The 72,089-nt window shown below is 38.0% G+C and overlaps 1 protein-coding gene across 10 annotated transcripts; it reads left to right on the forward strand.

The window, feature by feature from the left end:
- The first annotated feature begins 9,777 nt into the window (after positions 1-9,777).
- DENND4C (DENN domain containing 4C) lies at positions 9,778-56,508 on the forward strand. 10 transcript variants are annotated; one of them, XM_086480335.1, is made up of 32 exons: positions 9,778-10,100; positions 15,662-15,914; positions 16,898-16,967; positions 18,251-18,420; positions 20,005-20,246; positions 21,019-21,085; positions 21,584-21,642; positions 22,995-23,139; positions 23,501-23,676; positions 27,094-27,194; positions 28,682-28,900; positions 29,890-30,035; positions 31,171-31,206; positions 31,446-31,576; positions 32,426-32,558; positions 33,022-33,228; positions 33,901-34,029; positions 34,791-34,935; positions 35,264-35,410; positions 37,641-37,766; positions 38,563-38,703; positions 40,017-41,161; positions 42,770-42,956; positions 44,605-44,708; positions 47,470-47,645; positions 48,118-48,300; positions 49,854-50,046; positions 50,958-51,203; positions 52,567-52,684; positions 54,372-54,522; positions 55,619-55,683; positions 56,372-56,508. In XM_086480335.1, exons 1-32 carry the CDS (start codon positions 9,790-9,792, stop codon positions 56,506-56,508), a joined length of 5,859 nt encoding a protein of 1,952 aa, XP_086336461.1. In that variant the 5' UTR covers positions 9,778-9,789. The 10 variants fall into 10 exon arrangements, with proteins under 10 accessions (XP_086336461.1, XP_086336455.1, XP_086336456.1 ...); XM_086480329.1 differs by having other exon boundaries at positions 9,790-10,100; positions 34,791-34,942; positions 35,289-35,410; XM_086480330.1 differs by having other exon boundaries at positions 9,790-10,100; positions 40,017-41,125; positions 42,773-42,956.
- Positions 56,509-72,089: the final 15,581 nt, after the last annotated feature.

A 72,089-nucleotide genomic window follows, 5' to 3' on the forward strand; every position in this document is an offset into this window, starting at 1 on the left:
TATCTGTATTTTGTGTTTAAAAAGAACAGTCTAAAGTTTCAATTGCCAAGTATAGACCGTGATTGCATTGCTCATTGCTTTTCAAAGTGCCTACAAGTATTAACTTCCATGTGTTGAAACCAGGTAAACAAAAACAAAATTTGAGGCAATTAGAACAAAAGCAATCATTCTCATTTATTGAATACAGTTAACTTTGAGAACAACCTTCACTGTGTTCTTTCTGTTGCTATGGAATACAACTAGGAAATAGTTTAATTTTAAAAAAAAGTTGAAGAAAACAGTGATGTTAATGCATTTCCACTAACATGAAGTTTTAATACATACTATGCATAGTATTAGTACTAGCCATTATATCCAAAAGTAGTTTCAGTCCTTTAGCATTTGTATAAAACTCTTCAAGTGTCCAAATCCTCACTGCTCATCAAACTTGCAGAATTCAGGCCTTCACATTCTACCTTCTCCTGTCCCAAGTGACTAAACTTTATTGTTCTGATTTAAGATCACCTGTTTCTGCTAAAAATTGTCTTTTTTAATCAGTGTTGTCAGTTTCTTCACGTCAGCTTTGTCATGTCTTGATCTTTACCACTGTTGTGAAATACTACATAAAGATTTTTTTACTGAGGCCTTTAGTGACAACATAAAGGGCAAGAGTTTTAAACTGAAAGAGGGTAGATTTAGATTGGATGTAAGGAAGACATTTATTATGATGAGGGTGATGAGACAGTGGAAGAGGTTGCCTAGAGAAGCTGTGGCTGCCCCCTCCCTGGCAGTGTTCAAGGCCAGGTTAGATGGGGCTTGGAGCAACCTGGTCTAGTGGAAGGTGTCCCTGCCCGTGGCAGCGGAGTTGGAACTAGGTGATCTTTTACGTCCCTTCCAACCCAAACTGTCTGTGATTCTGGTATTTGAAATGTGTGCAGAAAGAAGGGGGGCAAGCTGAAGGCTTAATGCAACCTAGCCATTATCTCCTTGTTGTGTATGAGAGTGATTTAGCTTCTTCAAACGTCTTTAAAGGCATTTGCAAATCTTGTAATTTCTTTCCATTTTCTGTTTTAACGAATAGCTGATACTGCTTTATCTCAAGAAGCATGCTGTCTTGCTGGTTACTAATTTTAACTGTCTAACGTGCATGCATGTTACATAGTGCTTTTAATGTGAATCAGAGACATTTCCAAAGTCACTCATTAAAAGAAATTCTGCACTGATTGCTGTGGTATAAAATTAATATTGAACAAGCATCAGTGAAGATTCTTTTGTACTAAGGGGAAACAAATTGTTCTTCCCATCCCTTCAACAATAATGTTATTTAATCTCAGCAGAAGATAAAGAAATGGTCTGTGTGAATAAAGAATCAGATCTCTCCCTTCTGTATCACAGCAAAGAAAGTTTTTTTTCTGAAATTTCAGAAACATGAACAAACTTTGCCTACCCTTTCTCTCTTCTGATTAGTTCGTTGGAAATAATAGACAAGTTGCCTATATAAAGACTTCGTCACATAGCTTATTAAGTTCTGTATTGGGGAGCAAGGTGGCTGTGATAGTCCATGTGTCATCTATGAAGTTTTGCCTAGCGCAGTTGAAAAACATAGTAATCCTTCTCTCTTACTCAGATGGCAGCCAGTAAATTTTCCAAGTGTTGCCGATGGCCACCTGACACACTGTCTTGTATCCATCCAATAGACTTTGTCTTTTAAATTAGTTTAGCAAATCCAGTGTCTTCCCTGATCTTTAGGCCAGTTTATTTTAAGAATACATCTCAGAGCAGAATGCATATACATTTTTCTTTTAACTTCTTTACTGCCAATAGCCAAGTATAATTCACTTGCGAAACCAAGCATGTCTATAGAAGTCCTGAGTTGTTAACATCTACCTTGCTTAAAAATCTTAGCTGTGCAGGCTGTTCACAAAATAGATGTTTCAGCCATGGTGCATGAAAAGTGCTGAAGTTATTCTTCAGTCAGGAGTAAAACTTGTTGCCTATGCAGTCTGGTTACAAAATATTTTCAGTTTTGAAGGACATATCCCATCTTGCTAAGTTCTTCGGTCATCTGTGTATGGATGCTGTAGGCTTCCACACAGCAAGCACTTTGTAAGTAGTGATTTCCACACATTGTAGTTTTTGGGCACTATCAGTGTCTGAAAGAAGGTGCAACTGAGATTAGTAAATTGCAAAGTCACGTGTTAGCCATTTATCACTCGCAAGAATATTTTTGTAATTTCAGTTTTTTGACCATCAGTTCACCAATATTTTCCATTAAATAGATTTCTAGACTATCGAAAATAGGCTGGAAAAACTCTTTATGGCTATATTTTTATTTGTGATTTAGGGTCAAGAATATCTCAGTTCTATATCTCAGTTCTGAGTCTTCATGTGGCTAGTGAAGGAAAAGGTGACTGATTATAAGAAAGAGTTGGTCTTATAAAGCATTATTAAAAAGCCATCTGCTTTTTCAAGGGAGCATTGTATAAGATAATACAGTTACTTCACTCCTACTTACTACAGTGTGTGTTTCTTCAGTTGCAGGAAGATTGTGTTTTGTCTATAAAACTGGCTGCCATCTCTCTGATGTTAGGCTTTTACTGATCTGATTTCGTTTCTTACTAGTGGACACTTGCTTAGAACAGAATTTTGAAACTGGTGGGATTTTTATAAACATAAAATATATACATATCTATATAAAATAAAGTTCAATTCTATTTCCTGGACTTTTACTATTTAAAAAATAAACTTGAGAAGCAATTTTTACATTCAATTTGTCTGTAGTATTGTCCTATTCCATTCGGTGGGTTTTAGGGTAGGTGAGTCTTTTGTATCCTCCCTTTTAAAAGGAGTTTTCCTCTGCACGGCAGAGACCGTTTCCTTGGCAAAGATAGTGAGTTAATAACCCTCTTTGGTCAGTAGACTGGCAGCAATAACATAATTTAATAGCAATATTTCACAGATTGGATAAAGGTAATGTTTCACAGATCAGATAAAATAATATTTCACAGATCGGATAAGGATATAGCTTTCCCTAATTCTATCTAATAATATGGAGAGAGAAGAAAACAAAAAGACTAAAAAAAGAGGAAGAAGGAAAGAGAGAGAGAGAAAGAAAGAGAGCAAGAGGTATCGCCGCTCCTGGGGTCCAGTGACATCTCACAGGTCCAGTTTGATCTTTGGTTCTTTGGTGGTGGATGCACACCTATGTCTTGATTATTGGTATTTTTATTGTCCCTCTCCATTAATATTCATGAGTCCTGTTCCTGTTACCCTCTCTTCTTCTTGCTTTCCATGCTAATTAGGACGCAGGCACAGTATATAACATTTTGGAGGTTCCAAGGGGGTTCTCTCCACTATAGCTAACGGAGTGGACCTCCTCAAGACCAGTGTCCACCTGTAGATAAGGGAGCAGGCCTCCCCAAGTCCAGAGACACCCCTCTTCTGCAGGGTTTGTCTGTTTGGATAGGGGAGGTTGGGTAGCTGCTCCAAATGAAGCCCCCCTTTATCAATCGCCGCAACTAAAGTTTCTGAAAGAGAACACCGCTCCACGCTCCTATCTCTGAGGAGGGAGCACCACTTCACCCTCTTATCTCGGAGGAGAGAGCACCGCTCCACCTTCGCAGGGCTTGTTCCCTCCCTGGAGCAGGCCGTACTGCAAAGCAAGCTGTTCTTAGGGCCAACACATAAAAGTTGCGCTATAAAACAAACAGGTTTGTTCATGACACATGCGTAAAATCTGCAAAACAGGTTGTTTAAGGCAAAAATTCAGACTGTCCTTCAGAAGTATGTAGTGAGTTCTCTTTGCAGGTAGTAGAGCACTCAGAGATGAGGATAATAGGAGGCTTTTCAGACCTCCTTGATTTTTCTGGGTGAAGTTGTACTATAAGCCTTATGCTGATTATTTTTTTTTTTGAGAAGCTATAAGATCAGCACTCCAGTTAGAATTGAACTGAAAAAAACTTTGATATCCACACACACGCTCTTAACATAAATTAATTTTATTCTTTATGTGCATTGAGATACCAGGATTTGTGCCACTTCTTTCCAGAAGTCAAAAGGAACGAGCAATTATTCAAAGATTTGCCTGCACCTAAGCCTTAAAAACAACTACTTCTGAACCCACTTTATGGGTGGTTATTCTTACTCTGGAGTGAGAGTTGATATGCCAAAAGGGGGACTGTAGTTGGAGTAGCGTGTTAGGCTTATGTGGCTACGTTGCTTGTAGTTTCTGAGTTGGTGCTATATCTGCTCTGCACAATGTTATTTGCTGTATTAGTTATGCTGATGTCCAAAGTGTGCTTAAAATGCTTTCTGAAATACTTGAAACTTTTAAGACTATACACACTGCCTGGCAGATCACCCTCCTAACATCATTTCCAAGAGCCTTTTTCAAAAATGAAGGTGACCTAAACATTGGACAAGGTTAATGGATCTTGCATCTCAGATACTATTTTCAGAACAGTTTTTTCTTTCAGTGAATACTGTCTTCAAATAAAATACTGAACTGAAAGGCTGAAATTGTAGTCTCTAATTTCTAAAAAGATAAAAAAGATTGCACATTATACATGTTTTCTCATAGCACCTTTCTAACGTTTAATAGTATTAGAAAACAAGTGAAAATTTCTAGAATATTAAGGTTTTTAGCATACTGGTATTCCTTTCTGCTTCATTTATGTCTTTACTTTAGGTGAGCAGACAGGCACTCTCCTGTAGTTCCACACTTGAAAAATGAAGTACTGCTCCCTATACTTACGTTACGGAGAATTCTAATCAAACGTTACTTGACAACAAACAGCTGGTGCAGTGGGAAAGCAAATTATGTCACTAATGAGTTTAAATGGAGGAGTCTTGGAAAAATAATTGTGGGTATAACAGTGTTAAGATAAATATTTACTGTTACTCAGAGTATGACAGATAGCTGAAGCAGACTTCCACAAATGAATATGTGTTAGAGTTGTCTTCTCTTTCTGTCTTTTGCAGGTAATGCAGAAGAAAACTTTTTTTATGTCTAAAGAATAGGAGTCCTCAGCTGTGGCAATCTCTGTAAGTGAAGACTGAGAACTTTAAAGTAGTGATCTAATAGTGATCCAGGTTTGGAATTGAAAAGCTTGTAACTGTGATAAAAGCAGCATAGCTATGAAGTAAAATACAAATACAGTACTTATTTACATTATCATATTTACTTCATTGTGGCTGCTTGTAACTTGCTTTCACAAATTTTTGTGTCTTTGCAAGAACAGGTCTTTGTTGTGGTTCAGCTAACTGTCAATAGAGGAAATTGCAGTCTAGCTATATTGAAAGAAAAATGTAACTGGTGCTTTAGACAGCAGTCGATAAACTGAATCAATTTCTAATAATGTAATTTTTTTTCATAATTGTTCAAAATTCATAAAAGTGAGCTTTAGAATGGGGAATTTCACTATGAAAACTCTCCGTAAGGAAGGGCTACGGCCTGTATGAAGGTAATAGTCGAGTTGTTATATTTTTGATAGAACATTGTGGAAGCATTGTCAAATTACATTCTGGTTGTGAGAAAGACTATTGTCTTTTTAGAGAGGTCGACCTTAAACACACTGTGGGAAAGGAGAACACTTTGCCGTATTTCTGGCATTTAGCAGTGAAAAGAATTTTACTTTTTTTGTTCCTGACCATTTTTGCTAAACAGATCTCTTGACTTAGAGTAGTCATACTAAGTGCCTTTAAGAATGGTCTGTGCAGGCTGGTTTTGTTTTTCATTTAGAAACTAATTACTTCCAGTAGGAATTCCTTTTAGAAAAGGCTGGGGATTTAAAAAGTACATCTTTTATTCTGAAGCCTTTTTTTTTCTTTTTTTTTCTTTTTTTTTTTTTTAATTTAAAAAATAATTGTCATCCTAAACTGCTCATAGCAAACTTTCTTATTGTGGCCTGTGAATGAATTGGAAAACTAACTTCACTTAAATAATTTCTCCATAGCCCTCATGAATCTATGTGGACTTGGAGGTTTGTAATTCCTCAAACAATATTGCTTATGTTCTGCAAACAGAATTCTCAACTTTTTCAGATTATTTGACTGAAACTGAAGTATCTTTGTAGACTTTAAAGAAAGTATTTTTCGTGGGACTTGTATGTTGAGGTTTTTTTTCCCAATATATCCTGCATTTTCATCATGCAACACCAAGGTTGCAACACCATTATTTTTAGACTGTATTTGTATTTGGGTTTTGTCCTGCAAGGGAATGGGGTGTTACAATAAAAATCCCAGTATTTTCTAAATAGTCAGTTTTGTATTAGTCTTGTGGTGTACAGAAACCTCCTCATAGAAAACTGACAGAGGACTGTATCCCTTCAAATCGTGGTGGGGTTAAAATTTAAGATAGGAGGTCTCTTAGAAGAATATTTTTTCCCTTGTCTAGTAAGAGAAGCAGTGGGCATACTTATTCTTGTGTGAGGTACCACAAAAATAGTGGAAAATGGCAAAAAATTTCACCCACAAATTGTATGTCTGTTTTTTCCTGCAGTTCAGAAGGCAAAGTATCCTTGGACTAACTGAATTCTGCTGTTTCTATTTGTTTTGGTGGCTATCTGCTAATTTATAGTTTAGTGTCTTTTTATATTCATAAAGCTATTGCATTAAAGAAGATAACTGTGGCTTAATTAAGAGTTATTACTTCAAGGTCTCTTTTGAGAGATCCTACTGCTTTAAATCTTTCTGAAATTGGAGAGTAAATTCTTGAACAGCTGAATTGTGGTGCTTACTTGAAACCTTACCCTTGTGGAAAAGGAAGGGAACTGTTCTGAGAGACTTGGAACATTTTGAAAAACTTGCTAAATGTTGTGCTGACATATGGGGCTTGTGCGCCAAGTTTCTCAGCTGAATTGTCTGGTGACTCTAACTTTTGCCTGCCACATATTACACAGAGTTTCTGTGAAGTAAAGCATAGCTATGGCTAAGAGAAAAATATAAAATCATGGATGCAAGTGTACGCTCCTTAGCAACTAATTGCTACAGTTGTATTGATCCCCACTGGTGCAGATTTGGGTATGGATTCTCTTCCTTTGCATTCTAAACTTCTGAATCTTAGTATTTAATTTTTCAGGTGCTTTTAAATTTTTCTCCCTCTGTTTACCCAGGAATGCTAAATTTTCACTTTAAAAAACATTCAAGGATAATGTTAGTGCGATTTCAGGAACCACAGCCGTGATTGAAAATACAAACTGTTGTGAGATTTTTGACGTATGCTGTTGTCGCTACTGTTTTATTTCCTGCTCTGTGTGCTAAAAGTAAATATGGGCGACAATTTTAATGCTTCATTGAAAGAATATGATATTAAGCTGTGTGAACCTGTAGCAGGTAATAAAAAGCTGGATCATTTAACAAAGGTTTTGGGTTTTTTTAAAAAAATTATATGATACCAATCATTTTGCTGGTTTTAGCACCTTGTTCCAGTAATTTGCTTTCATATATGTCAAATGCAAACAGTACTTTCCAGATTACAAGACGTTCTAGCTCAGGAATTTCCTTTCTTTTAAAGGGGAACAGGGAGAGGTTGATTTGTTCATTTATTTATTTGTTTTTATAATTCTGTGAACAAGTCCAAGCATCTAAGAAGCAAACTGAAATATTTTAGACTTCACAATTGTATGATTAATCCAGTGCAAGTCAGTGCTGCTGCTGAAAGGGGCATACCACTGCTGCTTTTGTGCTGACACGGTGAATCATTGGAGAACTGTGCTGGTTGAACACTAAACAGTCTGTGCCAGGTTAGTGTTCAGCCAGAGCAATTCCTTGTTCCAGTTCATTACGTGGTTGCACAAACTATAGTTCTGGACAAAAGTGAAGGTGGGAATGAGCAGTGTCAGTATGAGAAGGTAGGACCAATTTGTATGAAATTAAGTTGAAGCCATTAGCCCTGCATTTCATGCTGACTTACTTACCTGTAAAGGGCTTTATGGCTAGTTTCATGTTGTTTATGACAGTAAAAAGGGTAAACTTCTGCAAGGTCTGTTGCTGAAAGTGATTCAGAAGCTTCACAAATATCTATGGCTTTGGTGTAATTTTCTTGTTCTTTGGGAGATGCAGGCACTGAACACATGACAAATTGAATAACCTTTTATTGTTCCTGTTGATACGGCATCCATATATTTTAGGCCTGAAAACTCCATCATCAGAGTAGCTTTCCCATGGCTTTCCCCTTTTCAGAGAAGCCAAACACATCTGTGTCTCTTCCCAGGATCTCTGGCTAACAGCTTTTGTAGGGCAATCCGTACACAATGTGTTTAGAGAACACTGAAGTGATGTGAAAAGCGTTGTGGAACAATATTGCAGAAGAGTCTTTTAACGGGTGTATAGAATCATAGAATAATTTTGGTTGGAAAAGACCTTTAAGATCATCAACCATTATCCTAACACCACCAAGCCCACCACTAAACCATGTCACTGAGCACCACATCTATACGTCTTTTGAACACCTCCAGGGATGGTGACTCCACCACCTCCCTGGGCAGCCTGTTAACAGTGCCTAACCACTTTTGATAACAAGTTCTAGAAGTTTTGTAAAGTGTGAAGATGGAAAATACCTTTTCAGTATAGTTTCAGTAAGAAAGAGCAGGACAAGAACAGGAGCAGAAGCCAGGTTGCAGGGAACAGGATTATACTATTTCCTCCAAACCACCTTTCTGTTAGCAGAGGCCAGTATTTCCACAGTTACCAGACTAGGACGTTCTAAATGTAAGAAACTTTTCAATTTTAGTGCAGTTACTATTTGGTAATACCCATGGGCCACCACTCCTTGGTAGGTGGGACCTTGGAAGTTGTGGCAGCCTTGTTTTCAAAGATGGGACCCAGATTTCCATTATTGGTTAGCTTTCTAGGTGGGAGCCCAGAAATTTGGTGATGGAAATGTGGGGATCTAAAAGAAGGTGGTCCCCTAGCTCCTTGAAGGGGTATAAAAGTTGCTTGGCAACTACTGTTTAAATGTTTCTCACTCAACTTTTAAAAAGATAGGTATTTCATGAAATTTGGTACTTGAAATGGAATACTTGTGATATTTAAGCATAGCGTGTCAGCTAGTTTTGCTCTTAATAGAACCTTGCATTTCACCACTTTAAAATCATATGCTTAGTGAACATTGCTGGCGCTGGGAGAAAACTCCTTCCAGATCTGGAATGTGCAGCTGAGCAGTGATGTGTACTGCCTGATCAGCTGATGAAATGTGGGTTTGGCTGTGTGATTTTTGTAAATGACTTCCAGATGTTAGAGTTGCCAGCTGAATGTCTCAAAACTTCACTGTTATGTCTAGATAATGAAACAAAATGGATGAAATGTGCAGAAGATAACTAGTGAGACTATACTTGGAATAGTTCTCTCAAAAATAAAAAAAAGAGCAGCACGATTCTGTAGTCAAATTACTCACTAAGCAGTGGCAGAAAAATATAGATGCTTTTAGTTAAGCATACCTGCATTAATTTATCGCTTGCAAAGAGCTTGAATGGTATAATAGCTAACTCCAAGCAATTTTTTGTGTAGCTGCTGTGTTAGAAGCTTTGAGTTCTTTATCTCACTTAAACTTCCTCATGCTAAAACATGACTGTTACAGTGCTAGAGCTGAAATCCGGTTACTAACAATACTATCCTTTTGAATGGCAGAAATCAAAGTTTGTTTTGGAGTTTCCTTAGAATTTTCATGAAATTTCTGTATAGGAATTTTTTTATTGCAAAAGTTCTTTAAAGGTTTTAAACTCTTATGCTTATTGAGGGATGGGGTTTAGCTTGAAAGCAGAGTGTTTGATTTCTCTCTCTTTATTTTCCCCAGGAAGTACTGACATAACCATGATAGAAGACAAAGGTCCACGAGTGGCTGACTATTTTGTAGTGGCAGGGCTCACTGATACAGATACTGTGACCCTCCTGGACCAAGAAATAAGCCGACATGAAACAAAATCAACTGGTCCAAAGGCTCCAATTACTGACATTGCTGTGATAATTAAATCAGCTGGTGAAACTGTCCCAGAGGGATATACCTGCGTTGAAGCCACCCCTACAGCCCTTCAAGCCAACCTAAACTATGGAAGTCTAAAGAGTCCTGAACTTTTTCTTTGCTACAAGAGAGGCCGGGACAAACCACCTCTTACTGACATCGGGTAAGATTTCTGTAACAGTTTAGTTCCTCCTTCAATAGTGATCAAATCTTACTCTTCATACATGATGATGAGAACAAAACATAAGAAAACTTTTACAAACATACTGGTTTTGAATCTATATTGCTTCCTGTGTGTATCTATGTAACATTTTCTTTCTGAAAGAAGTTGAAAAAAGTGTCACTCTTTTAGTGAACTTGTCTTTTTAAAATGAATTATAATGTTTTAACTTAAAAAGATATATGTATAGAGACAGGTGGAGCAAATAAAATATGATAAATAAAGGTCTCTGATGCAGTTTTATGAAAGGTGAAAGAATAGTACAAAATTAGTTTATAGAAATAGTGTCATGCAAATCCAAAAATATAACATGCTTAATCTGAAAGGGATGGCTTCAGAAGACAAAAACTACCACTTTGTGGAATTTACATTAATGCTTAAGGTAATAGATACCCTTCAAAACTGGTAGGACACTGAAAAAAAGATCTTGGAATGTCCACCTACTTAGAATCTTACTGTCACATCAGAGTATTTGGGAGGTTGCTTACAAGTTCTGACATGATTAACTGCAAATGCTGGATTATGTAGTCTCTTGGTAACTCTAATCATGCTTACGTTTCAAAACCCACACTTTTTGATGTCTGAGGTACAAGTTCCTAAAGAGTTACTAGTACTGGGTTTGAAGACCTTAGATGTAGTCAGTGCTTTAATTTCAATTCAGGGGGCAACGTGGCAGGGAAGCTCTGCACTAGTTTTGTTACTTACGGGGTGTAAGTTTAATATAAGTATTCAGGATGAAGATCACTAAATCCTGCAAGCTCTTGAGGGATAGTCTATGCTGCTAGCATATTGATGTAATGGTCAATCTGTAATAACTCATGCAGCGCTACAGTGTTGTCTATAATTGCTCTATACGGTACTTCTACTTCTCTGGTTTGGATAAGGACATTGTGGAATTACTGGGGATGTAATGAGAAAGAGAAAATGGAGTTTGAGTGGGGGGAACTGTTACAATGATGGCTTTTTCCTCATTTCGTTATTAAATAAATAGCAAAGTGAAAAACATGCATCTATATGTAAGCTGTTAATTTCATTTATAAGTTTGAGTACATCAAGCACAGTGCCTGTATACCCTGCTTTTGACCTATAGTTTGAGTGCCAACTGAAAGTAGAGTCTAGTCAGGAAGAAACTGATGGTGAGGTCTTAGTAATTAAATTAGTTACATGGCAAGATCTCTGCTCTAAGCATTATAGTCCAAATTGTATAATTAACCTGATACAGTCTAATTTCAGTTCATCTCAATCATCTAAACTATGTTCTAATAATCTTCAGTGAAACTGTGATTTTAAAATAGTCTTAACCCATGTTAAGTTGAGTGGACTTAGTAGGTAGATGAAGAGTGTATCCCTTGAAAGGGTCAAATCTATAGTCCTGTGTCAAGACTGTTTATATATCTATATATGCATCTATATATATATATTTGAATTATCTTGTAGTCTAAGCATTCAGATGATTCCTGGTAAATGTTTGTGTGTGTGTGTACGTGTATTTATTTTCAGGGCTATTTTTAGAGAAACTAATTAAACAAATGCTGTTTGGAGGAAGAGGGAAGTTACTGATTCTCTGCCATTGTCCTTGTGTTCTGTATTTCTGTGCCCTCCATCCTCTTTCTTTACTATTCTTCCACTGGTTCTTAAGTTGAGGTGTCTGTAAGCTGCTAGAGTGACTTACTGCTGCAGGTGCTCACTTGCATATAGTTAGGCCATGTGCCATGCCTCTGAATGTTGCATTTACTGTGGCTGTTCTTAATTGGAAGAATAAAGGTTTGATCCTAGGACAAGAGACTGCTAAGGTCCTTTTCCTACATATAGCTGCAAAATTTAGTATCTTAAGCTTATATATTTGTAAATAATTCAGCTACTAGTCATTCTGTTGCTTTCCAACAAATACATTTGCTGATGTTTCAGAAGTAGGCAAGAACTGAGATTTGAGATTTGTTTTGGTCTAGATGCAGTGAGACTTTGAAACAAGTTCTCACCTCTCTTTGTTTTACACTTGAGTTAGGAATATGGGAAAGCTCCAGCACTTGTTTCTTAAATGGAAGAAACCCTGACAGAAAACTGTAGAAAGGACCAAGGAAAGAATATCAGCCTTCTTGTCTGAAACAGAGGTTCTTATATTACCAAGTAATGCAAAAGTTAGGTAACTTGCATTGTACAAGTAAAGAAATGCTGACTTTTTTTTTTTTTTTTTTTTTTTTTAATTTTAACTGGTATGGGAAGCTTTAGTTTGGTTAATGGTTCTGTGCCAAGTCCTCAACTCCTTCTGCATACCTGGTTTCTGAAAATATCTGCAGGAGTAGCAATTAAACAAATATTTTTCTTTACTAGAGATGTATTTCAAAATGAAAATTAACTCAAAAATTGAGATGAATTTCAAAAACGAAAGTGAACTCAAATTTCAAGAAGCTTTAATAGAAACTGGAAGATGTTCTTAACAGCCAGCATCTTCTATTGTTCTTTAAATCCCACCAGTGTGACAACTGTGGTTGGGTGTTTGGAACAGCTTAGGATAAAAATGATGAATCTAATCACTTGTATGTTTAGACAAATAATAATAGTGGCGGCAGTAGAAATAAAAGGTACGTCAATCTTTTTCCTCTGCCCAAGGAAGCTAGCGCTTCTCCTCTGACCCTCCTACTGCCTAGTATATCTATTTTAGTTCCTTTATTGTTCAATACTTGCATACTGCCTTCTCTTAAATTAGATAGGAAGAGTTATTATAAAGAGTTATTTTGCATAAGGACTGTGAGAGGTAGAAATGTGGTTGGACCTAGAGGAGAAGTCAAGCTGGAGAGCAGCCCCACACAATTCAATTTAAAAAGCAGTCTGCCTATTTTGAAATAGTTTTCCAGAAGCAAATTTTTCTATGGTTTAAGGTTTTTAATTCAACAGCTGCAAGAAGGTAGTATTTATCTTTTCTAAACTTTGTTATCTGATGTATTGAAGTAGACCTTTAAATCAGTAAAGCTGGTCATGAGAGAGCTTCCGCGTACAACATGAAACAGCCTTATAATGAAATAACAAGATTTTTTGGTCTTTCTAACGAAAAAAAGGACCAAACATCTAGAGGAAACTGTAGGCTTGAAATTACTTTATTGAAGTTGGTAGAATAATGTAGCAAATCAGTTGTACTTAGGATCCAGGCCAAAGTATAAACTCATAAAAGCAGGAAACAAGTCTTATTCTGATCAGGACTAATTAATCGAAGGCAGACACAAGGGAGTTGAAACAAGTAGGAGTGAACTTATTATGTCAGGGAGGACTTTGTGTCTACAAGGTGTCATGTTAAATATTTCATGCATCACTTCTGAATGTTTTTGTCAGAATCATTAAAATAATTATTTAATTTGAGTGATCCGTGGGTAGTGGTTTTCTTCTGTTTGCTTATTTTCTTAAATTCATTACTATGCATGAGGTCAGGAAATGGTGTGGTTTTAGTAATACTTTTGCTGATACGTATGTTGGGGTGAGAGTTGCTTTCATTTTCTTTTTGCTTTTGATAGGAGGTGACTCCACTGTTACAGTCTTGAACACTGGTCAGCCCCTTACTTCTTAGAAGTATTTGCACAACTGAGAAATTCTTCAGTCTTTAAATATCTTTCTGAGAATACTTACAAACCTATTAAATTGAAATGCTGGAATTGTCTGATTAATATGGTTTTCCTTCTCAAAAGCTGTCGGCTGACAAATGTTTCTGGAATAACTTTACATCCTTGGATTTTATTTTAAATACATGAAATTTAAATAAAACTAAACTGAAACTTCCATTGGAGACTGCTCTTTTAATATTCTCTTCTATTAATATAAGGCAGTAATGTGAAGAGTTCATGTGAACTCTTTATGCACAATGAACGTGGCCTGAGAGCCGCTGCCATTGTAGTTGTTTGGTTTGTGTTTGTTAAAGCAACTTTGTGAAATGAGCAAAATACATGTTCTTCCAGAAGATTATTTAATTTAGAAGTAATTTGAATAGCATATGCTTTCTGTATATGTATCTTGAACCACTAGGTAGTATATTAAAACTGATGTTGCAACATGGAAACACTGGTATTAGGCTGGTTTTGAACCTGAGATTACACATTGTTTTAAATGTAGCAAAATTGTGATGATCAGATTCTTTACAACTGAAACTGTTATTGAAGGCAAGAATATTGCCCTCCATGAACTAGCTGAATAAATTTATATGGAGCCTGGTAGCTACAGCAATATACTACCAATTCATGTGATTTCTTTTGCTTTATTATTCTAGGACTGTAGTTCATATATATCCTCAGTACTGTGACAAGATACACGTTTGTTCTGTGGATCAGAATAAACAGTAATATTTGCATATCCCAGTTTAAAGATGGACAGTAGTATTTATGTAATTTGGGAAGATGAATGGTATACTTTTTTTTTAACGTTCTGAGAATTGTTGAATCTGGAAAAAGACTTTTTTTTTAGCTTATACACATGACTTTTTGAAGTTTTCAAATACATACTTACTAGCAGTCTGTCAAACATTTAACCAAGTGTATTTTAGTAAAAGATACATTGCCTGGTTATTTTTTATTTTAAAGTGAAGTTGTGATGGACTACATGCAGGAAGCTGCAGGTCACAAAATACAAAGTTTTAACGTGTTAAGTTTATCCTAAATCTTGCCATGTATTGTAAAGATGAAAACTCATTTGAAGATGGCAAGTACTCTGTACATACTGCAGCGAATTAAGCAAACGGAACAATTGCTTATTTGGGTGTGGAATGAGAGATAAAGCTTGCCTTATCATAGCATCTGTGCATTAAAAATATACAGTGATGTATGATTTGACTACCACATTTCTTCTCATTGTCGCTTACTAATAGCTTTATGTTTGGGAAAGACCAGAGTGTAAAGTATTAGCTCATGTAGCTGCTGTAAAGCTCTGAAAGATCTTTATTTTTTCGCTAAGAATATGGTGATATAACTAGTGATCTGGCTAAAAAATCCAGGTACCATGTGGATGTTGGGCATGTAAGATATATTCTGGTTTCTAGGAGTAGAGCCAACTATAGTTATTATTTCTTCCTTTTCTGTGGAATGGAGTATTAGTTTGTTTCCCACCACCACCCCCCTTCCCTTAAGGAATGGGATTCAAACTATGAAGTTTAGTGATGGAAATAGGTTGTAAGATATTATCAGATATCATGTGTGAACACAATTTAAAGCTTCCTTTGTATTTAATTTTCATTGCTAGCGCAGTATTCCTACTAATTCTATAACTAAATCCTTTTGAGTATGGCTTGATTTCATTTTTCCATAAGTATGATTTGTTCCCACAGAGATTTCTTATAATATTTAAATATTTCTGAACAGTTCCTTTGCCTCAAATCGTGCATGGTGAAAGACAGTATATAAAATGCACATTAAAACATTGCAGTGATGACATAGGTTGCTAACAGATGGACAATTTCTGTGAATTTGTCTAGGTAACTTCGTATATATTTGAATACACATAACATTTTGTTTCCTTCCTGTCTGCAGAGTTCTGTATGAAGGGAAGGAACGCATCATTTCAGGCTGCGAGGTGATTCAAGCTACTCCTTATGGTCGTTGTGCTAATGTTAACAACAGTTCAGCTTCCTCTCAACGGATTTTTATCACATATCGAAGAGCTCCTCCGATACGACCTCAAAACTCGTTGGCAGTGACAGATATCTGTGTTATTGTTACCAGCAAAGGAGAAACTCCTCCTCATACATTCTGCAAAGTTGATAAGAATTTAAATTGTGGTATGGTGAGTATTGAAAACCTTGAATCTCTTTTTTTCTTTTCTTTGAACCCGACAAACAAACCCAAAGGAGTAGCTCTTTGAACTTTCCTTAGCACTTTTATAGTTCTGTTCTATCACTACATCATAATTCTTTCATTCTATATATCATGTGTGAGACTTCAGTTTTGTAGGGTTTGTTGCTCTAATTTCCTTTGGTGTCAGGAATTACTTCTTTATGCTGATTACTCACTACTTCAGTTTGCATATTCATGTCTAGCTGCTATTTAGGAGTACTGTGATGGATTTTGTTGTTTGTTTGGTTTTTTTTTACACCACCACCCCTCCCCCCCCCGCCGCCCCTGCCCTTGGTGATACTGACACTCAGGATGAATCACAAAAGCTTTTTTCTTAGTTATTAATAATGCCTATATTACTAAGACATGCAAGAATGGTAATTACTGCTTACAGTTTCTTCATGTACTTTTTTTTCAATCAGTTCGCTTTGATTTAGTCTGTTTTGCTTCTAGTTTACTCAGGCTGAAATGAGTTAAGTTTTTTCAAATAGTAGAGTTATTTAGACAAACTGCAAAACCACTATGTAAATAACCAGTTTATGGAAGTACAATGAAAGCTTTAGGTGATGATGTTTAGAATTTCACTTCTACTGATGAAGTTCCTATAAGAGTCTGCTTTTAAATAACCAAGAAAATGTGAAGCTGCCAATTATCTGCTTCCCTTTTCTCTGTACTTCTATAGGAATCTGTCAAAGAGTAGTGTGCTGCTGTGATTATTTGATGTGAATCCTGTAATCTCTAAAAAATGTAAGAAGGGTCAATTCTCAGTTTCATGATTTACATGCACGCAGTGGCCAACCAGTCATTTTATTCTGTAACACTTTAAATGTCTGCTTTGTTTGCAAGTGGGAGTATGTTCAAATGCTTGTACTTGATTTCTCTGCTGCCTGTTATCATCTTTGTTGGTTCTAATATGAAACTTGTGTCTTCCAGTGGGGTTCCAGTGTATACCTTTGTTACAAGAAGTCTGTGCCTGCTTCTAACTCTTTAGCGTATAAAGCTGGTAAGTAATTTTAGAAGCAGACTGTCTAAACATGCTAACAGAAGGATTCAAATGCCTTGTTGAAATCAAATAATAATTTTAAAAGCTTAAGTGCTGTCTGTCAGAATTCTGTCCCTAGAGCATGTCAGTTGAATTCAACTCCTATAATGCCTTCTTTACTCTCCTCACTTTCTCCCAGGCAAAAAAAAAAAAAAAAAAAAAAAAAAGGCGCCTTAATAGGAGTAGCATTGTTCTGTATTAATTTAGTTCTTATCATGGCAGGTTTGATAGCTGATTAGCTTTAGCGGAATGCTTACCAAGCATTTTAGATGTAACAAAAGACTTCATATTTCTTGTGTTGTTGATGATGGAGGAGGAGTGATTAAAAATCCCATTCAACCTTACTCATATTTCTTTTATGTCTCGCAGCTAATGCAACATCTTTTGTCTAATTTGAAAGCTAAATGTGTTTCTTCTCTTCAGTTCCACAACTATTCACTTGTTTCTTGAGGCATGTGAAAAGTATTCTGAACAACAAATGACAAAAAGTCTCATAAGTCTGGCTTTTATAAGTTCTTTTAATGCTTTGCTACAGATTTTTTCCAAAGAAGTCAAAATAAACTTTCAAAAGAGTTCTGCTGAGCACTAACTGCGCCAAATACCTTTGAAAGGAGTAAACTACTAAGTAGAAGTGGAAAGCATAGATAATGAAGTCAGTGTGCCATAAATAAGCTAGATGAGTAGCAATAGTATACCAGCGCTTGTGTGCCTGTTTTCTACCAGCAAGAGTTACATATATTTCTGAAAACTGAATAAACAGTTTGTTTAAATTGAGTATATTGACTCATTAGCAGAAAATTCAGACAGTCAGTTCATCATATTTTCAGTGGAGGTATTGTTGCTCTTTTTACAGTAGATAAATTATCACTTTCTTCCTAGGAATTTTATTGTAGTAAAATCCATTCCAATGGCACATCTAAATAGGATAGCTATTTCCCAACTGGTTTAAAGAAAAAGTCTTCACTAATTAGTTTTTACTATGTACTGTTTTTTGAGCGGTTACCTTACAGGAGTGCTTCGCATTCATACACAATTTTTAAACAATTGTTACTCAGATGACTTAGTCTTATTGTCAAATGAGAGACTTGCTTCTTCTGCAGACTTGCTTCTTGTGCAGATATAATCTTCAGTTATAAAGTCCAGATAACCAACAGACTTTGCTGTATATGGTGGAAAATATATTGCTTACGTTATTTAGGCCTTGCAGAACATATGTGCTTACTTTTCCTTCTTGCATTCTGAAGGCTTAATTTTCAGATATCCTCAAGAGAACTATGAGTCATTCCCACTGTCAGAATCTGTACCTCTCTTCTGCCTTCCTATGGGAGCTACTATTGAGTGCTGGGACCCTCAAACCAAATATCCGCTGCCAGTCTTCTCAACATTTGTTCTCACCTGCTCTTCTGCAGAAAAGGTATGGCTCCACACTATGGCTCCACACTAGTTCTTGCTTTTAGTTCAAATGGCTGCTATGGAGATAAATGGGCATTGTTTCTTCTGTATTTGAGTAATACTACAAAATAAATTGTTAAATACTTCCCTTATAAAATTGCATTTCTTAAGCCCTCCTACAAGATGGAATTAAACCAAAACAGGAAATACCTTGGAAGACTAAGTGCTGCTTAGTCCGATGTTAGCTGAACATACACTTGACAAAAACAAAACTCACAGTGCACAGATTTCCCTGTTGTTTCAAGTAAGAAGTTTCTGGGAATGCAAGTGTAGCCTGCGTGTTAAAGAGATGTTTACGCATGTGTTAGCAATGTTTAAGTTGTTACAGTTTTCCTATGGTTGCCTTAAAAGTGACTTCTGTATGAATTTGTGTGACTGGGTTCTGTAGGTATCTATGTGCATGAATAGGAATATAGTTACCAGGCAACGGCAGGGCGGGGAGAGAAAAAGTGTGTGCTGAGAGGTAGAACGTGAAAGAAGTTCTGAAGAAATGAAGAGCTCCTGAGACCAGTGATGCTGTTGAATTCACGTGAAGTGATAGATGCAGAACACCAGCGGTCTGCCAAATCTGGATAAGACTGCCAGCACACATGGGCACCAAAAATGTGTTGCGTGACTCAGCTCACATGTGAGAAGGCAGTGTCTGGTATACACAGACAGAGACTATGGGATTGTCGGTACACCTGATGAAGCAAGGGAGCCCTTGTTTGGCATGGGTCTCCCAACTGTTGCTTCAGCTTGCCAACTCTGTCAGTGTCTGTGTGGGAACTGCATGAGGGAATAAGTGATTGTAATGTGTGAGTAGCTCTCTGTGACTAATTAATAGCAGTTTGGCTCTATTAGTGATAACAACTCAACTTCCACTCTGCCTCGGTCCCCTATCAGGGAAATTTATATACTTCTGCATTTCCAAACAACAAAAAAAGTCTTTCTCCAATATATTACTACTACTTTTACAAGGAGAAATGCAGTAGCTGCCAGTATTTTTCTCAGAGAGAATGTATACTGAGGTATCCACCTTTCACTGTTCTCCTTTTGCTAAGCTTGCCAGAATAATTCAGTTAATTATGAAACTCTGACATATTGGGAAGGAATATTTGAAAAAGTCGGTGGCTGTTTAGGTTGCTAAAATGAAGTCAAAGCTAAAATGAGTTTATTGGTTAGTGTGGTAATGATAGGGGAATTTACTGAACACGAGAATTTCATGAGGGTTGGGTTTGGGTTTTTTTTTTTGACTGTAATGGTTAATAGTTAGGGTTTTGTCACAGCATGCAGTTTGGTTCCTTCCCTTTCTTTTTACTAAGTATGAGTTCTGTGTTGAGGAAAAGTGCAATGAAAAAGAGGAACAGAGGCACAAGAGTCCAGAGCATTTCATTTATAAGGATACTTTGTGTATGTTACATAAATGAAAAGTCATTTCACAAGCTACCAGCAAAAGCACTGTAGTGCGTGTGCAAACACTGAAGACTCAAGGATTCTTCAAAAGTTCTAACCCAGTCTCCTTTTAAATACTGGGACTGCTCAGCTGGTTTTCTTCATCTTTTAGGTTTATGGTGCTGCTATTCAGTTTTATGAGCCTTATCCCCGGGAGCTGCTAACAGAAAAACAACAATTGCAGCTGGGTCTCCTGACAGCTGTGGAAAGGAAAGTGGTTACTTCCAAGTCCATCAATTCCAACAAATGCATCTGCCTTCTCTCACACTGGCCTTTCTTTGAAGCATTTCGAAAATTTCTTATGTTCATCTACAAACTCTCTGTCTCTGGACCTCATCCTCTTCCCATTGAAAAGTATGTAAAAATTTTCTCAAGTTAATGGGAAAAGTAGTTATATTAGCTCAAGAAGTCGTGTGATTTATACATTTAGTTGGTTTATTTGTTCCATCCTCTTGCTTGCGCTGTGTAGCTTATGTTGTGGATAGAAATTATTGCTGCTTCTGTTTAATAGTAGTGGCTCTTGCATTGCCAGGAAAGTGAACTGGATTTTGCTGTAGCTTTTCGGTTAGAATATGTCAAGCCTGTTTACCTTTCTCTTAACTATGTCAAACACAGAAAATGACTGAGCTAAAAGATACTTGCTAACATTTGCAGTCATGCATTTCAGGTTAATAAATACAAGCTCAGGGATTCTGTGCATTAGCAATGAATATCTGTGCCTGTTTCCAAGCACTGCAACTAATGCAGATTTTGTGTGTGGGTGAGTGTAAACTGTATTAGGCATCTGGCAGTGAAGTATATAGTTTCTCTTAGCTAAGCCTCATTAGAAACTTGGTAGAATTGAGTTAGGCTGCCTGGGATTTTAAATGGCTTGCCTAAATGCCAGTGTGTTCTTATCTTTTGCATACGTATCTGAAGCTGCCAGTATTAATTTTCACGCATGAATTGTAAGTGAATGGAGCTTCTTTGTTTCAATTTGCATAAATAGGCTCTTAAACTTATCAAAACAGTTAATAAATCTTAACAGCCTTTCTAAAACGTGGTACCATAGTAATTCCAAAATGTGATTAACAATTGTTTCCAGTCCCTGATTAGTCCCTGGTTGTCTAACATCTTTTCTTTTCAGGCACATATCCCATTTTATGCACAATATACCTTTCCCTTCACCACAAAGGCCAAGGATTCTTGTGCAGGTAAGCAAAACATTTGCTTCCATTTTTAGTTACAGTAATGGCAAAACCTCTTTCTTGCTTTTGAAAGCCTGGTTTCTTCCTTTAGGCTTTTTACTGAGCTTTGAATTCCCATCTGCTGGAAGGGAGAGATGAATGGGTTGGCTTTCTCCTTCGTTGATATAAACCTGGGGTAACTTAGCAAAGGAAACTATTTCAGGCTTAAGATGGTGTGGATGGCAGCAGCGTCCTGTGTGCACTCTTTAAATTTCTGCCATATATTACCTTTTAATTTTATAGGCATCATTTGCATTACTTCGAGGGGGGGCGGGGTGTTTGTTTTCTGGCTTTCTTTCACTTGTCCGCCCATTACTGTGGGTTGAAGGTTAGTTCCTCCCATGACATTGTGACTCTGTCTGCCAGGCAGTTTATGAGACTGTGGATATATGTTTATATTGGAATATTATACTGTAGTAACTTTGGAGTTACTATATTAATCACATACTACTTCATGTGTTTCAGCTTTCTGCCCATGATGCATTAATATTGTCTCAGCCAGTTTCTACACCGTTGCCATTAAGGTATCATTATTAATGCTTTAAATGTGTGCTGCTTGAAAAATTTAGAGGCAAATAGGGATGAATCGTAGAAGGAAGCCAAACGTTACTGCAGTATTGTTAGACCTTATTAACAGCAAGCTCAATAGGCATTTATAATATTATACAGTGTAGCCTTTTTGACAGAGACCTGTCACTTGTGGAAGAATAGTATCACTAATTATCCTGAAATAAAGATGAATTGCCAGATTATTGTAGGAACTATGAAGAAAGAAGAAGCAGGCTGAGGAAAAAAAAAAATTAAATATCTTGTATTTTCAGAACTTGGGTAGTAAGCAAAATGGTTTTTTTAATAGCATAGATAGACTGTTCGTTATCTTTTTTTTTTTTGTCTTTTTGGATCCAGGAGAGACATTTACATCAAGCAGTTACGTGAAATCAGTCAATGCACAAGTATGCAAACATTTTAGAAGTTCAAATTTATACCTAAAAATTGATCTATGTGCTTGGAGGTTGATGCAGTCTCTGTGGATACTGCCTGCATCTTCTGGGCTAGAGCTCCCTATGATTGTGATATGGGGTTTGTTTGGATTGTATTGTTGATTTTTGGTTTGTTTTTAAGTTAAAAACCAAAATATTGTCCCTTTTTTATTCCCTCCCCCCCCCCCGACATTTTCATATAATACTCTGTACGCAGAAGAATCCCGTGTTTAATCACATTTGTTACACAGCTTCTTAAGTGAAAAGCCAGATACCAAAATACAATGTAACATGCAAGCAGTTTTCTAAGGGCAGAATTTACATCCCTTTGATCTTAGAGACGTGACTGCAATTCCTAAATGTGTACAGTCCAAACAAATGGAATGGAGTCTAAACTGTAGAAACTAAAGGCTTATTGCTATCAGAATGATGGATTGATTTTACTTGACTAGTATGAGAATTTGATACTGTGGCTCTAAGATTAAATGGATACTCTAGTTCATGATTTTTGCCTGAGGTAACCATTGTATGAAATTACTGGTGTTATTTGTGCTTGGATTAGTTGTTAATCAGTTTCACTGTTATGAAGACAAGGTGCCTGTGCATGTATGAGAGAGAGCGCCATAAGCAGCACAAACTCAGCAGCAGCATGGTATAGCGTATGTTTCTTTAGCAATAGAATTTTAATTTAGGTTTCTTTCTGGCAGTACAAGTCTCATATTGAGGTGATAGCTGTTAGATAGATAGGTAGATGTTTGATGTATGGTAATATTAGCACCATTCAACTAGTTAGTCCCAAACAGTTGTCAGAAGTTTGATAGTAGTGACTTTTCTTTTTTTTTTTTTTAAATCCTGTACCATTCTTATTCTCTTCCCTCTTCTCACCTACCCCTTAGTGGAGCAAACTTTAGCACCCTGCTCATGAATCTTGGACCGGAAAACTGTGCCACTCTGTTACTCTTTGTATTACTAGAAGGCAAGATCCTCCTCCATTCTCTTAGACCAGCTGTGTTAACAGGAGTTGCTGAAGCTGTAGTAGCTGTAAGTACAAAGTGTTTGGTACAGCAGTGAGAGAAATCAGTTCAAAATCCACAGTTGTTACAAGGCTTTTTGAAGTTAAAATTACTGATGCACTAAATGATCATTTTTCCCAGCAATAGCATGTAGTTAAAGTGCCCTAGCATATCTCATTATTATAACTGGTAGAATGATGAACATTTTTGCATAGATAACTACAAGATGTGCTGTAAATAAGTGGTCAAACTTGAAGACTCTTTTCTGACAGTGTTACAAGGCTTTTAGCAATTTCGTTTCAACTTGCTGCATGTAACTTCTTGGTTTTTGTTGTACAGTATCTGTTGCCTTGTTTTAATGTGTTGGTTTCATTTAATTTTTCCTTCAGATGATATTTCCATTTCAGTGGCAATGTCCATATATCCCCCTCTGTCCTTTGTCTCTGGCCACCGTACTCAGTGCACCCGTTCCATTTATTGTTGGAGTTGATTCACGATACTTTGATCTGTACGATCCACCGCAGGATATTGTGTGCATTGATTTAGACACAAACATGGTGTACATGTAAGTTCTATGGAGTTTTCACATTTATCTGTAGATGGAGAAATTGCTGAAATGCTCAGGAGATAAAACTATTAAGCACAGTTTATCCAATACGATTAATTTCTTATTGTCCTCTGTTCTTTTTCTCATTTCTGATACTTCATAGCAAATTTAAACTTACTAAGTCCAGGATCAAAACTTGGTGCTGCCTATGTTGCTCTAAATTTAGTAACAATGGTAATGTATTCTGGTTTGGTTTTCCACTTCTAGTACTGTTTATTAGGGAAATGGGACAAAAGCTAGAAGAGAGGAAGACGGGTTGTGTTGGGTTTTATTTCTGCCACACCATTTCTTACATTTTAACCTCGACCTGCCACTTTTGAACGTGGTTTGCCTGTGTTTGGTGACTATTGATATGAACATGAGCACTTCAGGACCCTTCATGACAGCTTTTGATGCTGTCTTGCACTTAGGGTACTTTATGTTAGTGTTAATAAAGAAATTTTTTCTCAAGTTACAAGGGACAAATTTTTTGTGAGATCAATCCAGCAAAATTTGATGTCTTGACTCCATTAAATCTAAAGTATTTTCACGTAATTATTATGTTTTTAATGCTTTTCTTAAATTGAGGTTGTTGCATAAACAGTTTCTTTGCACCTTCTTGAAGAGAGTAACTGCTCTGTTTTTCTGTGATATATCTAAATGAGAGTACGAACAACTGAATTGAAAATTCAGTTGTTTCAGGTGTTTAATTTAGTAACTTTATTAATTACATTTCCATTTTAAATTGGTTAGATCATGAATAGAGGCATCTAAGCTAGCTCAAGGTAATGGTGAACATCACTAAATAAAGTGCACATCTTTTTTCAGTGAAAATGCAGTTTTACTTCATCTCGTGTCGCTTTTTAACTCTTGAATTTTTTTTTTACTAATTCAAGTTAGAATTTGTCATTTGATGTATGGGTCACTTGCATGCATTCTTGATTTTCATTGTGTCAAAAGGGGACCCTTTTTCTACTGAACCAAATGTTTCCTTTACTTTACTGAAATGCTTTGTTTTATTAGTAGCATCAAAGGAAATAGTAAACACTGAAGCAGATTGTGTTTATTTTTTTATTTGTTTTTTTTTCTCCTTCCCCTAGGTCCCCATTAAAAACACTGCAAAAAGCATTTTAATCACTGTATATCAAAGTGTTATGCCACCAAAAGAATAATTATAATAGGTGTTGTGAAAGAATGTATTGAAGATACTCAAGGAAGTTAACTTATTTATATGAAGATATTTGCAGTTAGAAATACCTGAATGCTTTTGTTCATAAGTAGAATGGAAGTTGAAGAGGTGCAGAAAAATGAAGGGAATAGAAACAGGGGATTTAGCAGGGCCATAAGGGCCTTATCAAGACTGTGTTTGGATGACTGCTAGAACGACCAAGTACCAGCCTTACTTGGATTGGTTACTGAACTAAAAATCTACTAGTGGCTGACCTTTTATGAGGCACTCAACTGGAAAGATTTTTGCACCTTTTCTTTTACTGTCTTACTCTCTTTCAATAGTCTGCTGATCTTTGGGAGTTTTAGCTGCCCATTTTGCATATATCTCATCTATATCACTTATTTGACTTCAAGAGGAATTTGACAACTGTAACATTTGACTTAGGTAAATGTGAGATGTTGGTACCTGCATTATAAAACTTTATTAACCTGGAAATGAGCATATTTTTCAGTTTTGTAGTGTGTAGGTAGAACCAAATCTTCATAAAGCACTTTGTGTTGAAGATCATACAGAATTCTAAAATACACATTATTAGTGTGTGAAGATTAATGTTCCATTTTATCTTATCAATGTCTGTTTCTGCCCCTCCTTATTTCTGTGGCAACGCGGCTTGCCTTTTTTTTTTTTTAGGTGTAAAAACATGTAACAGCACTGTTGTCTGACTTTAAAAGACTGCATAATAGAAGAATAATATTTGAAAAATTCAGTATTTTCTACTACATCCATCTGTCTAGTGTCTTTTTAGAGCGAGTTTGCTGCTGTCTTCCTTATGATAGACTTAAGCTTTATTTGCTGCCAAAAAATACTGAAGGCCTTTTATTCATTCCGCATCTTCTTTAATGCCTTTTTTTGGATGTTTTCAACTATCTCTGTAAAAGTAACATTGAAAGCTGGTTAATGAAAGTAGCCTTTTTAGGGCAAAGATTCAAGACTGTTTTATTTTTATAGCAGGATTTTTTTCCTTGCATTTTTGGAACAGTACCACTTATATTGTTTATAGGCATGCCGTTATGGTGGGGGAAAAAATGGGCAAAGGCATCTGTAAGCATGCATTTTTTCTTTAACTTCTGAAACTTTGGCTTTCTTCCTAAGATAGTTCTGTGTCGATGCCAATTGAGCAAGTAATAGTTGAACAAGCACTTCACTGCTGCAAAGTGGAAAACAAACGGTGAGAGCATCGGCTCAGATAGTAATAACTGATTAGGTCTTGTGGCCACAAGTTTTGTCATACTCCCTGTTACAGCAATTCTCCCCCACCTTCTGCCTTCCGGAAAGAGCCATAGGAGTTCTCAGGATTTACTCCCTACTCTGTCTCTCTGTCTCTCTCTCTCTCTCTGAAATTCTTAACTGTGAGGGTGGTGAGACACTGGAACAGATTGCCCAGAGAAGCTGTGGCTGCCTCCTCCCTGGCAGTGTTCAAGGCCAGGTTGGATGGGGCTTTGAGCAACCTGATCTAGTGGAAGGTGTCCCTGCCTGTGGCAGGGGGGTGGAAGTAGATGATCTTAAAGTCCCTTCCAACCCAAACTGTTCTATGATTTTATATCCAACTGCTTAAACAAGGTCTGGCATTGTACCCCTTGTCCAAAGAAACATGAGCATCCTTTTAGGTCAATTTACCCCATTGCTTAATCAACCACATAATTTTCAAACTGTAAACTGAATTCCTGATCTTCCTAGTCCCTGGCAGCCTGTGGTTCTAACATTTTGCAGTATCAAGTTCATGTTGTATTCCAGCCTTTATTTGTATCAGTAGCAGTATGGCAGGTTTATGGTAGTATAGAGTTTGCATAGTAATCACATACAGATTAGTGCGCTTAAATTATATTAGCAAGGCTGATAAAAATCCTGAAATTACCTAAGTGAAAACTTCAAGTAGAAGGTCTAAATCAAACCTTAATGCAGATCCTCCTTACAAACTGGAGAAAAATGTACTCATAACTCAATTTATACTGTTCTGTATGTGAGGAAATGATATTCTGAGTTGTGTCACTCCCATTTTTTTATTATTGACAAATGGGGTTAGTAACAAGACTTCTTTTCAAAATGGTTTCTTTTTCTTTATAGTTATTACATTCTGAAAATGAAGCAACTTAGGGCTGTGGAAGCTATTCTTTGTTATATTGTCTGTATTTTATATATCCTTTTTTCCCTCCCCTGTGTTTTAGATCAGATGATAAGAAGAGCATCAACTGGAAGCAGTTTCCTAAGAAGCCATGTAAAAGTCTTCTCAGCACTTTAAAGAAACTGCACCCACAGCTGGCAGCAGGTGAAATATATAAAATAAAATGGGAAGGGGTAAGAACAGAAGCTGCCTAAAGCAGGGGAAGTAAATATTTGAAGAAAACTACTGAATTTTCTGATAAACACCTAGAAGTCTTAAATTATAATTAGTATATAAATGTAAGGATTTCCTTCTATCATATGTCGTATAAATTATTTTTTTAGACTTTAGTTTTCTTTGCTGTGACTTCTTAAAATTTGAGCTTTTTTTTTAGCTCTTACTCATGATTAAATAATATTTAAGCAAAGATTCAGCTAAAATACATCTGGATCTCGACTTAAAACAATATTCACAGTTCTGATAAAAAATTATAGAGGAAATGGTGGTCTGAATAAAATAATATTGAATATCTCAGCTATTGTGCAGATAACTGCTGAATATCTCAGGTAAAGACTTTTCTACAAAAATAATCGAGTAGCTAGATTTTGGCAAAGTATTTTGTCAAAAGGAAAAGAAAAACTGACACCTTCAGCCTAATGACATGGACAGGTAAGAGCAAAGGTGTAGCTGACGTAACAGTTTTCAGGTGTTGCTTTTTTATGACTGTAGATTGACCCTTTAAGGTAAGCTATTTCAGAGTGTGTTAGGTTGCATCATTATGGGGAAGGAGACAGTGATAGCCTTATAGGTGTACAAGATACATAAAATTTGTAAATTATGGAAACAGTAAAGTGCATTAGTTAAGAGGCAGGTGTTCTTGCCTCAGTTTTCTATAATTTTTTTTTTTGGCGGATAGCTTTTATTTCATCTGTTAGAAAACCTCAACTTTTCTTTTGGTTTTATCAGCAGGGTATGACATGCAATCTACCTAATGTAGAGCTACTTCCCGATTTTAACATGAGCAGAACCAATGGTCTTCTTTAGATAGATAGTTTTTCTATTTTTTTTCTATCTGTTAGAATAGGTATGTTATAATATTTATTTATATTTATAGATAAATATTATGATACCTGATGTATTTGTTATAATAAAAAGTGTGGAACTATAATTTTCAGCTGGAACTCTTAATTTGCTACTGTGTTTTTAAGAGTGCAAGATTAAACTCTGAATGCCACCTACTTCTTTTTACCCTTTGGTGCACTAAAATGTTAGGCTTTTGATTAGAAAAATAGTTTTAGTCCTTTTCTTTCTAGATGTTCAGAACAGGGAAAACATGGTCCTTTGTGTTTGTGTTGATATATTACTGAAAGGCTACATGCAGTTGGGTATGTGTTAACATCAATTCAACTGAGATCCTCCTAGTTGTTAAACGTCCCGAAGGGCTGGATGAGTTCACATAATAAAGTCTTGAGATTACCTACCTTTCATATGGGCCAAATCAACTGGAAAATAATTACAGCATTTCTAGTGTTTGTTACTTCTATATATGGGCAAGTAGAAAAAAGAAAAATCCGTCTTCATCATCTTGCAAAAGTTGCCTGTTTGAATGCACTGAATTTTAATATAGGATTGTATGTGTTGCTCATTGCTAGTTCACAGGAAAACTCAAGAAGGCTCTGCAGTGGAGATGACTCCTATTGAGGCAGATTTCTCTTGGCAGAAGAAGATGACAGAACTTGAGATGGAGATCCAGGAAGCTTTTCTCCGTTTCATGGCATCTATCTTAAAGGGTTACAGAACATTCCTCAAGCCAATCACGCAAGCGCCTTCAAATAAAGCAACTGCTGCTGATTCCTTGTTTGATCATCAAGGTGAGGGTGAGGCAAACCAGCTGCTGATGGCATTGGCAGTGGTACAACTTTAGGGCTGAGGAGCTGTTTAACTTTGAAAGGTCGAAGTTCACTTTGGTTGTACAATTCTTGACAATATTTAAAATTGCAATTGTATAAAGTTAAACTACTCAAAGTTGATTAGAACATGGATGTATGCACATAGAACTGCAATTTTGTAATAGCCGTGGTATTAGAAAAGCTGTTTTTCAAGTAGCGTGATGCCCTCTCTGCGTGGCATATTCCATAAGAGCAGCTCTTGGGAATGAAAGAATATTTTGCAGTTTGTACAGAGCAAAAATGCCAGAAGCCCAGTAATGTAGAACAAAGTAATGTTCTTGATATAAATAGAGAATGGGGCAGAGATCAGAAACATAACAAAAGAATAGTCAGCAAAGTTCGTCTTATTTTCCTCATCACCTTAACTTTTCAGATCTGTTCATGAGTTGAATGCTAGGTAAAACATCACAGTTGTGTTGTTTTGTTTTGTATGTGGTGGTGGTGTTTTGGGGTTGATTTTGTTTGCTTGGGGTTGTTGATCTTTTTTAAATTTTTTAATTACTGGGAGAGGGATTTGAGAAGAGATTTTTAGTCAAATGCTTGGAAAGTCTTAAATATTTTCAGGCCCCTTACCTCTTAGGATTAGTTATTCTTTTAACTGTTAGATACTCTGCTTTTGTACAAGGTCATAACCTCCTTTTTCTCGCACAAAAAATCAACAAACACAGTGAGCAGATTACGTGGGGGTGATTACTTGACAAGTATTGTTAACTATGGTGAAAAGCAATTATTTTTTAAAAAAGCTGTTATTTTCGTATTCTGAATGCAGATAGTGGTAAGTAGTTGTTTGTATTGATAAAGCAAATACTTTATGTATTAGCACTTTAAATATTTTATGTTGACACTTTATATATTAGTATCTTATGGAACTCATAACTGGTATTTAGTTGTGTGTTCCTTTTTATAACCAGGATTTTTAAAAAGCAGAGACCGTGCCTATACAAAGTTCTACACGCATCTCACCAAAACACAGATATTCAGCCGCTTTATTGAAGAGTGCAGTTTTGTGAGTGACAAGGATACTGGCTTGGCATTTTTTGATGACTGCATAGAAAAGGTGAAAAACATGTAGCAATACTGTTAAATTTTATGCTTCTGTTCATTTTGTGTTAATTGTCCTGGTTTTTAGTTGTAAAGGTAGATACCCTTTGCAGCAAGTATTTTAACAAATTGGAATTCTTGGTGGTTATTGCTGAGACATTTTCTTCCTTCATCTTCTTGCATGGTCATAATTTTCTGTGTTGATGCAGGAAACTCATTAAAGCCTTGTAGGATGTCAAACTATAAGAGAATGTGAGATATACCAGCAGCTGACACTTTAGCACAATGTCATCCATGCCTTACCTTTAAATGATAATCACCCTCCCTCTAATGTGGAATTATCTACCAGTGGTCATCTGCGTTGTTGCTCTTTTTCGCACAATTTAAACTTAAAACAAGAACATGCCTAGTGCTCCACTTGTAGTCAAAACTGAGTTATGTATATAAGATCATCTTTCATTGCCTGTATTTTATATGAGAAAGATTGCTGTAAGTCTCTTCAGCATGGTTCTAGTCTAGATGGGTTATTGATTTTATAGCTTCATCTGTAAAACATCAAGTTCACAATATAAAAATTAGGACCTAGAGAATTATATGGGTTTTTTTAAGGTGTATGTATATGATTCTTTCTGGACAGAGCCTTCATTTTCATACGAAATTCTTATAGAATGAGTCTTTGATTCAATATTGATTCCAATCAAAGTAACACTTGTGAACGGACCACATAAAAATAAATGTTCAGAAGTTTCCTTTATTTTTCTTTCTGCTGAGTATGGGGTATGCATCTATATTTTGTTCAGTTATTAATAATTTGATATTACTGCAGGTTGTTGATGTGTTGCATACTTAAATTGTCCTATTGAAAATATCTGCAAAACGGCAGTTTCTTTCAATTAAACTAAACGTAAGCAGTTTTCTTTGACACATTTACGATTTTGTATTTAGTAATGTCAACAGATTGAAAGCATGCAGATTACTGCATTTTCTTTCAGCAAAGGAAGTGTTTGAAAAAGAGGTTAATTGCTTCTACAGTAATATGAAAATTTAGTGTTTCTTATTTAATATTTCAGTAACTGACACAGCTTTATTAGGATTACTTAGGATTTTTTCTGAGATGAGAAGAAATTCTGTTTTTTTTTCCCTTTTCCTAGCTCTTTCCGGATAAAGGAACAGAAAAAGGAGAGAAGGTACTTCATCCTTCAGAATGTTTGGGGATATTTGATTGTGAAATAAAAATGGAAAGACAAGGCTGTGGACTTGATATTTGAGTAATTAAAACAAACGTAATTTATTTTATCGATTATATATACAATAAAATACGGCATAAATTACATATATTTTTACATATACTAACATAATTAATGTTAACAAGGACTTTTTATCCCAAAGCCAAACTCTGTACTTAGACTACAAACTCTGTTTTCAGGTTGATGTAGATTCCATCGAAGATGCACGGTTGATTGAGCTTGATGAGTCACAAAAAAGTGAACACACAGTGTTCATAATGCCACCAGAACCTCCTGCTGATGACGGACAGGACCGAGTGCCAAAATACAGGTACAAGTTAAACAGTCTCATGTAGTGAAACTAGAATGCTTATGATGTTAAGCAAGGCAAACATTCCATCTTGGTGCAAGATTTGTCTTAATATAATGTTCAGAAAAATCCTTTAAAAGATACAAACTACCTGTATTCTGGTAAGTTTATAAAACTCCAGAAGTCAATGTTTTGTGTGTGTTTGAGGGCATGTGGATTTTGGTTTTAATTTTTCAGTGACTTCGTGCCAACTTCATAGTAATACTTTTCTACATGTACTCAGTGTTGTTCTTCCAGTTTGAGTCATTTATGGGTATTTTGTAGCAACTGCAGTGCACTTTGTTTCACAGCAGGAATGACAGGGTTGGGTAATGGATCTGCCAGGTACTATTGATCTGCAGCTGATGAACTGAAAGAACAAAACACTCACTCCACTTTTCAGACTTCCTTCATTTAGTGTTTTTCAGCCCTGTGCAGGAAGTGTGGAGTTTCAGGCACTCAGGGTATGATGGTTTTCTACCTTCTGTCTTGGAGATCATGAAGGTTCTGTTTCCAGCTGTTGTCCTTGTTCATCATCATCTGTGCTTCCCTGACCTTCATGATATGGATGGCAGTCTGGTTCATGTTTCCATTGTCTATGGAGATTTGTCCAAGGCATCTTCTTGTGATATCTTTGTGAATAAGTCTAAAAGGATTTTGCTATCTTCTTTCGCTTTTCTTTTCCCCTTTTTTTTCCTCTCTTGGTTCTTTATTCTCCTGTTTATCAGTTCTTTGCACACAAGTTGTCTTTATATGGCTTTCCTGCTATCAGCAGGTATGTCAAAAGCTTTTCTTTTCTGTTTTGTTTTTTTTTTTTAATCATCTATATAGCTATAAAAACTTCCCACGACTAGATTTCAAGCTCTTTGACAGGCCACAGGAGCTCAAGCTCTCCTTCAGCAGACACCCAGCTGGAAGCAGCATTTCAAATAGTCCAGCACTCATGGCAAAGAGGACAAAACAGGTCAGATGATTCTTACTGTAATCACTGTGTGAACACAGAAAGATACAAAGTTTTTTGGTAAAATTGTCACTACTGTAAGTTACTATTGTTAGAGCTTAAGTCTTTGTAACTATTCAGCATCAACACTTGCAAAAGAAAGAAAGAAAAGGCAACAAACAAGTTAGTATCTGAGATTACAGTTTATTGTCAAACCCATTTTTTAGCTTTAGACTGTAATACAAACCAAAAGGAAATGAAAATTAATGCTTGAATGGGGAATTAAAAAAATAGGATTAATTCTAATGCTAGTTTTTGCCTCAGAGAGCCTTAATAAAAGAGCGCTAAGAAGGGACCTTCAGTTGAATGTTTGTCCATTATTATTAAATGCTTACTTTGAAGAAGCCAGTATCAGAGTTAGTAGTGGCTTCTAGATTCAGGATGTAACATCTTTTGTCTGCTTTTTTGTTTTGTTTCACCCTTACAGGAGATAAAAACTGCCCATAAACTAGCCAAGAAGTATTATGTAAGCCCCCCGCAGTGGGCTAAGTGTCTCTTCAGTCATAGTTACAGCCTGTGGTTTATTTGTCTGCCAGCCTACATCAGAATTGCACATCCAAAGGTCAAGGCACTGCAGCAGGCATATGATGTTCTGATTAAAATGAGGAAAACTGATGTGGAACCACTAGATGAGGCAAGTGCGAATAAAAAAAACGTTACCATAAACACGGAATAGAAGACAAGGTGCCAATGTAGTGTACTTCACCACCGCCACAAGGTTAAGCATACTTACAGTTTGATCTGTTTTAAAGCCACTTTGAAGTGATCTCAAAGCAGTCTGCTTAACTAGAGCAACTGGAAATTCGTTTCCTTTTTCATCACCAGGGTAGTGTCAGCTGGGTCAAGCACTCCAACTTAGTGTTGCTAGTCTTCTTCAAGAAAGAAGTTCTTGAATATCCCTATTTTTTAAATGCAATTTAAATTAATGCTTTGCAGCCTTACTGAACTGAAGGAATAATGGGTTTGAGTCAGCTTACCATTATTTCAGTAGTATCCACAGGCACACAGCAGCAAATTATCCTGCTTTTTGCGTGGGCGTTTCCTTCCCTCCTTTATTTCGCAAACAGAAGAGCCAAGTGGAAAAAAATTCAGTATTCTCAACAATGTGACTGCTGATGTTATTTCAGCTCATGTGATTTCCTGTTTAATTTTTGATTCCTCTTCTGGCTGTTGGGTGTTATGTACTGAGTAGCTGCTCTCACATGGCTTTCCCTCTTACACATGTAAAAGTTGGAAATCAGGGAAGAGCTTAGCTGTTTCAAAATCCTTGTCATCAGTCCATTTATGCATTTCTGTATCTTGTCAGGTCTGCTACAGAGTTGTAATGCAGCTCTGTGGACTGTGGGGTCAGCCTGTTCAGGCTGTGAGAGTCCTCTTTGAAATGAAAAATGCTGGAATACAGCCAAATGCCATCACCTATGGTTATTACAATAAGGTAAGGGAAGTCTTGATGAGGGATACTGGACCGATGTTTCTCTTGCTTTTGTCACTCCCCTTGTCCTGTAGCATGTTTTGAAGATTGTTTCTTACAGCTCTTCACTTGGATTTGCTGAGTCTGTTGGGCAAGCAGTCATTTTGGGCATGCTTACAGTTCACTAGATCTACACTGTGTGGTTTTACACTATTAAGTTTACATTCCTGTGCTGTTTGGCTAATCAAAAATTTTGTTAATGTACACATTTATAGTGTTTCCATTTCAAAGTTTTGGAACTGTCTAGTGCTTCCATGTCAAAACCATCTGTTCCTAGGTGTATACTTTAAGGTAGCGGGCTCCAAGATGGATGAAGGCTGGAATTAGGCTCATTGAAGTAGCCTCCCCCTCTTTTCCTTGCTTCCAAGTTCCTATAATATGCTGATGAAACTTCTTAATAAACTATGTAAAGTAATGGGAAAAGAGGTGCTACTATGGACTTTTGTTGCTACCAAGGTGTATAAATAAGAACAAACACCTCCTTATTTACTTAAAGAAATCCTGATCCATTGTTCATTGTTACTTAGCTATTGTATCCAGAGCTGTGGAATAAAAGGGAAAAGCTCATAAAAGGGAACAGCTCGTAAAAATGCAAATATTTGTTGTTCCTCAAGTGGTTGACAAGAAATGCCTTTTTTGAGTTTGTAAAGAAAAGCTTTCACTGTACTGTGTTTCTTAGTTCAACTTTCTTACTGTTTTTGTCATTGCAATGTCTCTTTCTGTAGGCGGTTTTAGAATCTCCTTGGCCTAGCAGTAACCGCAGTGGCATATTCCTGTGGACAAAGGTACGAAATGTAGTTCGTGGCACAGCACAATTTAGGCAGTGCTTAAAGAAATCAACGCAGAGCCCACGAGTACCTGTGATATCAGGTAATAAGTTAGTTGAAATGTAATTATTTCTGCTGAAAAGGGGCATGACATGCTTTCTGAGGGACTGCAGCTAACATTGTGGCTTTTACAAGTGGAAAATCTTTCCTTGAGTGTATAAACATTGGTAATTGCCAACTTGATGCTTGAAATAGTCTTAGGATGTCTTTCACACACTGAAGAATTGTCTGAATTCTATTGCTAGAATTTTGTATTCTTATTTTATATGTGCAAGCAAAAGTATTTATTGTTGTCTGAAGAGGTTAGATTTGTTTAAAAACCTGGAAAGTTAAATCCTCTCTTACTAACCAGCTCTCGTTCATGTCTTTAGCTCTGCGGAGTACCACGGGTGGAAGTGATGGGGACATGGTGAGCCATGGTAGCGTGGATAGTTCTAATGATGCTAACAGTGGGGAGCATACTCTCTTCGTCAGTGACTTAGTCAGGCTTGATTCCATTGATAATTACTCTAGCACAGGTACTAGATTCTGCTGGGTTTCACTACTAACAGTCCCCCAAAAGGCTACATTTTCTAGTTGCCTGTTGATTTCCCCTCCACAACCATCACCTTCCCCCCTTGAGGCTGTAGAGGATGAAGCATGGAGCGAAACTATGTAAAGAAAAAGAAATACACTGTGGTTGAATATTACTCCTTTACCACAGGTCATGCTTCTTCTTTAGCCTTAAAGTGAACTGTAGCAGAAGTACTGTTATGTTAACATAAATGTCTTGCTCTGGTCTCATGAATCTTGCTTTTTGTACTAATCTTCAGAAAAAGTATGAAACCTCTGACATAAGAATCTGTTCAGTTTTTGCATATTGTCATTTATTCATAGAAATGATAGTCTGTGTGAGTAAAGCCTTTCTCTGCATTAAAGGAAAGGAGTAGATGTTGCTGAGGTGATTAGAAGCTAACACTTTAAAATGTTGCTCCTTGATGGTAATCCAGAAAGTCCTAATTAGCATTCCTGGAATTAGTGTATTGTTTGGTTATAGTAAACTATCCCTTTAAAGGCCATATTCAAACTTCGTAATAGTAGCTACTAAACTTGGAAATAAGTACAGAAATTATCAGAACCTTGTCATACAGTCTTTATGAGACAGCCTGGGAATGGAAAGACAGGGTATAAGCTGGAGAAGAACTCTGTTTTAAATGTGGTATGCACTCTTCCAGACAAACTGGGGTAAAAAGAGTGCACAGGAAGTTAATCAATTGAGATGGCAAGACAAAATTAATGGTTCTTCATATCTGTTTTAGTACTGATGAAGTCCTACCTGTGCACAGTCTCAACTAAACTTCCTTTCTTTTTATACTTAATGTACAAATGGTTCTTGCACACTCTTCATGTTTTTAATATCTTGAGCCCTTCTGTAAAGAGAACTTTGAGTCTGATTCCTGTGCTTCATCTGATATGCCTGCCTAGATTACTGAACTTCCCTTCTCTCTGCTCTTTGTTGCTCTGCTTTTTGCTCTTTGCTGTCTCTTGAGTGCCGCATTTGTCCTTGGCTATCACGGTGTGGGGTGCAGACTTATATGGTGTGAAGCCTTGGATGCACGTGTGCATTATTTCTACCCTTGAATGTTACTTCTGCAGGTAATTCACCCGTTTATTGATAGGGTGTTTTCACTTCTGTGCAAAGCAGGGATACTAACGTTGTTGAAATGATCATAGAAAATAAGGACCGAAGAATGTCAGAGCTTACTTTTCCGTATGAAAGGTTTTTAATATAGTAGCCAAATGTAGTAATTGATGGCTGCTCAAACTTTTAAATTTAATTTACATTTTCATGTGTTTGCTCTTTGTTGGTAAAATAAACAACAGTAGTATGTATTGTAGATGAATTGTCTGTCACTCAAGTTTTATGGTGCTTCTTAATAGCTTTCACACTCAGTAACTTACACTTTGATCTTTTTAAATACTGTCATGTATTCTAACAAGTACACTAAGGCATATAAATAATCCTGTTTAAGATACTGCTGTGGCATATGTCCCATATAGTATTTTTGTATTTTTGCATGTGCAGCAGCACTTCAGGTAAAAATAACAAAGAAAAGAGTGTCTTTGTGGGTTGTTTCCTATGGCAGACTTTTTGGGCTACTGTAAACTGTATTTTTTTAGTTGGGGTTTTTTTTAAGAATGATTTACAGCTGTCAGGTTTAACTGGTATTGTGCAGGAAGGGACTTTTTACAATTTTTTAGATTTTGTCTTTTTTTCTATTACATTTTGTGCTTTGCCCTATAGCACACAGATGTAGCAGTTTATGGTACTGTTCTTTTCAGGGATGTATTCATTGTTAGAAGCTTGCTCAGTTACTGTTGTGCTTATCTAAATTTCTTTTATAGATGCGTTTGAGAGTTTAGCTTGCCCAGCAATGAAATATTTCAAGCTAATGAGAAAGGAAAGGAATGAAAGGAGATACAGCGCATTAAAAGTAGTTACTTACTATGGTATTCCTGGGGGAATAAATTGTATTTAATATAATAATTAGAAAAGTAAATTTGGATTGTATAGCCTGGTTATCTCTGCTGTCACCATCGCCAAGTAGATCCATGCACAGATTAGGCATTTTGGTGATCTTACTATGAATTTTTCAGGTGAAACAAAATGTGAAACAAATTAATTTCAATTCTTTTATTTTCTCATTGAAAAACAAATTTAGGAACAAAAAACAAATCTGAGGCATGTATTTGTATTCCTTCAAACAGGTGGTCAGTCAGACCAGGGCTATGGATCAAAGGATGAACTTTTAAGAGATGATGGGGATAGTCTTCATGCAACTGAAACACAAGTAGAGAAAGATATTTCTTCTAAAGCTGAAGACCTAATAGGAGGTTAAGTATGCATATTTACATTGATGAAGGCTATTTATAATAAATCTGCTTCATGCGTTAGACTACCACAAATACTTAATGTATTGAATTCCTAATGTTGCCAAGGTAAAAAATATGACTGTATGAAATCTAGTGGACTGCTTCTGTGCCCTAGATAATAGCAGTGGAATAATATAGGCAGAAATAGCCTTTTATTAGACTACTTTAATATAGATGGAAAAATTGGACAAGTGCTGAGGCATACAGTATTTTGAATTCTATTCCTCATTTGTGTATTTGAGAATGTGACCATTTTTTTAGCCATACCAGTTGACCTAATAAAAGGCACTACTTTTTCTTACAAACTCTTCCCAGCTGTAGAAAATAGTCATCTGTCTTCTATCCAGATTTTGCCCTTAGTTTTTTGTATTTTGTCTTTCTTATGACTGAATCTGTTTCATGTCTGTATTACTAGATCCTTAATGTGAGTTAGGGCTTCTAAAGCTGTCATTAGACAAATAGCCCTGCATGAAAATCTTATAACTGCTGTTCCTGCTCTACTTTGGTTAGTTGAAAAAATAGCAAGGGAAGAAAGTGGCATATGCAGTAACCTTGTGAACAGCTAAGCACTCTCTGCATGATACTATCTACTGTCATCTGTATGGGTATTATGTCCAGGAAGTCCTCAGTACCTAGTAGGACTGATCTTTAGGTTGTAATTACATAAGGCAACAGTGTTTGAGTTTATATTTTCCATAACAGTGCAAATTAAATTATTTAGTTAACTTAACTGAAGTTCACATTCTCTTTCTTGTAGAGGTTTCTACTGAGAAATCTGATGAAAAGCAACATCTGAATACAGAAACTCATAGTCCAACAGACCCACCTCCTTGGGGTAACAGTATTGTGAAAGTTCCATCTGGCATTTTTGATAGCAGTGGAAGGAAGAGCAGTGGTGGTGAGTCACTGGATGAAACAGAGCTTGCTAAAGTCCTGATCTTGTTGTGCTCTAGTATTTTGCAATCTTTTTCATGCTAGGAAATGAGACAAAACTTCTATTCAAGGTGCAGATATCTCACACAACATTTGCTTTCCACCAATTTTCTTTGCAGGTGACTTAGAAGGAACCTGTGGATTCTCAGGTTGAAAAGTCACTGTTGAGTAGATTGAAATTAAGATTTTCCCTGTCCCACACTGAGAGTGTTTAAGTAATGTACTAGAAAGCCAAGGGAATTAGGGTCTCTACTCTTGATTTTGTCACCTAAGCCTCACTGACCTTGGACAAGTCTATTCCCGTGGCTTACAATGCCAGTATGTAACCTGGGAACAATGCATGCTGTCTTTGTGCCATACAAAATTTATTTACATATATGGAGCTGTATGATGAGGTAGACTTATGGATATATAACAGCCAAATCTTGGGGCTCAGGTTTTTTTCTGCCTTTGTGCCTGTCATTGACTAAGGCAATGTAGTCCAGCTTCTGTGTAACTTGAGAGCAAAGAATTGAGTCTCAGACAAGAAGTTGCCCAGAACCTTTATGGCAATTATGCGAGCTGATGAGTAGTCAAGAAGCAGCATTGATGTGAGACTCAAACATCCTTCAGGAGAGGACATGGTACATCGGATCCTCTGTGAGGATCCTAATATAGTAGAATTTCCATACTTGTGGAGGGTTTTTTTGCCTAGTTAACATGGCTTTCTAGGCAATAAATATTTCCAATTCCCCTAAGGAAATGGGAGTATTTATGAGATTAGTTTATGTCTTCCACATGCTAAATTTAGTTAGCTTTTTCTAAATATGGCTGTGTTATAAACAAAATAATGCTTCTGAGTTGTGCAGACACATGCGATAGTTTTTTCAGAACCAGAATGAACTATGGAGCTTGATGTATAGGTTGTGAATATAGCTCTGCGACAAAAAATAAAATAGAGCAATCTTTACTTGTATAGTTGTACAATATTTAATTGTACTTTCCTTTAGTTCATGGATGTAGTACCTACTCTCTGCTGGGTGTTGGCACAGGGAAAGGAGGTAGAAGCCACAAAAGACTTTAACTTCAAGGAGTCAAAGAGTAGATGACTTTTGATCTGCAGGATGCCTTTGTAGCCAGTAAATAACTTGTTAATACTAGTGTAACTTCTTAATGGGTAACTTGAGATTGTGGTGCTCCAAGTCTTCTCACTGATAAGGAGATAAGGTTTCACATGATTTCAGGAAATGGACATTTTTGATGGCTATGGATACCATATTAATGCCTCTTCTCTTTTAGAAACCAGTTCTAGCCCACTGTTGGTAACTCAGGATTCAGCTGAAGATGCAGTCTTTGGTGACGTTTCTCCTAAGAAAACAAGTGAAAAAGGACAGAAGAGACAGAAACTTTCAGAGAGAAGCTGCAGTTTCAGCAGTGAAAGCAGAGCAGGAATGCTGCTGAAAAAAGGCAGCTTGGACTTTAATTCTAAAGAAATAGCAATAATGATGGGAGCAGATGCCAAGATCCTAACAGCAGCTTTGTCTGGGGCCAAAACTTCACCCTGCCACATGAACAAATCCCACAGCTTTGAAAGTAACATTGCTCAGCATGTTCCAGGCATAAGTGGCACTTGGAGTTGTGTGACTGAGAGTGATTGGGAACTGGAGCATAGGTCTTCACCAGTGCTGGAAGAACCTGGGGAAGGGCAGGAGCATCTTGAGAATGGAAGAGATGAAAACATGACCACAGTGGAAGACGTGGACCTTGAACAGTCAGCTGAGTCCAAAAACCAGAAATCAGAATCCAAAGATGCAACTACTAAAAGGAATAGCTTTTATGGAGTGGTTAAGCCTATTGAAAGGGAAGATGTTGAAGTAGGCTTGGATCCTTTATCTTTGCTGGCTACTGACAGTGTGCAACCGAGGCATCCAGAACCTGAGGAAAAGTTGGTGTCACCAGTTGCAGCACGTAATTTGGCAGATGAGATAGAGAGCTATATGAATCTGAAGAACCCATTAGGTAGTAAGTTTCCCAGCATGGAACTGCACAAGCCAGGCAGGGAAGCAGAAGCCTCTGGTACACTTGGTCACTCCCAAGAAAGGAGGTCAAGTCTGCCTTTGGATCCTGTCCTGCCATCCTTCAAGTCTTACGAAAATCGGAGAAGTCCTTCCGTCTCCAGATCCAAAACATTCACTGGACGACCAAAGCAACAAACCCATCCACGAGTTCAAAAGGAGCGCTCTTCATCTTTGACAGGACTGGGTCGTTCTTCTCCACATGGCTCATTAGGATCTGTTGTAACGACTTTATCCAATTTGAAGTTAGACAATATACTGTCTGGACCAAAAATGGATGTTCTGAAATCAGGCATGAAGCAGGCTGCCAATGTGGCCAGTAAGATGTGGGGAGTTGTAACTTCAGCATATAGTTACTCAGATGATGAGGCAAGTTTTTTTCCATATGAAAAATTTGGGGAGACAAGGTTAGAGGGGTAACTTCTGTATCCAGAAGACTGGTTCACAAGATGGTGGTTTTTACTATTGACTTTTATTAGCTAATAAAAATTGTGTTTTATGTATGGTGGAGTTTACTTCTGTCATTAAAAAACCACTTTTCAGAGAAAAGCAAATTAGGTGGTCTGTTGCAGTAAACTTAATCTCTGACTTTTTGTTCTCAACATTCCAACCCCCATTTTTTTATTTATCTACTTATCTTTTAATCTATATTTGAAGAAACTGCACCAAGAAACCCTAGTAAGAGCAAAATTATGTCATCTTAAATGATATCATACTGCTTGTCTCATTTTAAAAAATTAAGAAAAGGTTGTAAAAGCAAATCACAAACCTAAAAGTCAGGTTGGTGAGATTGAAGTTGAAAGTAGTAAAGGACAGTCTGAGATCTAGTAAATTCACTCATGAGGAGTTTAGAAACTAAATGTTATAGTTCTTGTATAAGCGCGCTTGATTAACAGTCTTTTTCAGAGTAAAACATTTCAGAGTATAATGACACGAATGAAAGAGGAGATGGAGGGATGAAAATCATAACTTTCTCCTTTCCATATATGTCTTGTTATTGTGCCTCCAAACGTAGTTTTCTCTATTAGAAAGGTCTCTGCTTGATCCAGTTAACCTTGTCATCTGGTGTTTGGCTTTAAGGATCTTTTGTCTCCCCGCTTCAGGCTGTTAAAATAGCTTCTTGTTTCCTTTTTTCAAATTCTCCCAACTTTTCCCCAACCTCCATAAAAGGTGGGAAAGGGGAAGATAGCTGTCTGGCTTTATTGCAATGTGAAACAAATTTAACCGATGTTACTAATAGGGTCCTTTCTATTAAATAAAAAAGAACCCACATTTTTCTTAGGTTTTTTTTTAAACCACAATTTGCCTGTGACGATGAAAACTCACTGGTTTGCTTACTCTCCTGAGGTTTTTTTCCAGTGACATAGATTTTTCTGTGTGCCTTTCTATTGTACTGACCTATTCAGTAGAATTTTGTTTAATGGCATATCATAATCCCCTTAATATGACTTATTTTAATTTCCTTCAAGGATCTTTTCATTCTCTCCTCTTTCATTTCTGCAACTTCCCTTTTTTAATATCCTAATTATTATACTTTGTCACGTCCTGTGTCTTAGTGGCTATTATTGATGCATCATTTCAGCTGGTGTGTTTCATTCTGAAAATATTACTTTAACTTGGACCTTTTTTCTTTTTTCTTCATTTTGTGTAATGTCTTCCAAATCACAGTTTCTGCACCATTTTTCCTGTTTCTCTTGTAACAAAGAAGTTTACATCCCTGTCACTTTGTCACTCACTTTGATCCTCAGCTAAGTATTTTCACTGCTAAAGCCTTTCATTTATTCAGTATCCTTCTGGTTTGCCCAATATCTGCTCTTTTTGGGCTTGCAAAGGTTTATCTTGCATTTAATAATTTTTTTACATCAGGATTCATCTTAACCTGCTAACTTAATTATTGATTTATTAGGATAGAGATGAAAGTCAAATAATGGATCTGGAAGCACTCAAAAATACTATTTTCTTGTTCTTTTATAAAAGGAGGAAAACAATCGACCAGACTTTAACTTCCCTGCTGGTTTTGAAGATAATATTTTAGGAGATAATCTGTCGTCAAGAACTGGAGGCCCAGGGCTAATTACGAATGAGCTTGCACAAAGCACTACTAGTCTTGGCAGTAGCAGTAGCAGTGGAGATGCAGGAAGACAGCATTACAGTGCAGGTGAGGGTTTTTTTTGTTTGTTTCCCTTTCATAACTTGTTTATAATATAACAATCAGGGAAAACTATTATGTGTGAAACAATTCATAAGAGTGGAAGCTGGCATTATTTCAAGCCCTGAAGGTAAGTACCAGTGGATTTATACTTCAAGTCTATACTCTCCTCTTGCAGTAGCAAATAGCTAATGCTTCTCTCTTTGTTGAATGTGTAAAAAGTTGATACAAAATACAGGGATTTAACTGTTAAAATACTGCCGCTGTGTATGTGATAGGAAGATTCCTAACTCGTTATAGCCAGGAACATATGCTCATTCATGTAAACTCATAATACCCTGAAAGTTCTTGAAATATTAAAACAGAAAAGCAGGCCAGTGTTCAAGAACTTCAAATAGTTGCCTAAGTAACAGAGGCAGATCTTTTGAGGGGGGAAAAAAAAAACATAAAAACAAACCAAAACCAAACAAACATAAACCAACCCCACAGCCCACAGCCCATAAAAAAATCAAAGCAACACAGCCAAAAAATGCATCAGCTTTACTGTGGAACAGGAGGTGGTGCATGCATACCCGATTTGAAGTTGTGAAGGTAAGTAATTGATGAATATATGCCTATTGCTAAACTGTCCTCCCCCCCTCCCAGTTCTAAAACTGGGTGAAGTAAATCTGATCGTTTTCAGTTCAGGTTTGATTCAATTAGGTTTGAGTCTTATCTTGAGAAAAAGATGTGTTGCTGAACCAGCTGGTGGTTTGGTTTAGCTCTCTTTGCAGTATTTTAATGGTGCGAATATTGTAAAGCCATCGGCATCAAGAGAGGAAGAAGTATCTTTTGGACTGGACATAAGCTGGCCCTGTCTAGCAAAATCTTGATGAGATACCGTCTAGTTCCTGTTAGTTAGGAGGGCTATAAGAACTAACTATAAAGAGTGAAGCCATCAACAGGATATGTAAAATTCTTTAACAAACAGAAACGTTAGCTGAAGAAGTAGTGGAGTCTTCTTTACGACGAGGGGACTCTGGTAGTGATTTTTGGAACAGGACAGTTTGGCTGGGCTTGTCAGAGGAAGTAATGCTGGTAGTTTTGCTTCCTAAAACTGATTCAAGCCATTTCCTTCTGGTAAATATATTCCAATTCCTTTTCTCCTTCTTCTGGGCAAAGCTCATAACCCTAAAACCCAGACTTACCAAAGAAAGGTTATTTGTTTTGTGGCAATGTTAGCCAGGGAAAAAAACAGGGAAAACTTAAGCACAGTAGTGGCATATTTGGTATCATGTGTCTCACCTGGTACTATCTGTTTTCTATTTACCTATGGATGTATCATCATACACTTTTTAGAGTATATATTAAGCAATCTTACTGCTCTTTGCCATTCTTTGTTCTTTCTTTGTATTTTAAGATTTTGTTCGCTGATGCTTTTTTTCCTTTTACCACTCTGTGATATATTGTTAGACAAAAATACCTTTGAAATGTTAATCACAAAAATTATATTTATCTATACTGTAATTATAATATCAGTGAAGTTACAGAGCTACACGTATCTTTGGAGGTCTTCTGGTACAATTTTCTGTCTTGGTCGAAATTATTTTCTTTGGGAATGAATGAATTACTCTTTCCTTGAATACCACACCCAAATGTCTTGTACCTTTCTGTACAGCTGAAGTTTCATTCCCAAGAAGTATGAAAGTTCTAGATTCTGAGAAGTCAGAGCACAGCTCTTCACATAATACTAGTTTGTCCAGCATTTTCCAGAACTACGCAATGGAGGTAAGATTAATATACTCATAGATGAAATATATAATTATTCAATATTACTGTATGCATTGATTACCTGTTTAATTGGATTGTGGTTCAGTTTTTCAAAACTATTTTTTTCCCATGTTTCTATGGCAAAGATGCTTGATACTTTTAGCCTGGGGTGTGACAGTAGCTTTAAAACAGAAAAGTGTCTTACATGCTTTACATGTCTCTCGTATATAAAGAGAAGACAATTGAGGAAAGGGTCAAAACACAAAGTGAGACAGAAATTAGAGAGGAAATGAGTTGTTTGGGTTTTTTTTCTCTGAGGCTAATTTTTGGATTTTTTTTCCCTTTATGAAAATTATGTGTTGTTACTAAATAATTGTGGTGGGTTGACCACAGGCAGCAGGTAAGCCCTCACCCAGGAACTTGATTACTCCAGATTCATCAGAATGGGGGAGAGAATCAGAAGGACAGAAGTGAGAAAAAAAGCTTGAAGGTTGAGATAAAGACAGTTTAATAGGTGAATTAGGGGAAAAAAAGATACAAAACAGGAGGGGGACAACAAAAAACAGGTGGTGCAAAGGCAATCAGTCACCACCATGACACCCCAAGCAATAGCTACCTTGGAAAAACTAGCACACACCCACCCAATTTTATCACAGAGCGTAACCTTATATAGTATCTTTTTGGTCAGCTAAGGTCAGCTCTCCTGGCTGTGTCCCCTCATAACCTCTTGTCCACCCCCAGCCTCCTTGCTGGGCTGGGGACAGAATGAGAAAGAAAAGTCCATGATGGCCTGTAAGGCACCATTCAGCAATAGCTAAAACATTGGTATGTTACCAGCACAGAGCTGGTCAGCGGTCTGAAACAGCACCATAAAGACTGCTATGAAGAAAATTAACTCTATCGCAGCCAAACCCAGCACAATAATGATTTAGTATGCCTCTTTGTTTCGGTTGTCACTTGTAGATGCTTTCAAACCTCAGATGTGTAGGCAATAGTCACTGTGTTTGCCTTGGCCACTTTCAGCTGTAGTGTTATTTTGCTAGGTCCCATGTGTTTTTATGTTTGACGTTCTGGAGATCTAGATTGTCAGGTGTCTGCACTGCATTATATAGGGGGCATAGCATAGTAAAAGAAAAACATTGCTGTTGGGCAAATATCTAAAATGTATTAGATCTGAAATATACTATAGGCTGTGTTTGGTGGTGGTTTCTTGGTTTTGTTTCCTGTGAGTGAAACAATGAAGTAAGAGGAAGCCTAAAAAACAAGGATTATAGACAGTTCTTCAGATAGTGCAGGATTAATTTTTACGATCTTTTCTCCAGCTCTCAATCTAGTTTAGTGATGAGACCTTTATTAAGTAAAAAACCAACTTTCTGGTTTTTCCACTTTCCACTGCATTGGGTTTGTGTAGCAAGGTTTCGGTAGCAGGGAGGCTTGTGTGAGAAGATGCCAGAAGCTTCCCCCATGTCTGACAGAACCGGTTCCAGCTGGCTCCAAGACAGACCTGCCACTGGCCATAGCTGTGCCATTCAGTGATGGTGATAGCACCTCTGTGGTAACATATTTAAGAAGAGGGAAAAAACTGCTGTGCAACAGCAGCTGGGGGAAGGGAGTGAGAATATGTGAGATAAACAGCCCTGCAGACACCAAGGTCAGTGAAGAAGGAGGGGGAGGAGGTGCTCCAGGCACCAGAGCAGAGATTCCCCTGCAGCCCGTGGAGGATCCCACACCAGAGCAGATGGATGCTCCCAAAGGAACCTGTGACACCATGGAGCGGAGCCCACACTGGAGCAGGCTCCTGGCAGGACCCATGCTGGCGCAGGTTTTCTGGGAAGGGCTTGTGACCCCATGGGGGACCTGTGCTGGAGCAGTTTGCTCCTGAAGGACTGCACTCTGTGGAAAGGACACACGCTGGAGCAATTAGTGAAAAACTGCAGCCCGTGAGAAGTACCTACATTCGAGAAGTTCATGGAGGACTGTCTCCCATGGGTGGGACACGACATTGAAGCAGGGGAAGGGAGTGAGAAGGAAGCAGCGGCAGAGACAGCGTGTGATGAACTGACTGCATTCCCCGTCCCTCAGGGGAATGAGGTAGAGAAGTTGGGAGTGAAGTTGCACCCAGGAAGAAGGGAGGGGTGGAGGAAAGGTGTTTTAAGATGGGGGTTTTATTTCTGATTACCTAATTCTGACTTTTGCTTGGTAATAAGTTAACAGTATAGTCTGTTCTGCCCATGACAGTAATTACTGAGTGATCTCCCTGTCCTTATCTTGATCCACCAGCCTTTTGTTGTATTTTTCTCCCCCTGTCAAGGAGGGGGAGTGATAGAGGGGATTGGTGGGCAATTGGCATCCAGCCAAGGTCAACCCACCACACCACTATAAAGGTTTCTTTTGTGTTTGGTTGTTTTGTTTGGGGTTTTTTTTCCTTTCTTTTGAGAAGTAAACATGTATTTACTTACATAATTCAAAACAATTTGTATATGGTGAAGGCTTCATAGGAGCAAGCTTTTGCAAATGCTAAATTAGTAGCATTTCAGGGTAATGCTTCTTCCAGGTCTCAAAATACCTAACAAAAATAAGTTATTAGTATTTGCATTTCATAGGTAAAGGTTATGTGGACAAGATAACTCTGAGTGTGGTGAGTAAGTAGTGATGAACTCATGCTATCCAACTGGCATTCTGATACTTGTTAACAACTCCTGTGGATACTAAGCCTATAAAGCCAATTATAAAAGAACCCTGAAACAAGACTGATAATATTAATGCTTTGCTGTTTTAGGTATTGATGTCAAGCTGCTCTCAATGTAGAGCTTGTGATGCTTTGGTTTATGATGAAGAAATTATGGCTGGATGGACAGCAGATGATTCAAACTTGAACACTACCTGTCCTTTCTGTAAAAGTACTTTCCTGCCTTTACTTAATGTGGAGTTTAAAGACCTACGTGGCTCTGCAAGGTTAGTAGATTTTATAGATACTCTTTTTCTGCCTTTGCATTTGTACATGGTTATGTTTTTTCACAAAAGGATCTTAGTTATATCACCTAGTATTTTTGTCTAGATGGTCACAAGACTGTCACTGCCTTTTCAATGATCATGATTGTATTGAAGGAAATTGTAAGTTATGTAAACTATTGAGTCGTATTGTAAAACAGCCAAAAAGCAAACAACTGGTTGCCTTTTTACCACTTCCTTTTCATATTTGCTTTGTAAGCATAACTGTATGGAAGGTGTAAATCTGTTTTCATTTTCATTTTCCACTCCAATGCAGTGGAGAGAGTAGGATGGAGTTTCTGTCTTGTTGTCAAGCTTTTTAATGTTGTATTTCCTTATTTTTGCTATTTTTTGAAGTACATGTAGAAAATAATGACTTTATGCTTACATCTTAACCTTTGCATTTCTCTCCCCTCCCATTCATGTTGTATCTTAGCTTTTTCCTGAAGCAAAGTACCTCAGGAGATAGCTTACAGAGTGGTACTCTTCCATTGACCACGGACCCCCTGGAGCAGAAGCTGTTGTCCAGTCCAGCTGTTGCTGACTTGATCAGTTTTTCAGATCACCCACAGTCCAGCCACCCCATAGCTGAGGAAACGAGCTCTGCAGCTGAGCAGAGGTAGGTGAAACGGGGTTGTTAGTTCTGTCAGAAATGTATCAACACTCCCAGTATTTCTCCTCTACTTCTAAGTGAAGGTTGGCTTATGTACCAAGTATGATGGAAAAGTACAATTGTAATTTGACAATCGCCTTTTTCTTCTCGTTCTTTTTGCATGTTTTAAGCGTGCTTTTATCAACTTGAAGTAAGCTGGTTCACTAAAAATTGTGGTTAAAGATACAACTATAAAAATAAATCTTCAGGTCCATCCACTATTGAGTAATAGGTATAACTTCTACTCAGTATTGTTAGATCACATTTACCTTTTAAAGACACATACAGAAATTTAAGCATTACTTCTCCTGTCCTTGTGTTTAGAATGTAACAAGGACACTGCATTATGGGGAAAAAAGTCCATTTGCTGGAACACTCTTTGTTTGAGAGAAGGCTCTCAGAGTGCTCAACACTTGTACTGAGCATGTGTTCCATGACAAATATTTCTAGTATAAAACTGAAACTCAGAAAAACAATAGCACTTTTGAAGCAGCTTGAGGAAAGAAGCTTTAAGAAGAAGGTGTCATGTTGAAAGAGAGAAAAACTGAAATGGTGCTGCTATGAACTGGGACTGTTTTGCTGGGATTTGTTAACACTTTGTTGTAATGAGGTTTTTTTTAGTCATTATTCAGCTTGGAATTCTTGAGTATCAGTGCCTGTGAGCTAATGAGCTAATGCTTGTGTCAGACTATTAAAACTTAAAGTGATGTGATAGTAGTTAGTCTTAATACTTTAAAAATGAAAGGTGGTGTTGCTTATATTAATCTCAAAACTGTGATGTCATATATTTTCAACTGAAGTCAACCTTAGGAGCAAAGATCACCTCTAAGTTTACCACCTCTCTCTCTTTGCAGATTGTTTGGAAGCAGGCACATTCTGTTCCACTTGATATTTTTTCTTCTGTATTGTAGTTGAATTGGTTTTGTCCATTGTTTCAGTTATAAAGGGCACAAAATGAATATTCCCAGGTCTGCAAGCAGCTTGATTTTACAGGTTAACTTTGACGAGCCTGTAATAGGAGTTTGCTTAAATTATCTTGGTGGATGAGTTTGACACAATTTTATTTTTTCAGTTATTTTGGCATGCAACTTATAAGTTGTTTTCTATATCATTTTTGCTCTGCTTATGACATTTAGAGAATGTAAACATAAGGGGGAAAGGAAGCAAAAAATGAGCATAGTAACAAGGTAATCCTCGTGCGTGGACAAAACTGTACATTGCTGGTTTTCTAAGCAAGGTAAAGCTGTACCAGCACAATGGTACCTGTACAGAGGTGCAGTGCTTTCAGATTCATGTCTCTAGGTTATACCTAGCAGCTTTTCTGGAGGGATGGTTACACTGTCTGAGAGGAATTTTGTTTTCTGTAAACTGTGGAGCTAACTGGGCAAATACAATTCCTTATTAACAGAGAAACCTGGTTTGGGATACTTAACATGGCAGTCTTTCTCTGCTTCCTTCCTGTTGCCATAGGAATGCTGAATAGTTTCGTATTAACATATTCTCTTCTAAAATCCAAACAGTGATGTAGCAGCAGAAGAACAAAGTAAAGATCCCAGAACCATGAAGATGTCAGCCAATAATCCACCAAAAAAGGGAGTGTCCTTGACTCGGAGCCACAGTGTTGGAGGTCCACTGCAAAACATCGACCTTTCCCAGAGACCATCTCATGGCATTTCAACAGTTAGTCTTCCAAATAGCTTGCAAGAAGTTGTGGTAAGTCTAGAAGCTGCATGTTCAATTGACAGCAAAATATTGAATGCAATGAATTTACAGTGAATAATGTTCTGCTACTAGCATTCTTGTCCATTTGGGGAATGGGAATGGCCAAGCATATTTTCATGTTCTTGTGACAAAAAAAAATCTTGGGTCAGTTAATCTAAAATTGCTTTTTCAGTACATGGTACAAACAGTGCTGCTTGATTTGAAATTTTCTCTCCAGCAGAATGAAGCTTGTCTTTCTAAAACTGGAAGTTTGTTTTAAAAATAACCCAACTTCTACAGCAGACTAAATACAGTAGTGCAAACAACACACTGTTTCAAGAGTGAAAGTTTGTTCCTTTTCCACTCATTTACTTACACTCCTCCTCTATATTTTGTTAGGCATCCCATTGAGTGGATGGGAGAAGGTGAGAGGCAGTATCAAGACTACTACATTATTCTTGCATGTGAAACAAAGTGTTTCTCCTCTCTCCTGGTGCTTTTTATTGGCAAGAAGCTGTCTTAACATGTGAATTCATGATTCAGTTCCACAGCTGATGTAATTACTGACATTTTCCTGCAATCTCTATCACCACGGGCTTAGTGCTGGCTTAGGTAGCTTAAATGGCACAATGAGGAACAAGTTATAACAAATAAGCATTTTCTCTTTTTCACATAATGCAGCAAGGAGAGCGAGGTTAGGTGATTGTTCTTTAAAGTTAAGAAACATCTCAACAGTCAAAACTGCTGATGCTGTTAAAGTTATTCTGTGTTCAGTGCTTACAGAGGGTCCTTTCTACTATCATAAGAAACTATGCAATGGGGGTTTATCAGGGCAAGTAATCCTGAAGAGTATTTCTGGAAGAAAAATTTTTGGTTTTGTAAAAAACCCAGTTTTTCTTTTGTGTGTGTGGTTTTGTTTTTAGGATCCTTTAATGAAAAGGCCTAACCCTCTTGCTGTATCTGTACCCTACTTGAGCCCTTTGGTACTGCGTAAGGAGCTTGAATCACTGTTGGAAAATGAGGGAGAGCAAGTAATTCATACATCCAAATTCATCAATCAACACCCCATAATTTTCTGGAACCTAGTTTGGTATTTCCGACGGTTGGATCTACCTAGCAACTTACCTGGACTCATTCTAACATCTGAACATTGTAACAATGGAGTGCAAGTAAGTGGCTGCCTCATACTAGAACTGCAGAGACTAGAGTAAGCTAAATTTGGGAGGTTGGATCAAAAAAGTGGGTAAGTCATTTCAGAATAGCTTGGATCTAGGTTCCTGGCTTTTGTAATACAAGTAGATAGGTTTGTTTTCTGCAAGGAATCTTGAAGGAAGATGAGTGAAAACAGCATTCAAATTCTAGTCAAGCTGTTCTCTTTTAAAAAGCCAGAGATTATGATTCATTAGAGAGAAGGCTGATATATAGAAGGAAACAAGATGTGTCTGTGGAGAACTCACAAATTGCAATACATTGTAATCCACACAGTGTGGGTTACTTTCTTCAGTATATAAAGCTTTTAAGTTGTTGGTCAATATTTTTTATTCTTTTCCACTAATAGTTTTTGCTATTCAAGCTCCCTGAGTTTCGTTACTGTATGATTAGAACAAAAGAACGTAGAATGGATGCTATCTTTTGAGTATTTTCCTCTTCACATTTTAAGGAGCAGATGTTTTTTGAAGCCTACATGATTTGTGTATGTTAAGTACCAAATTCAATAGGTATCTGTATATGATCCACATGAAAAAGTATTTTCCTATCTACTTGTGCCCTTTAATTTTAAAGTTCTCTCCCTCAATTTTCAAATTTCAAATTTTCAAAAAACCCCCAACTAGAATCAAGAACAATTTTCCAAGAAATGTAGTTGAAGACCAATACTAATGAAATCCAAAGCAAACTGGAAAAATACAATGCATCAGCAGGGAAAAACACAATTTAGGACAAAATATCTTGTAATTGCTACTTTAAATTGACACACTAGTGGTAAATTTTTCTTGCCCACTAATTCTTATTGTATTATTGATTCCAGAGGCACTTAATTTTATAAAATAATTATGGAACTATTGTTTTGAGTGCTGTGTATTTTTAATGGAAATAAGTGTTTCATATTTGTATGTAAATACAGATTGTGTCTTCTTTTTGGGAAGACCAACACATGGACATGCATACCAAATCTTAATCAGGTCAGAAAATACTAAGGTATGGCGAGATAAGTATTACAAATCAAGTAACGTATTTGATGCATCAAAAAATATTTTTCAGATACATACTCATAAATATTTTCTTCAGCATTCTGTAGAAAACTGAATGGTCTCCATACATTAGGCTAAACTAGAAAAGGCAATTAAATGTTGCAGTATTTGTGACTGCTCTGGTTGAGTGCAGTTTCCTCTAGAAGGCATTAACTGTTCTGTTTGTTGGATTCAAGATAAAGTAAACCGTTTTTTGTTCGCAAAATGAGCAAAAGAGCAGTTTTCTAAATAATAAGACTGTACTGATGTTTTTTTTTTTTTTCCCTTTCCTCATGTTTTTTAGCTTCCTTTGACCTCTCTCGCTCAAGATAGCAAGCTAGTATACATCCATCTTCTGTGGGACAATATCAACCTCCACCAAGAACCAGGGGAGCCCCTGTATATTTCTTGGAGAAATCTCAGTAAGTAAAACAAATGTTACAAAAAGCAGAGGGAGCAGAGCCTGTGGAAAGAAACAATTATTTTGTAATGTCTGAAGTGTACACAGCCCATCAAGTTGGAAAGCCTTTTTTAGTGTGTGATGCATCTGCAATCCCTTAGGTACTTAACATAGTCTCAGTGTCAAATTATTTGTGAAAATATCTTACTGATCTGCATGAAAAGGCAAGTTACCTGTTCTTTGTACATCATACACTTACAAGCAGGGTGGGAGGATTTGCTCTGGACATGGCACTAAATAAGCTTCACCTGATTTGAATGCTTCACTGATTATCTGATTATATCTATGCAGCCGTGAAAAAGAAGACTATTACAAAAGAAGTAACTTGTCTTTTTATAAATGGTCACAAGTCCCATTAATACGTACAGCACATTTGGCAGCTTACTTGACTGTCAAAAGTAAGATGCAAGAAAGCCTTTGTCTACTGTAACTTGATTTGGAAGGAAGAATAAAAAAAGGCAAACTGGTTATGAGAACTACAGGTTTTCATTATTTCTGATTGCCCAAAAGCCATTTGTTGACCTAAACTTCTCAGTCTGTGTTTTAACTTTTTAAAACTGTGCTAAAAACTATGTAGCGTGCTAATTCTGATTCTAAGGAAGAGAAAAGGGTTTGTTGAAAAGTGTCCTAGAAATAAACAGACTGATCAGAAAATTATAGTCAAGAGCACAGAATAAGATGCGGTGTTTCCCTCAGCTTCTACAAAAGCGTATTGATTTGAGCGTAATATGTGAAAAGCGTCCCCAAAGCATTCAGACATGAATGAAGATGCGTAAATATATGTATTTATGTAAATGAAGGATCGAAAGGCCTGTTTTAAATATGGAAGAAAAGTATTAGTATTGTAGATAGGCTCTACAGCAGTGTTAGAAAGTATTTGGAAAACAGGAAATTACATTTGTAAACCATAATATATGTCAATTTTATGAAAACCTTAGGTTGGTGTGAATATGTTTACAAGCCTTGGTCTACATTTCATTTATGTGCCATGTGCTTGCTGCCTAATCTGTAGCCTTACTTTTTTGCCAGTAAATGGACTTACTATTCCCTCGTGAGTCAGGTTTTCCAAAGAATAGCAGTTCAGTGTTAGTCTGGAAGCAGCAATGTAAGCAACAAATCATGATGGTAAATGTCTTGATAATTTACTTTCCTGTTTGATGCAACTGTGCATTATCTATTTCAGTATGTAGCCCAAAGCTATCAGTGAGTCATAGGTGGCTTGTAAGAAGGGCTTTGATAAGAAAAGTTTCTTTGGTAAGAAACGTGACAGTGTTTTCTTCTGTTTTATTTCTTTCCCTTTGTGTAAAAATAACCTTCTTGGAGTCAACTTAGTTTTTGAAAGTTAAGTACAACAATAAATCTGATCTAACAAACAATCACAGGCAACATCTGATTCTGACTACTCTTCAGTCTCTTGTATTTTTCTGTCATATGGGAGCTCTTGCACATGGATACTTGATTAATCCTGTCACTTTTGTGGTGGAGTAAAGACTATAAGCAGAGAAAGTCTTTCCATTGTAACAAATTTCTGTAGATTGAGTAGAGGTTCTGTGTATATATATCTCACTTTCTGAAATACCTTCTGCTTATTAAAGTGAAAAAAACAAATCTTTACTAGTTTTAATAATCTATACTGTTGCATTTCCCAGATTCTTCTGAAAAGAGACCCTCCACAGTGGCAGATCAGCAGGCAACAAACACTTTGTTGGACAACATCAAACTAAGTATCCAACACAATGACGTTGCTAAACCAATCAACCTCCTTCTACAGAAAGTTAAGCCAGATGTCAAACGACAAAGGTAAAGGGGTAACCTCTTCCTATTTTCTCCCCACTCAAAGTTAAACAAGATCAAGCCATATACACTTCATAATGATAATTCCATAAGGACCTCTGAGGAATATTCACTTTCATATGTGTCTACCAAACACTGTGTGTATTTGTTTATGCCCATGTTTACAAATAGATGCATTCTGTGCATAGTTTATCCAAATAAAATGGTTAAATGCAGTTCTTTAATCAAAATGGACGTTTTACAAATGAATAAGCAAAACGCAGATATTGACTATGCAGATTTCGGTGTTGCTCCAGATCTAGCAAATTGATAAATACAAGTGTGCAGCATCCTCTTGCAGTGTCTGGAATATTCTCGAAACTACTTAGTTATACCTGTTGAAGTTCTACCAACCTAGAGTATTGGTTGAGAAAAGTGGATACAGCATAATCCACAAACAAAGGGAGACATGTAAATAACACTTGTGTGGTACATTTTGCCATCTGCGCTACAGTTCAAAGAGGGCTTTGTACAAAAGCACAGCCTCCGAAGTAAATAACAGCAGGTCCAAGATGTGTTTGAAATCTGTCATGCTAAGGCATCTTTGCTTCTGTTGTTTGTAGTTACTAAAAAGAAACAAGAACTAATCTGCCTAGAGAAGAAACTTTTGAGTTCCACAAGGAAAAAAAATTAATCTCTAATTGTTTAGTGATACCCAGTTCTGAGATAGATTGTGACGTTCTGAACAAGTATGGGTGATCTGAAATAAGCCTGCTCCCTGTACTTCACCCTCAGGCAGGAATGAGTTAGTAAATAAGTGGTGCTTATTTTTATATTTCTTGTTTTTCTGGAGTTTTTATGGCATGTTTGGCAGAGGGATTTTTCATAGAAAATGTAACTGCTGAGATTTGGCAATAATATAACTTCATGGGTTAAGGAAGAATATTCAGGCATGAGAAAACCTTAAGCTAATAATCACGTAGATTGGACACTTTCTTCACAAGAAAGATTAACAGAACAGTTGCAGAAATTACATAATGGAAGATTAGTGTGTTCAACACTGACTTTCTAAACTTGGGATAATTGGTGCATTCATTGACTTGCCCTTCAAAATATTTCCTAGGAGTTTTTACAGAGAAATTCTGTTCCTGTCTCTGGTGTCTCTCGGAAGAGAGAACATCGACATTGGTAAGTAAAAAATACTGTGAAATGCGTAGTCCCTGTGTATGAAATATTTGAATACTTTATATGAAAACTAGTGTATAAAATCCACTTTTCATCCATAGGTTTCTAAGTAACTTTTCAATTGCTCTGTTTTAGTGAAAAGTACTGTGCTGTCACTCTCAAAGTGGGTTTTGCTTTTATGAAAATATAATTCAGATGGGGCCATTAATTTTGACTTTGTTTGAAACCAGTAATCGGTTATTTTAAACAAAGTTTATTAGTTTGAAGCTTTAATTCCTCATGTCTGAAAAGTTGTTCCCAGTCTTGTCCATCTTTCTCCGACCCACATATTAGACCTATGTCTTCTAGCCACCTGATTGCCCACCCCTTCCTGATCTCCCTTACCCTGACTTCTATTTACTACTATACAAGCAAAGGGACTCCCTTATGGGATTTGACAGGAGAAGTACGCCAGGAACAGGCAAACTGAACTGTGATAGAAGTAACGTGCATCTGCTGTGATGCACTGTGATGCTCCAGCATGAAGACGCTTTTCAGGTTCTCTGAGAGGATGCGTTTTGAGAAAAACAGCAGCTAGTTAAGATAACTATTTTGTTATTATATAAAAATCACCAAAAGTGTTTTCTAGGAACAGTAGTGTGTGCTGTACAGGGTTTCTTAAATAAATTCAATTATGCTTTTTCTATTTCAGAGGTCTTCGATAGTGAATACAGGCTTGCACATAGAAATCTACCAAAGGATGTTCTTGAAAAGATGCAGAAAATAGATGCTCCACCAAGCAGCAGGGTTGAGTGTTGTAGGAAGTGCTTTGGAGCACCTTTAATATAAAAATGAGGAAGACACATGCTAAACTTCAGTGAGACAAAAGTGGAGGTGAACAAACCAGGACCATGGTGATATATACACTTTGAATCCCAAAAGGTGATAATTGAGCAATTTGTCAAAGCAATTTCATTGAGCTACAACATATATCCTTGTCTTTCATCTCATGAGACACAATGATGTTAAAATGTTTTAAAACTATATTAGTAGGGTAAATTGGTTTCAGTGATTGATCTACTTTTTTTTCCTGTGAATACCTCTGTTTTTCCTTCCTCAAATCCTTCCCCCACAATATCAAGTTGTTCAAAAAGGTGATGATTAAACAGCAGCCTATAGTTGGTGACTTTCTTAGGGGCCACCAATATTTGAGTATTTTAATGAAATACCTTTCCTGCCACAGAATACTTAAATTCTTCACTGCTTCTTTAAAATGACCTTTACCTAAAGAGGGATCTTTTTATTGGTGTGCAGTATGTTTGTATGAATGTAAATATTTGAGTCCTTGGATTGGAAGTTGCAATGCGGTTCCTTTTGTCAGATCACAGCACCTAAAATTGCTACCATTCTCCTGACACTTGTCCCAATCAGTATTCTAAATTATCTTTCATAATGTATGTCTATAGTTGTAAAAACCATAAACTTACACTCAGTTTTCCTATATTCTCTATCTGACAAATTATAAAGATCCTATGAATGTACTGTCACTTGCTCCACAAGAATGATAGGCTTATACACTAAGCAGCTCAAAAATGGATTGCTTCCTAAAGATTAGATAGGAAGCTTAAATGGCATTATGATACATATAAGGTTTGTCAAACAGATACTGAAAAAAATTATGCTTTGTACTGTGTGCACGTATGCTTTAAAAATGTCTTTTCCTTGAATTCTTTATCACCCTCTCCCATGATTTCACGCTAGCCTGTGGGTTAATTATTTTGCACTGATTGTCCAAATTCAATATTTCAGTTAAAATTTATTTATAAATGTGGTCTTCAAGGTGTATATTAGCACAAATGAAGTGCTTGAGCGTATGATCTGAAAAGTTGAATCCATCTTTTGGATTCTTCTAGTAGGTAAGACACTTCCTCACCTCACATACCTAATTGACTACAGTAGTCATAGTGTTGGCAAGAAGAGCCTGGATGCTGGTCAACAGCTTAAATGTTTCTGTTACTTGAGGAATATGATAAGATTTATTCCAGGTTTTTTGCTGAAATTTAATGGCATGGCTCTTCTGATGGAATTATTTCTAGAGAAAAGAAGAGTAAGATTTGTAGCATGTTAAAGCAGCGTAGCTAAAACTATAATCGCACCTGAGTATGAATGTATTTACTTCATACTACTTTCTTTCTTAAAAATTTTCATTCTTGAAAATGATGAGGTATGAAAATCTGTCTGGAACAGCTTCTACATGAAACAACAAAACCAACTTTTGTTTTTTCATGAGGCTAAAACAAAGGATTTGCACTATTTGAGACAATAGTACATTTGCATCATAGACTGATTCCTTGTATTTTGTCTAAAAGTGCTGATCCTAAGATAATATGGGGATATTGCCTGGACAGATTCTCTCCTGATGAAAATATTGTGCTTGCTCAACAGTTAAAAGGAAGAAAGCACACACTGACTTTTTTTTCATTCTTTGTTCTTTGGGTTTATGCATGATTGCTTGCAAATATGTGACCTACATCACAATGGAAGAGTAGAGCTTGAGTCTTCATATTTTCCTCTCTTCTCCTATTACATAATTGACATGCGCGGTTCCATCCTTTTAAAGTAGAAGTCTCTCTGAAGCGTTCGTCCAGACAAATCAATACTTCCTCAAATCAAAATGGCAATTTTTTCATTATAATTCTAAACTGATCTTAAACATACAGCTCTACAAAGTCAGTTTTTGAGTGTTAAATGGACAAACCCTATGATTATGCGAATGCAACTTGGGGAGGAATCAAGTTTTAATTATCCTTAAATTCTCCCAGCTCATTAAATTACAAAGAAAATCTGTCCAGTGAGTGCTGTTTTAGATAATGGGTGACATCCAAATTATTTTAAATGATTGTAAATAATATTATTATAAACTAAATTCTGTAAGCAGATCACCTTCATTTCTAAACAACTTTCCAATCTGTTGCTGAAAATACAGATTAGTATTAGATAGAAAATACAGTAGTGTTGTAGAAACAGCAAAGCAAATTGTGTCACAGCATCTAAATGTCAGACTTTCCCAGGTATGTACACTAAACAAAAAAAACACCCTAAAGCATGAGGGGAAAAGGACAACAGCCGGATTGAACTTACTTTGATTTGCTCATGCATATTGGCATTTCTGTACACTACAATTTAACTTCTATTCCTGTTGCACGTGCCTGGATTTCAGAGTGGTTGAAGTCCTACATGTAATTACTTGAAATCTTGAACCTGCCTATTGAAAATATTTTTTTTTTAGTATAGAATTACAAAAGCACTTAAGTCTTTTTAATTTGGATTTTTTAATGCCTAGTTTTTAATAGCTAAGTAGTCATCTGGTTCTTGAATGAAATCCATAGTTCAAATTAAAAGGGAGGTCTCTGAGAGGAATTTGTTAAGTTTTCTTCTCAGGAGATGCTTCTTTGCAGAAAAAAAAAAATCACAAAAATTTGAAAGGAATTAAGAACTGAGTGGTTTTTCCTAGTTGCTTTCTCTTCTTTCAAATGTATGATGGCATTTGAGTTTTAGGTCTCCTCCTACAAACAGGTAGAGACTGCGGGTTTTCCTACACAAACTTTCTGAGATGGAGGCTTCCCTAATTTGAATGCTAGAAGAACTGTGAGTGTGCATAAGAAAAGGGCACGGCATAAAACAGCTTAGCATTGCTCAATACTCCTATGCTTGAAAATCTGGCCAAATATAAATGGAAAGTTCTTCAAAATTTTATGGGAGTTCATTGCAAACACTTTTGTCTTTCTGAAAATTGGGTACTAAAAGCATAGTAAGTTCTTCTCTTCAAGTTAATAACAGCATGAACTTCTTGGGCCACATAGAAATGACTTAATTACCCACAAATGCTTCTAATTTGTTTGACACCTCACTCCTAGTAATCCAAATTTATCTGAATCCATAATGCATGGAGGAGCTGGACAAACTGTTGTGAAGGAGGGGTGTGGATAAGCACGATCCTGGTTCTGTTTTCCTCTAAGTGTGAGCAGAAAAAGCCGTTTGCTCACTTGCAAAACTCTTGCTTCCAAGTACTCTGTCTAGTAGCTAACAGCCAGTGTTCAGGAGGAGATAGCTCTTCTGTGTGTACTTCGGGATTCTCACATAGAAACATGAAGAAAACAGTTGCATATCAGTATTAACTTCAAAACCTGCAATGTGTGCACAAGATGAGGGTGTAAACCAAACTGATTACATACGTGGATGCAAGCTGTTAATGAATTTCGGATAAGCCCAAGAACTTAGAAAGTTTGTGTTGGAATAACAATTATGCCAGAGAAGCTTCCTTGAATTGTTGCCCTAAGGATGTTGAACCGCAGTCAGTTGTGCTGAGAAGATACTATCTTGCGCCTTTCATCCAGCTGTGAAAGTTAGGTATAGCTTGTGTGCTCATATCAAAATAGCTATTTTTTGTAGATTTAAAACAACGAATGGGGTCTTAAAGGTTTAAAATCAGGATTCTTAAGAGACAAAGTTTTTCTTTATGGATTATAAATACATTCTGGTACATTACCAAGACACAACACCTTTCAAAACCCCATAGGTATAGCAGACTGATGTGGCTGCAGTAATAGGTACCAGCTTTTATACGTTACTAGAAGCATCTGTATGTTACTTATAGTCATATCCTGTCTTCACATTTTATATAACTCAAGTTTAGACAATACAATTTTAATGGAAAATACTCTATTTAGTATATGTGTTCCAAACCAAATTAATTTGTTTTGCAAGTAACTTAGTCATGTTCCTAGCAGAATTTCACATTGGTTAAGCTCAAGCTACATTGCACTTGTGAATGAGTAATGTTATTCCATTTTAACTGTGAATTAATGGCTTTTTGTATTGCTACAGCTAGAAGAATATATCTTTCATTGAGTTTACTGCTTTCCTTGAATAACTGCAACATAGGGGATATTTTCAAAATGTGTATTAAATTAGATCATAGAAATTATATTTTTTAAAAAAATTGTTAAAATGTAAGTAACTGAAGAATCCACTCAGTAGTTTTCTCATTTTAAAACTCTTAATTCAACAATTATTTCAATGCAGATAACTTTATTTCATTAAATGGTAAGCAGGTTGTCTTATTCACATAACTGTACATTTGCAACAAAGGATTTTTTCCTTTTAACTAATAAAAACCTTAAGGTGCCTTCTGTATATCAGCTTTTCATTATGGACCTCTTCAAAAAACAAACAAATACCCTTGTAACTTTTAAGTCGTGAAACTGAATGGTTGAATTGGACTTTAGTTCTATATTCTACTGTGCTGTATGTCGTGATGCATACGAGGAAAGAAACGGATGGGGTTTTTATTTGTTCTTTCAGTCTGCATCAATCAGTGGTGCAAATAAAAGGGATTGTTTGCTGTTTTTAGAAGCACATTAAACTCCTTTTAGGAGCTTAAAATAAACTGTATTGTAATGAGGATGAAAGGATGTAGTGTGAATAAATTATGAATTAAGTAGGCTGGGAAGTTTTCTTTAATGCGATAAAATTTGCACTGGTTTAGAGACTGTTTTGAACTGTTGAAAAATGGCATCCATTTACTGTGCTTTGATTAACAAGTGTTTCTCTGTAATGTTTTTGTACATTTGACAAATGTTTCTTGAGTTTAAAAGGGCACTCTGCATTTCTGAAATCTGTGTAGATATCCTAGACTAAGAAACAATTTTTAATGTATTTCCCAAAATAAAATATATATGCATACTGTGTAAAAATTTCAATTGTTCAGCTTTTTTGCCATTGGAACTTATCTGCTTGACAGAATTTAATCTTAAATGCAAACTCAGCCTATATCTGGGCAAAAGCAGTGTCTTTTGACTGCCTTTTTTGGGAATTGTTTTGCAGTACCTCAAGTGACCTCTGTGTGGTGGGAAACAGTTGGAGCAGTAGGGGCAGGGGGAGAGGAAGAGAAAAGAAGGGTTTCATTTGTGGAGATTCGGTTCATGAGAGGGGATGGTTCTGTGGCACTTTAAGCAAGCCATAGGGACGAGCAAAGGTAAGAAGAGCTGAAAAACAGGCTGAGGAAGGCAGATCCGTTTTGCAGGGAAGTCATGGACGCTGCCTTCCTGATGATAGAGCTGCTGCTCTCTGCTGACCAAGAAAAGCATCATTAATCAGTGGGTGGGAGCAGTTTCTAGACCTATTTATTTATTTATTTATTTATTTAAATGGGGCTGGGCAGGGAGGGAGAGGAGCGAGGCTGGGATGAAATTTAAGCAGCAGAAACTGCAAGTTACTGTCAAGTGCTTCAGGCCTTCACGAATAAGTATCTTTCAAACTCCCCCATTTATGGCAGTCAGTTAATTAATCTCTTAGTAAAAGTAAGAATACCAGACCCTAAAGACCTTTCTCGCTGAAGAAACTGATAACGCGTAGCACAAACTGGTTTGCTGTGGAGAAGATTCATAGTAAACTCATTTTTTCAGGCCCATTTTTAGGTAGTGAGCTCAGGACTAGTTAGTCTTTTGGACTATTCTTTTATAATCTTGTCAGCATCAAAATGACTTTGTTTTGCTCTGACTGCGTTTGTCACTGCTGTCTTTTTAATAATGCTGCCTACTAAAAATACTACGCTGCTTTCCCAATACGCTGCCTTCAATGTGGCCTGTTGAGTGAGGAGGCTGAAGGAGGGAGGGTGTAGCAGACAGGAATGAAAGCTTGAATTTTGAGGAATCCCCAAAGAAGCGTGAACACAGGATTTGGGTTTGAAGCTGTAGGGAGGAGGGAACTTCCGTCTCCTGTGCCAAAATCAGGTGGGAAACTTGAGGGAATGTGATGGTAGAAGGTGGTAGCAGAAGGAGCTTGCTTGAGGAAGCTCTCATCCTTCATGTATTCAGAGCTACTGTCAGAATACTCATTAGTGGTAGTTCTCCCCAGCTCTGCAGAGACAAACTTCTGCTCTCTACAAAGAGGAGCATAAGAAGAGTCACTAACTTGCCAAGCTGGTGAAAATCTGATGGGGTCCAAAAAGAAACACAGGCAGCCTGTCACAAGCAGGGTCCTCCAGGGATCAGTACTGGGCCCCACGCTGTTCAACATCTTCATAAATGATCTGGACAACAGGACTGGAAGCACCCTTACCAAGTTTGCTGATGACACTAAACTGCCTGGTGAGGTGGACACGTCAGAAGGGAGAGCAATCTTTCAGAGAGAGCTGGACAGGCTGGAAGAGTGGGCTCACAAGAGCTGAATGAAGGCCAACAAAGATGAGTGCAAAGTCCTGCACCCAGGACGACATAACCAAGAGCCCAGCACAGGCTGTGATCTGTGTGGCTGGGGAACGGCCTTGCTGAGAGGGACCTGGCGGTCCTGGTGGACAAGAAGCTGAAGACAAGTCAGCAGTGAGCCACTGCAGCAACCAAGGCAAACTGGATCCTGAGCTGCATCTGCAGGGGCGTTACTAGCACAGAGAGAGATGTGAGCATCCCGCTTTACTCAGCGCCTGTCAGGCCGCACCTGGAGTACTGGGTCCAGTTCTGGTCCCTGCAATTCAAAAAAAGAGGCAGACAGACTGGAGGGTCCAAAGGGGGGCGACAAAGATTATCAAAGAGCTGGACAAGCTGCCCCATGAGGAAAGACCAAAGGACTTAATCATTTCACTCTAGAAAAGGCTCAGGGGAGCTATCACCACATACTTGAAGAGCAGGTACAAAGAAGATGGAGGCTCTCTCTTCACAAGGAGCCACATGGAGAAGACAAGGGGCAACAGGTGTGAGTTGTACCAGGAGAGGTTTCATTTCAATATAAGATATTTACAGTGAAAACAATTAATCACCAGAACAACCTACCCAGGGACGTTACCGGTAGATTGTCCATCACTGGAGGTTTTCAAGACATGACTGGACAGGGTGCTAGATAATCTCATCTAGGCTGTCTTTCTCACAAAAGATTGGACTAGATGATAAAAGCTTTTGAGGTCCCTTACAACCTGGGCTGTTCTGTGATTCTAAGTCATGGTATGCCTGATTTTCACTTACAAACCCAGGACGGGAGAAGGAAGCAGCAGAAGTACCACAAAGGAAGATGCAAGGAAACGAGTGATGGAAAACAGTTCAGAAAAGAGTTTTTTGTTATTGGGCATTAGGCTATGCATTTCCTGGCTCTGACAAGGCCACACATTCTCATTGACAGCTTGACAAAAACAACCAGCACCTCACCCACTTTTCTCACCCATTAATACAAATGGGTATTAGTTGCACTGCTTCAGAGAAAGACTTATTAGCAGCCTATACAGTAGGACACCCTTGTAAGAACACAGGTCTCTTCCAGGACCTAATCTCAGTGCTTGGTGGCCTTGACCAAAATGCCTTTTAATCACATACAAATACCTGTTGCTATGATCCAAAAGAGAAGCCTAGACAGCGTTAAGAAATTAGTCATATGTATTTCTCTTCTGCAGATTATTTTAAAATTCTCATTTGTCAATTTGGTGAGTGCTAATCTCATACCTAGAGATGAGACCCCCTTTTGCTTGACAGTGCCTGTTGAGGTGACTTCTTTGCAGTAAACATTTGCAATGTGTATGTGCAAGTTGGTTGTTAGTAAGCAGGTTAAGGATGTCATATGAAGCATATTTGACTGTCAGATGATGTACAGATTTATCCATCTTTTCTCCATATCAATTTTTGCAGCTGAGAGACATTAAATTATAAGTGGATTTGTGAAAGGTACACTTTTTATTTTAGTGAAGCTCAGGCTTATAAGGCTATTTTCACTACTATGAGAAAAGAACGTCTTGTTTAAACTGAAACTGTAGGTCTTGATCATGGCCTCCATAAAAAAAAAAATCTAGTTCATCTCATATAAAATAGTACACTCTTAAAATTTTATTAAAGTAGCCAGCATTCTTATTTAACTCATGCTTAACTACTATTGCTAAACCTCTTCACATTTTCTGATTAGTTTATGTGTCATTCATAAACAGTCTATTATTATTCTTCTACCTGAACAGTTACACTGTGAAAGACAGCTTAAATGGAAGCTTGGAGTAAGTGCTTTGGCCAATTGAGTGACTGAGAGAGCTGTGCCATGCACACAGCACAGGAAGGACAAAAAAAAAAAAAGAAAAGCTTCATAATTTCTAAGGTTGTAATAAAGCTTAATGTATTGGAAGTTTTTCTACTGGAAATAGAAGCACCTGTCTCAAAAAAACCTGAGGTGGATCCTGATACTGTTTTAAGAACAACAAAGACAAACTACTTAGCCGCAGATGATTCTAACATCAAACACTTAACAGGCATTCTTAAGTCAGAGCAGAATTTCCATCACCCTTACCTGGTGCTAGATCTGCTTTGTGCAGTCTGAATATATAAAGATGACTATAAAGTCTTATATCCTTCAGCGAAGTTTCTAAAAGTGGAAGTTTTGGATAGCTGGCTTACTTGTGCTCAGTGTTCAGTACCAATTGCAAGAGTACACTTACAGAGTATCTCGAGTTGGAAGGGACCTGTAAGGACCATTGAGTCCAAGTCCCTGCTCCTCACAGGACTAAGAGTGTTGTCCAGATGCTCCTTGAACTCTGACAGGCTTGATGCCATGACCGCTTCCCTGGGGAGGCTGTTCCAGTGACTGACTTAATTGCACTTAATTCTGCCAAGAATCAGCTGAAGGCTTTATGCTTTACCACTCTTACACTCAGTATCCAAAGCAAGTGACATGATTCCTCATCTGGATGTTGTGTGATTTAGTATGCTCTTTGCTTAACTTCACTGACTTAGCAAGAGTAGCTAGGTTTGCTAAAGCCTTAGGCTGCAAGCTGTAAACTTTCACCGAGATTTGCTGAACTTGTACAGAACTTGTATCTGTTCGAGCAAGACAAGGCCTCCAGAGCTGGCACAAACCAGAAGACAGGGAGCGTACAGGCGTCAACAGCCACTGCAACTAGTGGAGCAGCATATCAGCCTGCCTGGAGACAGTGGAGGAATCCAACAAGGAGTCAGAAGGTGTTGGAGGATCTCAGACCAGAATCACCATTGGTCCAAAGGGCACATGAAGGGTGCGTGAAGATTGTATGGAGGGCAGATGCACAGTCCGCAAGGGTATAAATGTCCAGGGATTTCTTTGTTCGGTGTCCCTCTCCAGAGGCACCCAGCTCGAGCTGACCCTGCTGCTGCACCATTCTATTAAATTATTTATTTTTATGAGATTTGGTGCCCGCGACTTTGCTTTGGGAAACCTAGGGTTTAGGCTGTGGAGCAACTAACACGGGACACCTGGACCAGACTGCGCTTCTTTTTAACAGTTTGGTGACTCTGGTGGAACCCTAGGCTACCACCTTTGGATTCTCTCATCTCCAAACACCCAACAACCAGCGTCGGGTGAGTTCACCTGGGATCTCTGGAACAGGAGGCGTCGAAGGGTCAGTATTAAAATTCCCTGAGCAGATTTGGTGCAGACACTAAAGTGGGTTTGAGTCCCTCTCCGTTTCAGAGCGGGTTTGAGTCCTGCTCAATATTGGGGTGGGTTTGAGTCCTACCCATGCTGCAGCTTGCTTACGGGTGCAGCCTGATCAGTGTAAGGCACAAAAAGAAGGGGGTTCGAGTCCCTCTTGGTAACTGAAAAAGATGGGAAACACACTCGGCACAGAGAAGGGGACACCCTTGGCTGAGGTATTGTGGAATTGGAAAAGAATTCGTGGTACAGCAGATTTATCCGAAAAGTGTGCAATTACTTTATGCCAAAAAGGCTGGCCATTTATAACTAGAGATGGAGACCCAGCAAAACAGTAGCCACCACAAGGAACGTTGAGCAGCAGAGACTTACTTTTCTGCAGTATCACTTAAGAGGATAGGTTCTTAGGACAAATGGATTACTGGTATCTTTGGGATGACTGGGTGTGGGAGAGAAAACACCCAAGTCAGTGGCACTTGATAAGAAAGGCATTGTCAAAGGTTAACGCTTGCAGTAGCGGAGGCCACTGCCTTGGCCAAAGCCTCAGCTAATGCTCAGACTGCATCCACCACACTTTGCACCTGTAATGCTCTTCCTTTGCCTTCTGATTCTGCTCAGCCAGGTGCTGGACTCTATCCTGTGATTTCTAATGTCTTGCCTAATCCTGCTGCTATGCAACTTAGGGCTGTGGGGGCGGCAGGCAAGCCTCCCACCACCCCCACCCCCGCCCCCACCCCATATTGCATGTGTATGCTAACCAGCCTTGGAATCCTAGTGATTTGGCTTTATGGGGAAGTAAAATGCCAAGACTGAGCCAGGATGCTGAGAAATGTGTTCAACATGTTCCCTGGATATAGACCCAGCTGGGGATATACCCAGTTGTATGTTGATACCCAGGTGTTGTTGAGGGAATTATTCTGACTTGATGAGGTAGCTAATTATTAAGGATGCTGAATTAGCTCAACAGGTGGAAGGAGGCAGAAAACCCTGGCCAACAAATGATCCAAACTGAAACTATAATAATGCAGATGATCGAGCTGCTTGTGAGACAGGGCTCCAAAATTTGGTAGAAGCTATCAGAGCATGTGGGGAACGAGGGGTAAACTGGAGTGAAGTACAAGGATGAAGGCAGAAACCTGATGAGCACCCTAGTGATTTTCAGGAATAGGCTAGATAATAAATACGGAGGAATGACACCACAGAATTTTAATGATGGGCTTGCGATTAGTGTCCACGTGGATCAGGCAGCCCCCGATACTTGGAAATACTTTAAAGAGTATATACCCGCTTGGCAGGGAGGGACTTTGCAAAAGATTTTGAGTGTTGCTGTGTATGTGTGTGACAGGCACGAGGAAAGGCAGATTAAAGAAAGGAAAAAAGTAAAAGAACAGGAGGCAGACGTACTGGCTGCTAACAAGAAATTTATGACCAGGGAGATAAGGGCCAGGGAAGGACACCAAACACAAACAAGTCTGGACTAAGACCAAGAGTGAAGAACGGTGGATCAGGAAGAAATGCTGGCAGGCAGAGTTGTCATTATGGGAATTCAGGACACCTGCAGAGCAAATGCCAGCTCCTGCTGCAGAAGATGGAAGAAAACAAGGAATAACTTCCCTGGGAAGACTCACAATGACCAGAGGAAAGGGACCCTGAGGATCTTGGCAGCAGGGGCAGGGGCTGTACGGCTAAAAGGATTGGAGATTTTTAGTATGTGGGTAATCAAACAAGACTGGTGGGGACATATCATATGCAAAGTTGAAGGGCATGAAATCGAATTTTTGTTGGATACAGGAGCCACATTATCTCTTTCAAACTTTACCCCAAGAGGGTCCAAGCCCAAAGACAGAATTTTAATACATGGAGTCACAGGACAAAAAGAGCAGAACCTGAGTAAGCCCCTATTTGTAAGAATAGGAAATAAAAGTATATAGGGACGATTTGTGCTAGCAGAGGACTCCCCAGCTTGCTTGTTAGGGAGAGACCTCTTACAGGCTCGGGCTGTAGAATTAGGCTTGAAGGAAGAGACTTAATTATGGGAATGACTGTGATCACAAAGATGATCAGGGGGCTGGAGCACCTCCCCTGTGAGGACAGGTGGAGAGAGTTGGGGTTGTTCAGCCTGGAGAAGAGAAGGCTCCAGGGAGACCTTAGAGTGGCCTTACAGTACTTAAAGGGGGCCTAGAAAAAGGTGGGGAGGGACTCTTGATCAGGTACTCTAGAGACAGTATGAGGGTTAAGGGTTTTAAACTGGAAAAGGGTAGATATGGATTAGCTATTAGGAAGAAATTCTTTCCTGTGAGGGTGTGAGTCACTGGAACAGGTTGCCCAGAGAAGCTGTGGCTGCCCCCTCCCTGGCAGTGTTCAATGCCAGGTTGGATGGGGCTTTGAGCAACCTGGTCTAGTGGAAGGTGTCCCTGCCCGTGGCAGGGGGGTGGAAGTAGATGATCTTTAAGGACCATTCCAACCCAAACCATTCTATGGTTCTGCAAAGCCCAAAAAATGAGACAAAACCAGCAGAAGTATCGAAATCCATACTGACAAAGTTTTAGAGTAAAACCAGCATGGATGTAGGATTACTGGTTTCAGCTCAGCCTGGAAACATAAAAACAAAGGCAGGAAACCCCCCTCCCACTGTGAAACTGTCTGATTCCCCAAGAGGCTGAGAAGAGCATTCAAAAGCATACAGACCAGTATTTAGCCCAAGGAATTCTGAAAGCGTGTGTGTCACCATATAATATTCCTATACTCCCTGTAAAAAAGAACAGATTAGCTGAAGGTGGAGACTCAGAGTACTGTTTTGCATAAGATCTGTGGGCAATTAACCAGCCTGTAGATATCCCTCACCCAGTAGTGCCCAATCCCCCTACCATACTTACACAAATACCACACTGGGTGAGGTATTTTGCTGTGATTGATTTAACTGCTGCTTTCTTTAGTATCCCAATACATGAGGACAGCCAACTTCCTTTATGCGGAAAGGACAATTCAGCTAGATGCATCTCCCACTAGGGTTTGTGGGATCCCTTGACAATTTTTTCACAAATATTGGATTTGAGACATAAAATTACCAGGTGAATCAGATCTTGTACTATACATAGATGATTTGTTAATAGCAAGTAAGGATGAGGATACTTGTATATGAGACACTGTACATCTCTATACTGCCGTAACAAAGAAAGGACACCATGCATCTCCATCCAAACTTCAGCTGTGTCAGAAAGAAGTCAAGTATTTAGGGTTTACCCTAAGAGAAGGGCAGCAAATAACAGACCCTGAAAGAATAGAGGCTGTAATAAACTTACCACTTCCAGTCACAAAGAAACAGTTGTGAGAGTTCCTCAGAGCTGTGGGATTTTGTCCACCGTGGATTCCTGGGTTGGGAGAATTAACTAAACCTCTGACAGCAGCAACAAGAAATGAGAAAGTAGAACCTATTGTGTGGGGTCTGGAAAGCAAGCAAGCCTTTAAATGGAAGGACCTCTGGCATCAGCTCCCACTCTTGGGCTCCCTGCTTATACAAAACTCTTTGATCCGTATGTGCATGACCGAAAAGGGACAGCCAGTAATAATGCAGAAATTACGACCTCATAAGGCCGGTTGCATACTACTCTGCACAACTGGATTCGGTTGCAGCAGGACCACCAGCCTGTAATAAATCAGTGGCAGCAGCAGCTGCAATACTAGAAAGAAGCTACCCCCTTACTTTGGAACACCCTGTAACAGTTTATGTCCCTCATGAGGTGGATATAAATGTGGAAACAGTACACAGCCCAAGCCTTATGGCCACAACAGGCACACAGGTATGAACTGGTCCTTCTAATGGCAGATAATGTAATTCTGGAAAGATGCAGCACCTTGAATCCAGCCACCCTAACACCTTTGCCTGATGAGGGGGAAGAGCATCACCAGTGTGAACAGGTGATGCACACTTCAAGTAAACCATGAACAGATGCAACTGATGTTCCCTTGCAGAATCCAGACCTGACTCTGAAGATGACTCATCCTACTACCTGCACAGATGACAACAAACTGGATATGCTGTGGTCAGCCAAGGGCAAGTATCAGAAGCTCTTCCAACAAGGATGAGTGCACAAGGAGGGGAGCTGATAACCTTAACGTGTGTGGCACACCTGTGAAAAGGTGAACAAGACAGTATTTGTATTATACAGACTCCTGATATGCCTTCAGGGTATGTCATGCAACTGGAATGCTATGGAAAGAGTGAGGATATTACACATCATAAGGGAAAAAGTGTATCTAATGGAGAAGAAATACATAACTTGCTAGAATCAATCCAACTACCTAAAGAACTTGCTGTTACACACTGTCCAGCCCATATCAAGGGTTTTTACAGAAATTAGTAGAGGTAATGCCTTAGCTGACACAGCTGCAAAGGCTGCAGCCCAACAACTTCTGAGAGATATACGACTGCAATTCCAGCAATGGACCAAAGCAAATGGCCAAATCGACAGACCCCAAAACCTTGTATGACACATTCAACAGAAAAGGAACAATGGAAAACATGGGAAGAAAAGATGTGGATGGAATATGGACAGTTGGAGGAAAACCGACACTATCAAAGAAGTATGTGATTACTGTGGCCAGATGGTTTCATGACAAAACCCATGGGAGAGCAGGGCTGTTAGCTAACCTAGTACAGAAACTATGGGCAGCACCAGGAATTTACGCTGCCATGAAAGGAATCACCAGTAGCTGCCCAACTTGCCCACAGTTCTCAAGTACCAGGACTAGCTCTGTTAGGGGGGTGACTGTGGGCTTACTTCCCTTTTCAATGACTGCAAGTAGCTTACGCAGATATGCCATCTGCTAATGGATACAAACATTTGCTTGTAATAGTAGATTACCAGACTGGGTGGAAGCTTTCCCAACACAAAATGGTGATGCAGGAGGAGTAGTAAAAGCTCTGTTGAAATAAATCGTACCTAGATATGGGGTCCTGGAGTCAACAGAGTCAGACAGGGGTGCTCATTTTACAGCAAACATAATCAACCAACTACACAAGTCACTGGGAATAGAAAGAAACCTACATAACCTCTATCACCTACAGTCTTCAGGACAGGCAGAATGGATGAACAGAACACTGAAAGATAGCAAAGGCAGGTACACACATCAGTTTAAAATGGCCAGAGGCATTAAACCTAGTTCTATGAGATGTTCGAAACACACTGCAACAACCCATAGGGCTAACACCAGCAGAGATTCCCTTGGGGGTGCACTAAGCTATACCAGTAATAATAGAATCATAAAATCATTTTGGTTGGAAAAGACCTTTAAGATCATCAAGTTCAACCATTACCCTAACACTGCCAAGCCCACCACTAAACCATGTCCTTAAGCACCACATCTGTACGTCTTTTGAACACCTCCAGGGATGGTGACTCCACCATTTCCCTGGGCAGCCTGTTCCAATGTCTAACCGCTCTTTTAGTAAAGAAATTTTTCCTAATATCCAATCTAAATCTCCCCTGGTGCAGCTTGAGGCCATTTCCTCTTGTCTTGTCATTAGTTACTTGGGAGCAGAGACCAACACCATCCTCACTACAACCTCCTCTCAGGTAGTTGTAGAGCACGATAAGGTCTCCCCTCAGACTCCTTCTTCATGAGGCTAAACAATCCCAGTTCCCCTAGACGCTCCTCATAAGACCTGTTTTTCAGACCCTTCACCAGCTTCATTGCCCTTCTCTGGACACGCTCCAGCACCTCAATGTCTTTCTTGCATTGAGGGGCCCAAAATTGCACACAGCATTCAAGGTGTGGCCTCACCAGTACTGAGCAGAGGGGGATGACCACCTCCCTACTCCTGCTGGCCACAGAGTTTCTGATACAGGCCAGGATGCCGTTGGCCTTCTTGGCCACCTGGGCACACTGCTGGCTCATCTTCAGCGGCCTTTCAACCAGCACCCCCAGGGCCTTTTCCACTGGGCAGCTTTCCAGCCATTCACCCCCAAGCCTGTAGCACTGCGTGGGGTTGTTGTGAC

Source organism: Leptosomus discolor, chromosome Z (genome assembly GCF_034619465.1).
Source record: "Leptosomus discolor isolate bLepDis1 chromosome Z, bLepDis1.hap2, whole genome shotgun sequence".
NCBI lineage: Eukaryota > Metazoa > Chordata > Aves > Leptosomiformes > Leptosomidae > Leptosomus > Leptosomus discolor.

What these genes read in the sequence shown, in the direction of transcription:
- DENND4C (XM_086480335.1), top strand. Translation starts at nt 9,790, where the DNA reads ATGATAGAAGACAAAGGTCCACGAGTGGCTGACTATTTTGTAGTGGCA. An exon ending in GCACCCACAGCTGGCAGCAG is followed by an intron (nt 27,195 to 28,681) that starts GTGAAATATATA and finishes GCTCATTGCTAG; the next exon opens with TTCACAGGAAAACTCAAGAA. An exon ending in TTGATGACTGCATAGAAAAG is followed by an intron (nt 30,036 to 31,170) that starts GTGAAAAACATG and finishes CCCTTTTCCTAG; the next exon opens with CTCTTTCCGGATAAAGGAAC.